Source organism: Mesoplodon mirus (assembly GCF_964341445.2).
Source record: "Mesoplodon mirus genome assembly, chromosome: 7".
NCBI lineage: Eukaryota > Metazoa > Chordata > Mammalia > Artiodactyla > Ziphiidae > Mesoplodon > Mesoplodon mirus.
Window position 1 is genome coordinate 11,849,749 of NC_138983.1, and position 72,089 is coordinate 11,921,837.

Here is a 72,089-nt window from a genome sequence, read left to right on the forward strand (position 1 = left end):
TAAAGGATCTGCCTTTCTATTCTGTGCCCAGCAGTACACTGTCCACTAGGGATGCAGTGATGTATACATAGAGCTAAACAGACATTAGATGATAATGATCCTCCCTGTGCCACTAGAACAGAGCTGGCATCATCTGTTTGTAACTTGAAGAGGAAAAAGGAATAAAGGAACGAGGTACAAGATGCTTTGCCACTCGAAGTGTCAGGGTGGACTTGGGTCCTAAGGAAGCTTAAGTGGTGAAAAAAAAAAATAGCAGTTTCTTCCACCAACACTCTGTGTTCAGGTAAAAAGTAGCTCAATCTAGAGATAAAAATAGACTATTCAAGAGCTTCCCTTTTTCCCAGAAACTTGTTTGGCAGAAAACTTTAATAGGTCATTTACTAGTTGAATTTAAACTTATAAATACATAGGAAAGTATTCTCCAGCAAGTCCCATTGAAAATAGCAGAAAGGCAGAACCAGCGTGCTGTCATGGAACCAGAATATTTTGAAGTTCTATCACAGTGAGGTCAAGTTCCAGCCAGTCATGTAAATTATCTGGACTTCAGCTGTTTCACCTCTAAGATGGACATGAATACTACCCAAGTCACAGGAATGCTGGGAGGACAAATGAGAAGACCTGTGTTCTCAACAAAGATTGGTTCTGTTGCATACAATGGAAGGTGTGAACTCCCCTCCCCCGAATTACAAATGACTTTCATGATCCCTCACTTTAAAACATTGTACTCCTATTATCCCATTTGACTCTCACATAACCCATTTTGAGGAGAGGGAAGTCGGGACTCAGAGAGGTCAACAGATGTGTCCAAAGGTCACATAGCTAGAAAGAAAAGCAGCCAGAACTGAGACCCAGAACCCTTTCCACCGCACCGCCCAATGCCTCAGCTTGGTGGTTATAGTGTTACAGATGCCCTGCCTGAAGATGGGAGGCGGAGGCGTGGGGAGATCTGAAAAGCTGAAATCTTGAGATCTTCCTCACTTTGTGATCCTACAATAAACTTCCAGAATGGCATATAAATTCTGTCTAAACACTGACCTCAAATCTCTTACACTTCTCCTTCACCAATGCCTGCTCACTGCCGCGTCTGCTCACTGGACAGAGTGTGCAGTAGAATCCTGCCACTTAAAGGTGTTTCTAAAGGTCATGGTTCTGCTCTTTTACCTTCAGGCAGATGAAATAAGGATGAGGAAAAGAGGCCCCAAGATGAGGAGGGTCTTGCCCAGAAGCAAACACCAATGCAAAATGTTGGGAGTCACAGATCTCCTGCAGTCTGACAAGACACTCTTTCTGCTGCTTAGGCTGCTTCACCTTTTCAGAGTCTTAGCACAGTTTTTCTGTTGCCCAGAAGTACTCAAGCCCTCTGCCTCTCAGAGAGTGGTGAGAACAGGTGAACTGCGCCCCCCGCCTTAAAGGGATTGGGAGGGGAGAGGAGTTCTGGTGATGGGGACACCTGGACAGAACCAGCCTTAAAAAGCGTGAGCAGCAGCATGAGGTCTCTTTAGCTCTGAATGGGGTTTTTACACCTCCTAACATCCTTAGAGCTCCTCCCAAAGTCAGTGCCCAGCTGACCAGTCCTAAAAGAAAGACCTCAGTTCTCTATGCTTTAGTGGGGCTTAGCGATCACTCATAGAAAGTAGCTTCATGATCTCTCAACTGCAGGAATCTGAGATTTACCTCCCACCCACAGCAGAAATACTGTCTAGGGCATCTCTGATGGCTGGCCTTTGAGCTAAGTATGACCTTTTCTGACCAATCTTTATGGAGCTGGAACAATTCCAATGATGGGGAAATTATTCTCCCACAAAGGAGCTCATTCTGTTTTAGAGCCTACCTGTAGTTTCCAGCTCCCTCTGTAATGTCAATACCATCACATTCCAAATACCTGCCAGAATTTTACAAATTTCTTAGCGATTTAACAAGAGTTGCTTCTTGCTCTTTCCCTTTTCTCAATGTAAGCCCTTACTTGAAATAGCCTCCATAGTCTTCCATAGAGTCTCACCTACCTTGTCTCTTCTGATTCTAAAAACAATCACCTGAAGCAGGTATGAGATGCATTATCAGTCCCATGGTATAAATGAGGAAACTGAGACCCAAAGATGCTAAGTGTCTTGCATCACTGCAAGAGGAAGCAAAACTAATAACTCCCAGTACATTGTGCTCCCTCACAAACCACACTAGCTTTGACCCTACTCTCTAAAGAAAAAAAGAAATAAACCCTTTTTAGATGAGAGGAAACCAACTTTCAGTTTGTCAAGTACTTTTCGAATCTGGACCGTGGTTCATTTTCTGTCTGATCTAACTTGGCCACACTTACCTTCAGCAGGGCCAAGACTTCCTTCCCTGGATGACTAGGCTGGATGGGAGTACATGTGGTGCCCAAATGGTGCTTTTGGGCATAAGAGGAATAAACATCTTCCGCACCTGCAGCTCATAAGCCCCAACATCCACAGAAGCACCCATTAATAGGTGCCTGGATCTCTGTCCTATTCTGGATGCTCTGTGAAGGCAATTAGAAACCCGGGGCAGGGGGATTAGCCACTGATTGGGGTGCTCTAATCAGGCCCTAAGCTTCTAATTAGTCTTCCCTGAGTCCCAGAGGAGAGAAACCTTCAGAAAAGGGCCCCTGCAAAGTTAGCTTTCTCAGTTTCTTCCCACTCAAACTTTGTCCTGTCTGGTAGCTCCAACCATAATTTAATCTCATTTGGGGGATAGGAGTAGGTATTTCTACGTTCTTCTCTCTGAAAAGTTGTCAACCACCCAAGGAGATCCTTTCTGAACAATCTCATTTATGGGGCACAAGTGAAATTAGTGATTATGTGACGTCTCAGCAGCCTGCTTACTCATTTACTCAACTAATATTAATAATCTGCATATAAAGTACTTAGGGAGTACCTAGCGTACCGTATTAGTTTTATCCAAGTTTTTTTCTTTTTTTTTTTGCGGTACGCGGGCCTCTCACTGTTGTGGCCTCTCCCGTTGTGGAGCACAGGCTCCGGACGCGCAGGCCCGGCGGCCATGGCTCATGGGCCCAGCCCCTCCGCGGCATGTGGGATCTTCCCGGACCGGGGCACGAACCCGTGTCCCCTGCATCGGCAGGCGGACTCTCAACCACTGCGCCACCAGGGAAGCCCCTGATGTCATTTTTAAACAATTTCTCCAGATTCTGTGAAGAATATGAATTATAAGGAGGCAAGAATATGCGATATGTATATAATGGAATATTATTCAGCCATGAGAAGGAAGGGAGAAAATCCTGCCATTTGCAACAACATGGATGGACCTTAAGGGCATTATGCTAAGTTAAATAAGTCAGAGAAAGACACATACTGTATGATATCACTTGTATGTGGGCTCTACAAAATCCTCATCCTCTATTCTCTTCCACGGGCCTATGTGACTATTTTTATGCCGGTACCATACTGTTTTGCTATGAGTGTCAGCTGCTAATGACCGATAGCTACTGCCTTCTCTGGGGTGTTGGCCTCAGCCAAGAGATCCACTTGTCCCAGAAATGCCTATGGGGTCCCATCCCCACCACTTGGGGGAAGCCCTCCGTCAGTAGATAATTGATATGGCCTGCAAAAGGCCAAATCCCTTGCCTAGAGGCAGAATTGAGCCCACAGTATAATTCATTCTCTAGAGGTCCCCTAAGGATCAGGCCAAAGCTACACTCCAACTGAAACTACATCTTTGCTCAGCTATTTTCTGCTTCCTTCACTCCCTTATACAGGTTTCTTCTATAATCACTCCCTCAGTGAAACACTGGCCCCAAAATCCTTGTCTCAGGTCTTTAAGGAACCCAACTTAAGACACATCCCTTCCCAAAATTCCAAACAAATGTTCTAGGCTTAATATTAATAACAACAACAATAATAATTGTGTAATACATCAAAGCTCTCCAGATCCTCCCAATATGTCACAAAGGGAAAAAAGTAATAGTTACTCTACAATCACTCATTTCACAAGTTCCCCAGGGGATGTTTAATGGAATATTATCATGACTGGCTTATTTCCCTCTTTTTTCTCTACTTTGTCCCAACTGTCACTCTACCCTCTATTCCACTCCAGAAAACATTCCCAGTACAGTGCACATACTCTTACCGCACAGTTATTTCAATAAGTATTTAATTACAGGAAAAGATCATAAATGTTATCTAAAGTGCACTGGAAAATAGAATTCCCTGTACTGCCAGAGGTCCTGATCTGTGACTGCTTTCCTTCTTTGTAATATTTTCTTGCATCATCTGGCATCTGCAATTGCAAAAGTCACCCTGGCTGGGCTGAATGCTTGCTAATTATCAAAGGATTTTATTCCAGCCATGTTACTTTGGAGTGATGGGACACATGGCTTCTCCAAAACTCTCCCGCTGGAAGAGCTCTGATCCTACATTAATGAGTGGATGAAAGCCTACAGGGCAGAGGAGTGATTCTACTGATGCAGAACACAAGTTATTAGAAAGAAGTAAGATGGGGTCTCCAGAAACCTGTCATCTAGCTGGAGAGATGAGACTAACCACCAAGGAACAGTCATAAACAATGTAAGACAAGCAGAATTAAGTGCCAAATTGTATGGGTCTAACAAAGGGCGTGTGGGTTTCAGAGACCAGGGGAGAGATGAGAGCTGGAATAGCCAGAGAAAGCTCCCCATAGAAACTCTGGAAATGGATCTTTAAGGAAAGTGGTAGACTCATGATAGAGATTCAACTGAAGCATGTTTAGACCACCCTAGCTTCATTCCCTCCTGAATCAGTAAACAACCCTCCTAATGAAATTCTGAGCAGACAATGCAGCTAGGTTTCAGCCCCTGAGCTGAGAGCTGACATCAGGTTTAAGGATGGACGCAGTGTAGAAAAGTTTGCCAGGAGTCCTCAGAGCTGAGTTCCAGTCCTGACACCACCCCTAACAGGGACAGCAGGACTTTGAGGGCCGGTGGCAAAGAGGAACCACATTCATTCCTTATACAAACTGCAAATGAGCTTTAGGGCTAACAAGACTCAAGAGTTGCCATGAAATCCCACAAGATTGTTTTTATCCTCTCTGATGCGTGGAGACAGATAATAAGCCCCTTCCGTCGCAGTCTGTTCTCGCTGACAAGGCTGCCTTTTCCAGGGAGCCCTGGGGGCTGTCCCAGGTTGCTGATTCATGATTCAGGGACAACCTTTGTGCTTACTGTGTCCCTCCCACAAAACCATCCCCAGAAGTATTTTTAAAACCCCACTGGTTCGCTTAACAAGAAGAAACCTAAAATCTGTCAGCTACATACATCTACTTGAGTAATCTGAGCTGCTTTCTACAAAATGCTTAAATGACCTTCAATTAGTTTGATTCCAAACCTAAGATGAACCCAATTAGATTATTCCACCAGGTAAGTAGGATGTAATTTTTACCTTGACAACATTGATAGGGTACCAGCTCTGAAGTAAGGTCCACACAAACTGGGGAAGATGAAACTGGGCAGAGATTCTGACCATTGTCATCAAAACTTCCCACCTACTGGGACCATGTCCAGTCTGAGATTTCAGCTCTTATGTGAAATACACAAGTAAGACTGGGTCTTTTTTTTTTTTTTTTTTTGGAAACCTACAGCTGTAGTCTTTTCAGGCTTATGTGTGTGTCACTAGGTAAATTTTAGAAAATATGAATAGTTTTATGAGGCAGGGGGGTGGGGTACTGTACTGCATAGCTTAGACCAGAGAATTCACTGTAAATTACTGTACTTCCTATAATTATGCTGTAGGTGGGATTAATCATACATACTGGAGCTTTGGCTTTGAGACCTCAGTTAGAATCTGGGCCTTTCATTGACTAGTCATGTGACCTTGAACAAGTTACTGAACTATTCAGAGTCTTAGTCCCTTCCAGGACAAAATAATACCTCTATCACAGGGTCATTGTGAGGATTATACGAGATAATGTGTGTAGGATGTTTAACATCCTGGCTGACACACAGTAGATGCTCAATGAATGGCTACCAGTATTAGGAAGGGCACACAGCACAGAGGTTCAGCACCCCAACACTGGGATCAGGGAGGCCAGGGTTAACATCTAAACATCTTTTCTTTCTAGCTCTGAAACCTCAAGCAAAATACTTAATATTTGGGCTTCCCTGGTGGCGCAGTGGTTGAGAGTCTGCCTGTGGATGCAGGGGACACAGGTTCGTGCCCCGGTCCGGGAGGATCCCACATGCCGTGGAGCGGCTGGGCCCGTGAGCCATGGCCGCTGAGCCTGCACGTCCGGAGCCTGTGCTCCGCAACAGGAGAGGCCACAACAGTGAGAAGCCCGCGTACTGCAAAAAAAAAAAAAAAAAAAAAAAAAAAAAAAAAAAAAAATTAATATTTCTAAGCCTCTGTTTCCTCAACCATAAAATAAAGAAAAATATTCCTCTCTCATAATGGTATTTTCAGCTTTAAATGAAAGAAAGCCTTTACAGCGCTTAGCACACTACCCGACTCAGGGCAAGAGCTCACTAAATGTTGACAATAATGTTTTGAGATACCCATTCCATAAGGTGAGGTGGGTTAACTTTGTTAATCTCCTTCATTGTCCCCAAGGGACTCAACCCTTGGAAGAAAGAGAAGGAAGAGTTTGGGAGAAGATTCCAAGTTAAAGTAAGTACATCTCTTCTGTGAAGTGTTGCTCCAGGGTAAGACTGTCTCTCTTTCCCTATCCCCTCCAGAGACTGCATATTCTTCTACATTACGTATTATAATCAAAACATATTACAAGTAATAAGGTCAACTCATAATTGTCCCTAAGACTTTTTAAAATGTCAACTGGCCACAAACCTTTGTTTTCCCACTTATGAGCTGTTGGGTTCAGGGAATCTATAGCCGTCCTCTACTCTGGACCCAATCTAAGCTGCTGGTACCCCCAAGCCCCTTCTTAAATAACATCTTCAAAACTGGGTGTCAACAGCCTGGTCTTGAAAAGTTTCTTTCTGGGAAATACTCTGGAAATTGCTTTTCTGGAAAATAAGCAAACTCTATCACATTAGGTAAAAACCCATTCTAAGTTTTCAAAAATTATTATTATGTTCCCTTTTTTTTTTTTTTTTTTGCGGTACACGGGCCTCTCACTGTTGTGGCCTCTCCCGTTGTGGAGCACAGGCTCCAGATGCGCAGGCCCAGCGGCCATGGCTCACGGGCTCAGCCGCTCCGCGCGGCATGTGGGATCTTCCCGGACCGGGGCTCGAACCCGCGTCCCCTGCATCAGCAGGAGGACTCTCAACCACTGCACCACCAGGGAAGCCCCAGTTATGTTCCCATTTTATTATTGAGAAAGTTGAGATTCTAATTGGGTAAGCAATTTTCCCAAGAACGTACCAAAGGAGGGATATGGCCCAACTAAGTCTGTCTTAACCCAAAAACAAGGAAAAAGAAGAAAAGATATGGACCACCAAGAAACTCCAAAGCCGAACTTAACCCTTTTCTCCCCTAGAAGTTGAGTATTTGCCTAATAGTCTTAGAGTGCTACCATTTAAAAGTTGAGACTTGGGTCTGAAGAAAAGGTAATTCTGCTCCCCTACGAAGAGAGCATAATGGGGCAGAAAGAGCACCAAATTTGGAGTTAGAATGTCCCAGATTGAAATGTTGATTTTCTTTCTTCCTAGGTGTGTGGCAAGTTGGGCAACCTCCTTAACATCTCTGAGCCTCCTTTTACTCTTCCATCAAATAGTCATGGCTATACCCAACTTAAAGGGCTGCTGGAAGGATTAGGGCTAAAGTATGAGTTGGGTATTGTCTGTGGTACAAACCCTGTGTGACTGCATTTGTACCCAGATGACCTGCCACCTAATCTCTGGTCATGTGCATCAAACAATCTTGTCCCTAAATCAGAGGGAACGCTGGGATCTCACCATGAGGTGGATAGAAAATGGACTATGACAATTTCAGAATTAGAGGTTGAGAAAGATAATGAAATTAACCAAGTTTACTCATGGCTTGAAAGTAGGAAGGATCTGATTATCTAAAGAACTGCAGGTAGATTTCTTTGATTCCATAAATCATAAATATGTAGTTAAATGTAGGAAGGCAGCAAAACAAATTCATAGCAAAAGAGCACAGAATTTGCCATCAAACCAACATTGTTCGGAACACACATCTTCCACTTATTAAACTGGGTGACCTTAGACAAATTAATCTCCCAGAAGTTCAAATTCCTCATTAGTGAAAAATAAGATAACAGCCCTTGAAGGACTATTTCCAGGATTAAACAAGATAATATATGCAAAGCTCCAAAGTTTTTAGTGGAAAGGGTAAGTAAGTGGGCTGTAAGCACACAAGAAAACCATAATAAAATCAGAAATAACAAACTAGATTTACCTACATAACATGGATAAATCACAAAGATACGCTATATGTGGGAAAAGACACAAAAAAGATCATGCATATAAAGTTTAAAACACACTAAAATCATTATTTTTTTTTTAAAGATACACATATTTCTGGGACTTCCCTGCTGGAGCAGTGGTTAAGACTCTGAGCTCCCAATGCAGGGGGCCCAGGTTCGATCCCTGGTCAGGGAACTAGATCTCACATGCATGCCACAACTAAAGAGTTCTCATGCCACAACTAAGGAGCCAGCGAACCGCACCTAAGGAACCCACCTGCCACAACTAAGACCTGGCACAACCAAATAAATAAATAAAATAAATATTAAAAAAATAAAAATACACATATTTCTAAATAAATATAAAAGGAATAAACATGGGATGATATATATTTCACATATACTAAAATAGATCCCTATGAAGGGTTGGGGAAGGATTGAGGATGGAGGGATAGGAGGGAAAATAATATGAAGAAGGACCTTGCCCTGTTCAATAATGATGGTTTATCAGGAACTGGGGAATGTGGTTAATAGTCCCCAGTTCCTGATTCAAGGAACTGGGGAATATTACTTCCCAAGGAAGTGGGAAATATTCAAGATTCACTTGAATCTTTGGATTCAAGATTCCATAATATGTTTAAGTATCTATCGATCACTTGAAATAGTGCCTGCATATTTAATATACTCAGTAATTAGTAGCTAGAGTATACACATTACATAGTACAGATGTTAGGAAAATTCTTTCAAGAGCCTCATTTAGCCCATACTCCTAGAGATACAAATCATGGATTGTGAGAGTAAAAGAACTTTAATGATCATATAAGCTAGCCCTACCATTTTTCAGGACAGAAAGTTAAGCCCAAGGAAGGAAAGTGAACTTCTGAAGGTTATTCAGCTAGTTAGTGTTTGTCCTAGAGATGGTAGCCATAGATCTTGACCATACCAAAAGGGCCTTCCAAAGAACATAACTCATCCCCAGGCCAGGCTGCCAGAGTGGGGTGGAGGGAACAGCTCAAGGAGTCTATGTCTTATATGATATGTCAGTGTCTCCCTCCCACTAGTGACCACTGATTAGAGCTAGAGGAAAGGTTAAAGTGGTAAAGATTAAAATGGAGAAAAAGACTTTCAGTTTTTTATTGATGCTGAGATATAATTGACATATAACAGTGTGTAAGTTTAAGTTGTACAATGTGTTGGTTTGATACACATATATTGCAATATGATTGCCACCATAGCATAAGTTAACACCTCTATCATGTCCCATAACTATCATGTCTTCTTCGTGGTGAGAACAATCAAGTCTCTTAGCAACTTTGAAGTTTACAACACAGTATTTCAACTATAATCACTATGCTGTGCCCTAGATCTCCAGAACTTATTTATCTACTAGTTTGTACCCTTAAACGTCTTTTAATACCAACTGACTAAGCAATTTTTGACCACACGCTGAATTAGATAAGAAAAATATATATCAATGGTTAATATGAGGGAATAGTTCACATAAAGAGCAGATTTGTCATCTTCCAACTTCTGAAACGCTTTCCTGAGAAAAAGGGATTAGAACTATTTTGTCTGGAAGAGGCGAAACTAAAGTCAATGCATAGAATATAAAGAGAAAGAATCCAGATACAAAAAGAGAATTAACAGGTAGAACTGTCCACAGATAGAAGCTCACAAGGCAACCGTACAAGCACGTGGAGGGTGTGCAGCAGAGGAGACTCCAAGATCCAATGGGGATTAGAGCAGATGCTGCCTAGATTATTTCCAAATCTCGGAGTCTATGTGTCTCTTATCTTCACAGGAATTTCCAAATATAAACCAGAGTTAATTTGAATTAGAAACACCAGCTCATGGCTCAGCTTCCAAAAATGCAGGATGCCAGAGAAGAATCAGCCAGGTATAAGATTTCTCAAAAACAATCTTTGTACATTTGCCCAGAAATATAAACCTAAATCCTACCAGAGAGAAAACATCAGTCTTTCAATTCTGGGATTTCTTTTTTCATTTCATTCTCAGCCTCAGATCAACAGCCTATGTTGAATCCATGGCCAAGAATAATTTCACCATAGTAACTGAGTTCATCCTTATGGGCTTTACTGGCTACCTTAACTTGGAGATTCCCCTCTTCCTGGTGTTTCTGAGTTTCTATCTAGTCACCCTTCTGGGGAATATAGGGATGATCATTCTGATCCAAGAGGATGTCCAACTCCATACCCAATGTACTTCCTTCTGAGTCACCTCTCCCTGCTAGACATCTGCTACACCAAGGCCATCACCTCTCAGATCCTGGCCACACTCGCCACAGGCAAGACAGTCATCTCCTATGGCCAATGTGCTTCCCAGTTCTTTTTCTTCACCATTTGTGTAGGCACAGAGTGTTTCCTGCTGGCTGTGATGGCCTATGATCACTATGTGGCTATTAGCAACCCACTGCTCTACACTGTGGTCATGCATCCCAGGATCTGCTGGAGTTTAGTGCTGGGAGCCTATGTTTATGGGTCAGCGAGGTCCATCCTGCGTACCATGTGTATTTTCACCCTCTCCTTCTGTGATAACAATCAGATCAACTTCTTCTGAAACTTGCCTGCAGTGACACAAAAAACACTGAGATTGTCATTGTCTTCTTTGGCAACTTTGTGATTTTGGCCAATGCCTTGGTCATCCTGATTTCCTACCCGCTTAGCATCAAGACCATTTTGAGGGTGAACTCTTCGGGTGGCAGGGTTAAGGCTTTCTCCACGTGCTCCTCCCACCTCACTGCTGTGGCCATTTTCTTTGGGACCCCCATCTTCATGTATCTGCGGAATGGTTCAGGCAAATCCCTTGAGAAAGATAAGGTGGTGTCTGTCTTCTACACTGTGGTCATCCCCATGCTGAGCCCTGTGATATACAGCCTGAGAAATAAGGATGTGAAAGCGGCCTTCAGAAAGGTCACTGGTAGATTCCAAGTGTCACAGAGTGTGTAGATCTGGGTGTAAGGACCTCTCATTTTGGTCCATTTTTTTCCCATATTAATAGATCCTAATAGGCACCAGCAGTATATGCAACCTGTACCCACAAACAAAAAGAAGGTAGAGAGGTACCACAGGCACACAAGAAAAACTGCAAATCTACAGCAACATGGTTGGAACTAGAGATTATCATACAAAGTGAGGTAAGTCAGAAAGAGAAAGACAAATACCATACGATATCACTTCTATGTGGAATGTAAAATATGACACACATGAACTTATCTACTAAACAGAAACAGACTCACAGACATAGAGAGCAGACTTGTGGTGGCCAAGGGTGAGGAAGGGTGGGGGAGGGATGGAGTGGGAGTTTGGGGTTGGTAGATGCAAACTATTATATATAGGATGGATAAACAACAAGGTCCTACTGTGTAGCACAGGGAACTATATTTAATATCCTGTGATAAACCATAATGGAAAAGAACATGAAAAAAGAATGTATATTGATATATAAGTGAATCACTTTGCTGTACAGCAGAAATTAACACTACTTTGTAAATCAACTATACTTCAATAAAAGATTTTTTTTTTAATTTTAGGGAGACGCAAGAGGGAAGATATATGGGAACGTATGTATATGTATAACTGATTCACTTTGTTATAAAGCAGAAACTAACACACCATTGTAAAGCAATTATACTCCAATAAAGATGTAAAAAAAAGATCACTAAAAAAAAAAAATTTTAACTGCAAATGTGATAACATTTATTTCCAGCAATTCAAATGTACTTTCTTCTCCCTCTCACGCCTCCAGTCCATTCCTAAGAACCCAGAAGTCTCATACTGCTCACTGACATCATAATTTACAGAATCTCAGAGTCCCCAGAGGTCTTCAGTTAATCTCAATCCAGCCCAATACTCTTTACATGCTTGAGTTTCCCATCCTTTCTCTCTCAGTTTTGTTCCCATCAATACTGCCTTTTTCTCTGGGACAAGGATTATATCAGGAGATCCCTGTGGATAAAACTAAATAGTCTTTTTTTTTTTTTTTAATGCGTGAGTGACTGATCACCTCAGTAAGGGAGGAGTGTTGTGTAAGACAAAACTGAGTCTCTAAATGGCCAAGGGAAGGGAGTGTTTAAGAAATGAGCCTTCATCTTCACCATTCTAGAGATTCCAGTCACCTGCTTGGAGAGCTCAAGCCAGAACAATGAAATTTGCAAATTCCAAATTTGCAAGTTGCCTTCCCACTTAATCAGGTTTTTTTATTCCTGCTTTGTTACTCTGATATCTTCAAGGTGAATTAAGCCTTTGGGGCTGTTTCCTCAAGGACTAATTCCTTAGTTTCTGAAGGATATGGTGCATTGCCTCTCCTCTCCACTCACATAGGTTGCCTCATGAACAATTTTCTCCTACCAAGCACCCTATTTCCAGGAATGGCAAAGTCAGAGAGCAAAGGTAGGTATAAGGCAGGTATAAGGAAAACGCTGAACCACATACTATCTTCTCTGGCAAAAGATGTGGTAAGAGGGGAAAGTAACTGAAACTCCCGCACAAGACTGCAAAACCCTTCAGGGCAGAGTCTGTTTTCTTCGTTGCTGAACTCGTCTCCAAGTCCAGAGTTCGGACCAGATGAGTTCTCAATAATTGTTTTTGAACACATTTTTATGGCACAGGCATGGTCTCATTTGAGCCTTATGGAAGCGGCAAATACCGAAGACATGGTTAGGTAGAAGATCCCACTTTGCAATTCAGAAAACACTTTCTCATAGTCCCTTTGGGCCTTTGCTCAGAGTCCCTTTGTTCAGAGTTTACAGCCCCATAGGCAAGGAATGTCTCTCAGAGTCAGGTTTGTATCTGAATCCCAATTCTACCACTAATTCACTGTGAAACCTAGGGTAAATGGTTTAATTTCTCAGATCCTAAATTTCCTCAAGTCTAAAACAAATGTAACGGACTTCCGGGTAAGATGGCGGAAGAGTAAGACGCAGAGATCACCTTCCTCCCCACGGATACACCAGAAATACAGCTACACGTGGAACAACTCCTACAGAACACCTACTGAACGCTGGCAGAAGACCCCAGACCTCCCAAAAGGCAAGAAACTCCCCACATACCTGGGTAGGGCAAAGCGGAGAGATTCCCGCACAGAGGATCGGTGCCGAGCGGCACTCACCAGCCCGAGAGGCTTGTCTGCTCGCCCGCCGGGGCAGGCGGCGCTGGAAGCTGAGGCTCGGGCTTCGGTCAGAGCGCAGGGAGAGGACTGGGGCTGGCGGCGAGAACTCAGCCTGAAGGGGGCTAATGTGCCACAGCTAGCCGGGAGGGAGTCCGGGAAAACTCTGGAGCTGCCGAAGAGGCAAGAGACTTTTTCTTCCCTCTTGGTTTCCTGGTGCGCGAGGAGAGGGGATTAAGAGCACTGCTTAAAGGGGCTCCACAGACGGGCGCGAGTCACGACTGAAAGCGCGGAGCCCAGTGACGGGCGTGGGACGCTGGGGCTGCTGCTGCCGCCGCCAAGAAGCCTGTGTGCGAGCGGAGGTCACTGTCCACACCGCCCTTCCGGGAGCCCGTGCAGCCCGCCACTGCCGGGGTCCCGGGATCCAGGGGCGGCTTCCCTGGGAGAACGCACGGCGCGCCTCGGGCTGGTGCAACGTCACGCCGACCTCTGCCGCTGCAGGCTCGCCCCGCACTCCGTGCCCCTCCCTCCCGCCCGGCCTGAGTGAGCCAGAGTCCCCGAAGAGGCTGCTCCTTTAACCCTGTCCTGCCTGAGCGAAGAACAGACGCCCTCCGGCGACCTACACGCAGAGGCGGGGCCAAATCCAAAGCTGAGACCCAGGAGCTGTGAGAACAAAGAAGAGAAAGGGAAACCTCTCCCAGCAGCCTCAGAAGCAGCGGATTAAAGCTCCACAATCAACTTGATGTACCCTGCATCTGTGGAATACATGAATAGACAACAAATCATCCCAAATTGAGGAGCCAGGAGTCAGTGCTGTGCCTCTGAGGTGGGAGAGCCAACTTCAGGACACTGGTCCACAAGAGACCTCCCAGCTCCACATAATATCAAACGGCGAAAATCTTCCAGAGATCTCCATCTCAACACCAGCACCCAGCTTCACTCAACGACCAGCAAGCTACAGTGCTGGACACCCTATGCCAAACAACTAGCAAGACAGGAACACAATGCCACCCATTAGCAGAGAGGTGGCCTAAAATCATAAAAAGTCTGCAGACACCCCAAAACACACCACCAGACGTGGACCTGCCCACCAGAAAGACAAGATCCAGCCTCATCCACCAGAACACAGGCACTAGTCCCCTCCACCAGGAAGCCTACACAACCCACTAAACCAACCTTAGCCACTGGGGACAGACACCAAAAACAACGGGAACTACGAACCTGCAGCCTGCAAAAAGGAGACCCCAAACACAGTAACATAAGCAAAATGAGAAGACAGAAAAACACACAGCAGGAGAAGGAGCAAGATAAAAACCCACCAGACCTAACAAATGAAGAGGTAATAGGCAGTCTACCTGAAAAAGAATTCAGAATAATGATGGTAAAGATGATCCAAGATTCTATTTCCCAGATCCAAAATCTTGGAAATAGAATAGACAAAATGCAAGAGACAGTTAACAAGGACCTAGAAGAACTAAAGATGAATCAAGCATCGATTAAAAACACAATAAATGAAATAAAAAATACTCCAGATGGGATCAATAGCAGAATAACTGAGGCAGAAGAACGGATAAGTGAGGTGGAAGATAAAATAGTGGAAATAACTGCTGCAGAGAAGAATAAAGAAAAAAGAATGAAAAGAACAGAGGACAGTCTCAGAGACCTCTGGGACAACATTAAACGCACCAACATTCGACTTATAGGGGTTCCAGAAGAAGAAGAGAAAAAGAAAGGGACTGAGAAAATATTTGAAGAGATTATAGTTGAAAACTTCCCTAATATGGGAAAGGAAATAGTTAATCAAGTCCAGGAGGCACAGAGAGTCCCATACAGAATAAATCCAAGGAGAAATATGCCAAGACACATATTAATCAAACTGTCAAAAATTAAACACAAAGAAATCATATTAAAAGCAGCAAGGCAAAAACAACAAATAACACACAAGGGAATCCCCATCAGGATAACAGCTGATCTCTCAGCAGAAACTCTACAAGCCAGAAGGGAGTAGCAGGACATAATTAAAGTGATGAAGGAGAAAAACCTGCAACCAAGATTACTCTACCCACCCAGCAAGGATCTCATTCAGATTTGATGGAGAAATTAAAACGTTTACAGACAAGCAAAAGCTGAGAGAGTTCAGCACCACCAAACCAGCTTTACAACAAATGCTAAAGGAACTTCTCTAGGCAAGAAACACAACAGAAGGAAAAGACCTACAATAACGAACCCAAAACAATTAAGAAAATGGGAATAGGAACATACATATCGATAATTACCTTAAATGTAAATGGACTAAATGCTGCCACCAAAAGACACAGATTGGCTGAATGGATACAAAAACAAGACCCATATATATGCTGTCTACAAGAGACCCACTTCAGACCTAGAGACACATACAGACTGAAAGTAAGGGGATGGAAAAAGATATTCCATGCAAATGGAAACCAGAAGAAAGCTGGGGTAGCAATTCTCATATCAGACAAAATAGACTTTAAAATAAAGACTACTAGAAGAGACAAAGAAGGACACTACATAATGATCGAGGGATCGATCCAAGAAGAAGATATAACAATTGTAAATATTTACGCACCAAACATAGGAGCACCTCAATACATAAGGCAAATACTAACAGCCATAAAAGGAGAAATCGACAGTAACACAATCATAGTAGGGGACTTTAACACCCCACTTTCACCAATGGACAGATCATCCAAAATGAAAATAAATAAGGAAACACAAGCTTTAAATGATACATTAAACAAGATGGACTTAATTGATATTTATAGGACATTCCATCCAAAAACAACAGAATACACATTTTTCTCAAGTGCTCATGGAACATTCTCCAGGATAGATCATATCTTGGGTCACAAATCAAGCCTTGGTAAATTTAAGAAAATTGAAATTGTATCAAGTATCTTTTCCGACCACAATGCTATGAGACTAGATATCAATTACAGGAAAAGAGCTGTAAAAAATACAAACACATGGAGGCTAAACAATACACTACTTAATAACAAAGTGATCACTGAAGAAATCAAAGAGGAAATTAAAAAATACCTAGAAACAAATGACAATGGAGACACGACGACCCAAAACCTATGGGATGCAGCAAAAGCAGTTCTAAGAGGGAAGTTTATAGCAATACAATCCCACCTTAAGAAACAGGAAACATCTCGAATAAACGACCTAACCTTGCACCTAAAGCAATTAGAGAAAGAAGAACAAAAACATCCCAAAGTTAGCAGAAGGAAAGAAATCATAAAAATCAGATCAGAAATAAATGAAAAAGAAATGAAGGAAACGATAGCAAAGATCAATAAAACTAAAAGCTGGTTCTTTGAGAAGATAAACAAAATTGATAAACCATTAGCCAGACTCATCAAGAAAAAAAGGGAGAAGACTCAAATCAATAGGATTAGAAATGAAAAAGGAGAAGTAACAACTGACACTGCAGAAATACAAAAGATCATGAGAGATTACTACAAGCAACTCTATGCCAATAAAATGGACAACCTGGAAGAAATGGACAAATTCTTAGAAATGGACAACCTGCCAAGACTGAATCAGGAAGAAATAGAAAATATGAACAGACCAATCACAAGCACTGAAATTGAGACTGTGATAAAAAATCTTCCAACAAACAAAAGCCCAGGACCAGATGGCTTCACAGGCGAATTCTATCAAGCATTTAGAGAAGAGCTAACACCTATCCTTCTCAAACTCTTCCAAAATATAGCAGAGGGAGGAACACTCCCAAACTCATTCTACGAGGCCACCATCACCTTGATACCAAAACCAGACAAGGATGTCACAAAGAAAGAAAACTACAGGCCAATATCACTGATGAACATAGATGCAAAAATCCTCAACAAAATACTAGCAAACAGAATCCAACAGCACATTAAAAGGATCATACACCATGATCAAGTGGGGTTTATTCCAGGAATGCAAGGATTCTTCAATATACGCAAATCAATCAACGTGATACACCATATTAACAAATTGAAGGAGAAAACCATATGATCATCTCAATAGATGCAGAGAAAGCTTTCGACAAAATTCAACACCCATTTATGATAAAAACCCTGCAGAAAGTAGGCATAGAGGGAACTTTCCTCAACATAATAAAGGCCATATATGACAAACCCACAGCCAGCATCGTCCTCAATGGTGAAAAACTGAAACCATTTCCACTAAGATCAGGAACAAGACAAGGCTGCCCACTCTCACCACTCTTATTCAACATAGTTTTGGAAGTTTTAGCCACAGCAATCAGAGAAGAAAAGGAAATAAAAGGAATCCAAATTGGAAAAGAAGAAGTAAAGCTGTCACTGTTTGCAGATGACATGATGCTATACATAGAGAATCCTAAAGATGCTACCAGAAAACTACTAGAGCTAATCAATGAATTTGGTCAAGTTGCAGGATACAAAATTAATGCACAGAAATCTCTGGCATTCCTATATACTAATGATGAAAAATCTGAAAGTGAAATCAAGGAAACACTCCCATTTACCATTGCAACAAAAAGAATAAAATATCTAGGAATAAACCTACCTAAGGAGACAAAAGACCTGTATGCAGAAAATTATAAGACACTGATGAAAGAAATTAAAGAGGATACAAATAGATGGAGAGATGTACCATGTTCTTGGATTGGAAGAATCAACATTGTGAAAATGACTCTACTACCCAAAGCAATCTACAGATTCAATGCAATCCCTATCAAACTACCACTGGCATTTTTCACAGAACTAGAACAAAAAATTTCACAATTTGTATGGAAACACAAAAGACCCCGAATAGCCAAAGCAATCTTGAGAACGAAAAATGGAGCTGGAGGAATCAGGCTCCCTGACTTCGGACTATACTGCAAAGCTACAGTAATCAAGACAGTATGGTACTGGCACAAAAACAGAAAGATAGATCAATGGAACAGGATAGAAAGCCCAGAGATAAACCCACGGACATATGGTCACCTTATCTTTGATAAAGGAGGCAGGAATGTACAGTGGAGAAAGGACAGTCTCTTCAATAAGTGGTGCTGGGAAAACTGGATAGGGACATGTAAAAGTATGAGATTAGATCACTCCCTAACACCATACACAAAAATAAGCTCAAAATGGATTAAAGACCTAAATGTAAGGGCAGACACTATCAAACTCTTAGAGGAAAACATAGGCAGAACACTCTATGACATAAATCACAGCAAGATCCTTTTTGACCCACCTCCTAGAGAAATGGAAATAAAGACAAAAATAAACAAATGGGACCTAATGAAACTTAAAAGCTTTTGCACAGCAAAGGAAACCATAAACAAGACCAAAAGACAACCCTCAGAATGGGAGAAAATATTTGCAAATGAAGCAACTGACAAAGGATTAATCTCCAACATTTATAAGCAGCTCATGCAGCTCAATAACAAAAAAACAAACAACCCAATCCAAAAATGGGCAGAAGACCTAAATAGACATTTCTCCACAGAAGATATACAGACTGCCAACAAACACATGAAAGGATGCTCAACATCTTTACTCATTAGAGAAATGCAAATCAAAACTACAATGAGATATCATCTCACACCAGTCAGAATGGCCATCATCAAAAAATCTAGAAACAATAAATGCTGGCGAGGGTGTGGAAAAAAGGGAACACTCTTGCACTGCTGGTGGGAATGTGAATTGGTACAGCCACTATGGAGAACGGTATGGAGGTTCCTTAAAAAACTACAAATAGAACTACCATATGACCCAGCAATCCCACTACTGGGCATATACCCTGAGAAAACCATAATTCAAAAAGAGACATGTACCAAAATGTTCATAGCAGCCCTATTTACAATAGCCCGGAGATGGAAACAACCTAAGTGTCCATCATCGGATGAATGGGTAAAGAAGATGTGGCACATATATACAATGGAATATTACTCAGCCATAAAAAGAAATGAAATTGAGCTATTTGTAATGAGGTGGATGGAACTAGAGTCTGTCATACAGAGTGAAGTAAGTCAGAAAGAGAAAGACAAATTCTGTATGCTGACACATATATATGGAATTTAAGGGAAAAAAATGTCATGAAGAACCTAGGGGTAAGACAGGAATAAAGACACAGACCTACTAGAGAATGGACTTGAGGATATGGGGAGGGGGAAGGGTAAGCTGTGACAAAGTGAAAGAGCGGCATGGACATATATACACTACCAAACGTAAGGTAGATAGCTAGTGGGAAGCAGCCGCATAGCACAGGGAGATCAGCTCGGTGCCTTGTGACCGCCTGGAGGGGTGGGATAAGGAGGGTGGGAGGGAGACGCAAAAGGGAGGGGATATGGGAACATATGTATATGTATAACTGATTAAATTTGTTATAAAGCAAAAAATAAAAAAATAAAAATAAAAATAAAACAAATGTAACAACTCCTAATTTAAGAGTGTATGGTAAAAATTAAATAAGGTGATGACTAAGAAATCTAGCACCAATTAATTGCTCAATATATATTTTTCTCTTCCCTTCGCTTTCCCTCATTTTCCGATATCAACCCTGGGCCTTGCCACAATTCCATGGCCGTGAACAAATAGTAAAGAGATCATGAACAAATGATAGGGCAAGAGAATGAATTCAGTAAGGTGAATATAAATCCTTTTCACCCAAGAAATAAAATCAATATGGGTGTTTAACTTGGGGGATGGAAGGGGAGAGTGCATTTGTTTACCTCCCACATAGTCAGGGGTAGCCAAAGGATGTCTTTTTCACTGAATGTATTGTTGTGTGCCCAACCCCTCTAACCAATCTTGAATTTATGAGAAGTTGATCCTCCGTGCCCTTCTATATGGGAACAACCATTTTATTAAGATGGCCCTTCACCCTACCTACAGCTGAGTTGTTCAGAAGTGAGCACCTGACCCACGTTAGGTTTAATAAAAATTTTTCCATGGGCATTATGAAGTTCAACATGTAAAAGAGATTTAGCATAGGAGACCCGATTGTCCAAAGTAGAGAAGTCAAGAGAGAGGCAAAAATGAAGTAGTTATTCAAAGAGACTCTGCAACAAAAAAGACTAAGAGTTCTGACAGTTTCTATTTCCTACTTCCCATTGTACTAAGAAGCAGCCACAGTAATTTTCTTGCTTCCTTAAGACACATTGGAATCCTACAATAAATTCCCCTTTGGGGACTAGTTCAAGCTTGGTCAACAGGGCCAAAGGATTCTATACTTACAGAACTCTAATGGAAAGGAGTTCTCCAGTATGTTACAGCAGATCTGCTCTCATTGACACTGATTATATCTACACTCTTTGAATAAAGAAAGGACTGGGTCTCATTATGAGACTCAGTAAATAAAGTAAATGAAGAGTGTGTCTATACTTCTATCGTTCTCTCATTGCAGGAGAAACTTCCCCACTCATAGCTTAGGTAACCACTGTTCTAGCACTTGATCTTCCCCTTCAAGTGATCAGACTAGTATAAGCCCCTGACCCAGGTTTCATCAATGCATGAACAGAGTAGAGAGCCATGATATGCTCTAGAGTCGTACAATGATTACTAAGCAGGAGCAGCCCCAAAATAATTAATTAATTATTGTTTTTTTAAAAAGTATCTCCCCCCTGAGGATTTAAACAGAAAAATATGGGAAAAGACTAAGTTAGCTGAGAAATGAGACTCACAAGTGATGATAAGCTATGGAGAGAATGGCTGAGTCATGTTTATGGACAGACCAGAGAGGAAATGAGCAAATGTCAGATGCTGAGGAGACAGCCATATAAACCAGTCCCTAGTGCTACATTAGATCTTTCCAAATCTTGAATTATGTTCCAGACTGAGTTCTAGCACTCCCAATAGGTCCCCCCAAGAAATCTCTGTCTCCTTTTTGGAGCATAAAAGTCTTAACCATAGACCCATATTCTACTAGATAATCTGAATGGTGTCTTTTATAACCTAAAGAACCTAATAACTCATTGTCCTAGCTCCTAATAAAATATTATTATTATTAATACAACTAAGAGTTACAGAGCACCTATTATATGTCAGACACTATTCTAAAAACGTTTAGATGTATTTAACAACTCTATGATGCCTTAGCAACCCTATGGTGTAGGTGCAATTATTATCCCCACATAGGGATGGGGAAAATAAGACATAGAGAAGTTAAGTTGTCCAGGGTCACAGAAGCAAGCCTCTTGATTTGAGCTCAGGGACTCAGGTTCCAGAAACTCTAGTCTTATCTACTCTCTTCTAACACCTTTGAACACCATTTTATAAACAATTGTCCCTTCTCTGGTACAGAATGACTTAAGGCAAAATGGCCCCTGAATCATTTTGCAGTACACCTGAAACTAAAACAACATTGTGAATCAACTATACTCCAATATAAAATAAAAATTAAATTATAAATAAATAAATAAATTTCTCCCAACAACACCAAAAAAATAGTCTTATTCATTAGGCTCTTTCTCCAGGAATCATAAAAGATGGTTTTCCTGCTTAGGAACTTGGGAGTCATGTGAAGGGACATTCAAAGGTCATAGGTAAGAGAAGACAAAATAAATAAAATAAAAGACCTATTTAACAAAGAGAGAACTTTACTCAGCCTAAATCGCTATACACTTGCCAGTTCTTGGTTAAGCAGCTGGATGGATAGAAGCTGGAAGAGACTGCATGTAATAGTTATTCAGCAAAAATTTGTTCAGAACCTACATGAACCCTATTCTCTGTGATGGCTAAGATAGGACCTGGGCAGTTAAGTCAGCATCAGCCATGGGGCTTGTCCCAGATAAGACAGCTCTATTGATGTCTGGGAGACTGAGAGCAACAATGATTCTCAGATCCACAATCCACCAAGTGGTGTCCAAGTTCCCTACATTCAATCCCTCTGAAATAAAAGGAATGAGAGATCCATGCCTGCTTCCCAGCATCCTCTGCAGACCTACAAAGGAGAAACTATCTACACAAGCATTCTCCTCCCCCCCACCCACCCACTATCAACCTACAAGACCCATTCATTTACTTTATCCAGGTCTCTGCAGAAATGTTGCCTCATTTGGGAGAAACCTTTCTTGACCACCATATCTAGAACAACAGCTCCCCTACTGCATGTCACTGTCTATCCCCCTACCCTGCTATTTTATTCTTCAAGATACAACAGTGCCTGATATCTAACTGCATGTTTGTTTTTTATCCCCACCCCCAGTAAAATGTAAGTTCCATGGAGGCAAGAACTGCTATTTTTAGTGCACATCCTGAATCACAGTAGGTGCTCAAGAAAGATCTATTGAAAAGCAGAAAGATTTAAATGAATAGGACTTCTATTTCTGGCAATATGGTGGACTAGGATTTTCTGACCAAGCTGGCTCCTTAAAAACATGTAAAAAGATAAAATAAAAAGGTGAAAATATACTAAGAAATCAAAGGCTAAACATCCAAGGGGAAAAAAAAAAACCAAGAAGTAAGCAGAGTATTGAAGCTCTGTTTGCCTTCTATAGCATCTCCCCATGAGGCTAGAGAACAACAGTTCCCCTACTGCGTGTCACTGTCTATTGTTGTCTATTGTTGTCAACTTTGCAGCTTAAGGCAGCAAACATTTCCTATTGCAGTTTTTGTAGGGTCAGGAATCCAGGCACGGTTTAGTTGGATGTCTTTGGCTCAGGGTCTCTCACAAAGCTGTAATTAACATGTTGGCAAGGGCTGAAAGTTAAGGTATGGATTTGGGAAGACTTGGATCCTTCCCCACTAGTAGTCAAATATGTCAGTTCCTTGCTACATGGACCTCCCCATGAGGCAGCTCACAACATGACAGATGACTTTCCTCAGAACTAATTGCCCACCACAGTCTTTTTGAAACTTAATCTCAAAAGTAACATCCCACCACATTTTATTTACTAAAGGTGAGTCACTAAATCCAGGCCATTCCCAAGAGAGAGAAATTACTCAAAGACGTGAATACCAGAGGGCAGGAATCATCAGGGGCCATCTAAGGGGCTGCCTACCACAATTTGCTCTCTGACCCCACATGATTCATGTTATTCAGCTAGGACTGGTTAAAAAACTAGACTTATAACTAGCCTCCTTTGCAGCTAAGTATAGACATGTAGCTGAGAGTTTAGCCAATAGAATGTTTGAATAAATGGTGTAGACCATTTCCAACAAGCCATGCTCCTTCCCATTCTGCTGGCTTGAGGCAATTGAACACGGGGATGTTGGAAGTCACTGGCTGAAGGTCAAAAAGCCACAATATGAATGACTACTTGTAAGACTGGTAATGGTTTCCCTCTGTTACTAGCTGTGAGGTACCACATCATCCCATCTTGGTTTTCTTAAATCTTGTCCACACCTTTTCTAAATAGTGACTTTACTAGACATTACCCAAGTTGAATGTGCCATCTGTTACTTATAAGTACTCTAACTGATACAGACCTCTACCTCTCACCACACACAAAAATGAATTCATAGTAGACTAAAGAACTAAATATGAAAGGGAAGTTAATAAAAGTTTTATAAAATAATAGAGGAGAATGTTCTCATAACCTCATTATGTGGAAGAATTTCATATATGTAAAAAAAGGCATTAATCATAAATTTATCCCTAAATGTGTCAGTATTCATTAAAGAGGTTCTGTTCATTAAAACACATGATTAAGAAGATGAAAGGTCAAAACACAGAATGGGAAAAAATCTTCTTAAGACACACAATCAACAAGGACTATTATATTGTGTGTGTGTGTGTGTGCATGCGCACATGCCCATGCGTGTACTTAGAAATCACTAAGAAAAGATGGCACAAAGGCTCAAACAGGTAATTCACAAAAGAGACTATCCAAACAGCCAATAAACCTATGAAGAGATACTTATTCTCGTCAGTAATCAGAAAAATGTCAATTGAAACCACAGTATGCTCGTTAGATTAGCAAAAATTAAAGAGTATGACATCACTATATTGACAAGGATATGGAAAATGGGTAGTATAAATTAGTCTGACAATTTTGTTAAACAGTTTGGCATTATCCTTTAAAAATCAAAGGTACACATAACCAGTGATTCAGCTATTTCAGTGACCTAAGTATGCACAATGGTGAAACTCTTGTCCATGCCTACCAGGGTGCAGGTGCAAGAATGTTCATAAAGCATTGTTATAATAGCACAAAACTCAAAACACTTGCCTCTAGGTTTTTATTCTTCTGATCTGGAGTGTGGATGTGATGGCTGGGGCCTTGGCTGCCATTCAGCTACCAAGGTGACCTTGAAGCTACAAGCCACGCATAGAAAACAGCAGAGCAGGAAGAGCCTAAGCCCCTGATGACATTTTTAATCCACCATACCAGCCATGGGATGCCTATCTCTAGGCTTCTTTGATGTGGAAAAAGAATTAATGTTTATCTTATTCAAGAAAACAACCAACTAGAAACAACTAGAAAACAAATATATATACAAAGAGAGAGAGATCAAAAATAAGCCAAATGAAAACATATGATTTAGTGATACATAGACAGATGATGTGCCTCCCCACTTTCCTTGGCAACAACAAAATGGGAATCAAGGGGCCCTAGGAGGTCCCTTCTCAGTTATGACTTTTCCCAGCTCTGTTGTTGTTACTGATTTAACACCATTAAAGTGATCTTCCTTTATTTCAAAATTAAATAGGCTGATAAAAAGGAATGACATAATGCCATTTGCAGCAACATGGATGGATCTAGAGATCATCATACTAAGTGAAGGAAGTCAGACAGAGAAAGACAAATACCATATGATATCACTTATATCCGGAATCTTAAAAAATGGTAAAAATGAACTTATTTACAAAACAGAAAGAGACTCACAGACATAGAAAACAAACTTATGGTTAGCACAGGGGAAAGGTGGGGGGATGGATAAATTAGGAGTTTGGGATTAACATATACACACTACTATATATAAAATAAATAATTAATAAGGACCTACTGTATAGCACATGGAACTCTACTTAATATTCTGTAATAACCTATATGGGAAAATAATCTGAAAAAGAGTGGATATATGTATAACTGAATCACTTTGCTGTACACCTGAAACTAACACAACACTGTAAATTAACTATACTTCAGTATAAAATAAAAATTTTTTTTTAAATAAATAGGCTGGGGCTTCCCTGGTGGCGCAGTGGTTGAGAGTCCGCCTGCCAATGCAGGAGACACGGGTTCGTGCCGCGGTCCGGGAAGATCCCACATGCCATGGAGAGGCTGGGCTTGTGAGCCATGGCTGCTGAGCCATGGCCGCTGAGCCTGCGTGTCCAGAGCCTGTGCTCCGCAGCGGGAGAGGCCACAACAGTGAGAGGCCCGTGTACCGCCAAAAAATAAATAAATAAATAAATAAATAGGATAAAGGACTGAACCCTTTTCCCACAGAATATTTTGTGAGGCAGATGTTTAAACTAAAGAAGACCTGATGCTCAAGACTCTGCCACAATATAGAATGGAAAGCAAATCCAGGTACAGTTCACTGAGGGCTGGGAACATCTATATTGGGTTTAGTCAGCTTTCCCAGAAGTGGTAAGACTTGAACTGGGTCTGGAAGGAAGCAGAATCCTTGAGCAGACCAGACTAATGGGTGAGACTGTGGTTTCATGGTCCTAGTCTCCTCGCCCTGACCATAGCCATCCTCCACCATCATTTCTGATCAGCCCTCCAGCTGGCAGCTGAGAAGCTACGTGACCTCGGATAAGACGTGCACCCCCCCCCCAGGTCTGTACCTTCATCTGTAACATATCAAAGTAGGTCTGGATTGTCTCTCTGTTTCTTTCCAGCCCTGGAGGAAGTGGCATGGAAGTGACAATGTTCAGTCCCTGAAGAGCACAGAGAGGAACATGGGAAATTAGGTCATTTAGGATCTACCACTTACCCTCCTGAGCTTTTAAATCCCCAGACCCATTGTTTTCTTACCTACTGAGAGCCTTGAGTCAGCTCTAATTGAAGGCAGATGACTTCTCCCAGAAACATAAAGCCCTGTCCCACTCATTTTGTGATTTGCAGGCAAGTCTGGACTCACGTAACCCCCACTGCAGGCAGGTAAATTATCACAGTGAATCATAGAGAAAAAAGAGTCCCTCTTCCATTTAGCATTACCACCTTCATACCAGAAGCATCATCTTAGGTGACACCTGTAAGATGTTAAAAACACGAAAGGATTCAATTGGATCAGAAAACTCAACGATTCAGAAACAAGGCAATCTGAATTGGGCAAGAAGGCGAAACATTAGACACCTGGAGAACCTGGAGGTTGCAAGCTTTGAATGTTGCCCAGGAACTCTGGATAAAACTGGGTGCACAGCCTGGTCTTGCTACCTGCTGCGAGTTTATTCAAAAGTGGGTTTCAGCATATCCATAAAATCAGCCCAAGGAAGATTAGGTAATTGCATTTACTATGGCTTTCAGATCGCCACAGCAGCAATCTCCTTGGATCTGCTCAGAAAACAAAAATATCAGCAGTGCCTTATAGAAGTCCCTCGCAGGAACAAAAGGACCAGTTCTTTCCCTATGAGGTCATGTAAATCTTGTAACTATGTTGGGAGATCATATATTTTCCAGAGACTATTAAGTGTGCTTTCCAAAAGTTTGAAAAACTTTACATTTTATCTGTGTGACCTTTTGCACAGGTTATTTTCCCAAGGCTTTAATTCTGTCTTCTGTGAAACAAGCATAGACCTACGTACTTACTGAGGGTTGCAGCAGTTAGTAACAAATATGTCAAGTGCAGGGAACAGTAATTGGCATCAAGATATTATTACTCCCCTGTCACCCACATGGTTGAATAACTAGGTATTCAGAGCATGTACCAAGGATGAGTCCCATCCCTCTGAGGAGGTTGTCTCAGCTGGTGAGGTCAGAGAGAAAGACCCTTGAAAGCAGCTTTTGAAAAGATAATGTAGCAATGGATGTTACAGGAGAGGATGTGCAGTGAGGGAGGTGACGAGATGGAAACCTCGGTGACCTGGCCTCTGAGTGTCCTGACTATGTCGTAGCAATCCTCCCATCCCTGTGGCTCCATCCTGGACTGCTTTGTTCTTTCACAACCCCATGGCCTCTCCTGAGGCACCAAATAAGATGCTCGTATTGAGGCCCCATCAAGATAAATTTGGGAGGGAATGTTTTCTGACACATCAGGTAAAAGTTCTTCTTCTCCGAGGTTCAATATTCTCTTCTGCTAAATGAAAAGAACACATTGGACCAGATGTGAATCTTTTTTTAACACTGGAATGCCCTTTTCAAACAAAATGAAATGAAGCACCTGTTTGTTTACCAGCGTTAAAAGAAACTCTGCTTTGTTTGAAGCTGTGGCTGAGTTGGCAGCTCCCCACCTGGTCAGCCTCCCGTTTACTTCCCACTGCTGTGTCCCTTGAGGCATCTCCACAAAGGCTGAGGCCTCTGACGAGCAGAGCCGGAAAATCACAGAACTGCCTCACAGGGTCCTTTCCGACTCCAGGGTTCTGTGTGTGGGTCATAGATATTTCCAACAAGTGTGGAGAAGAGCATATGAGCCCATCCTGAGGGTCATGTGCACAGTGACCCCCAATCCTGGAGAGAAAGAGAAACCAGTCACCCAGATGCTCTCCTAACAGAATGTCAGACATTGGACAGACATGGACACAGAAACTACCAGACAACAGCTAATAACTCACAGTTTCAAGGAATGTTCTCATTGTGAGGTTTTCCCATTGAGACAATGTTTTGAATAGGTACAAGTTTTAGCTACCACCATCCAGAAGAAAGCTGCCAGGTGAATATTTCTTTTTAGGTCAACGAGGGCATGATGGTATCTATTCTCAGGCCGTGTAAACTAAGTTATGCAAATGTTGTGGAACATGTCCAAGGGCTGGACTGAAAGGTTATGACAGTTCTGAAAAAAGATGGTGGGATTGGCCAATCCAAATCCTACTAAGCAGTGGGATATTGCTATAAGTCTCTAAAGCATATGATTGTTTAGCAATCTGAATTTGCTGGCTATTTAGTCCAAATATTGAAATATTCAGAGTAATCTTTTAAAAGCTTCAAAGAAACTTATATTTATAATCTTGAGCTTCAGATATAAGCATAGCAAAAAATTTCTTGGAGGATATCTAGTTAAGTGTGTCCTAAAGCATGCGTTCCATGTCTCTAAATTTCCATCTCTGTGGGAAGAAGGAAAAGAAGATTCTGTGGCTAAATAAGGATAAAGAATTCTGCTTTGAAAGAAGGATGTATTAAGCCATGGAACAGAATAATAGATGTGAGTGCAAATTCAGGATGCCTATACTAGTAAGTTCCAAACTGAGTTTTCAAGACTCGGGTCTCAAAGAGATGTCACAATGCCGGTGCTTTCCACAACCCACCTGAAGGCTTGAAACTATGTTTTGTATCACATAACTGACCCTTTGGACACAGCAGACAGTTAATATGTAGGCTGGCTATATAATTTCAACTTTTTAACTTTTGGACTGGCTCTCACAAAGGCAGCTGGATAAATCAAATTCCCTTTTTAAAGTATTTGAACTAAAAAAAAACTGAAATAATTTTTCAGTTTTTCAATAGAGCTAAAGATGATGAACTTCCATGGGGTGAATAGCCACAACTATGTATAACTCAAAGTTATGAGGAAGCAGAGAAGAGAAAAATGATGGGAAACATTTAACAGAGGGACAGAAAGAAGCAGGTGGTTGGAGCACAGAAATATCACAGTAACATCAGTGTTCTGGAAGAAAGATGTTTAAGATCAAAGAAGATGGGAGCAATGGAATAAACCAGGGTGGTCCATAATCAAGCTACCGCTAATCAGTACATTTGATAGACATCCGTTTCCATACCTTACTTTGATAAGTTAATTATTAGAAACTTGGTGGACCTGGTATTCTGTGTCTGAAACACCAGGACTTTGATTTTGCCTTATGAGCCATGGAATTCTCAGGATCAAAACTGAAATGTTCTGTGGAAGTTCTACGGCTAGTGAGAACCCCATAGTTCACAAACAAGTCTTTAACCCTGACTCCAACCAGCCTCTCCATGAGTCTCAGAATCCCTGATGGAGCAGCCTCCACCCTCAACCCCAAGAGACATTGTCCTGGAGAACAGAGCCCAGAGCAATCAATAGCTAACAAAAGAACTCATTTCACCACCAGAAAGTGAAGAATCAACCTGATTTCTACAGGAAACTGGTTCTACCAAATTCTATAAACCCCCTCTCGGTGAGCTACTTCTAGACTACAAAGGCTAAAAATTAATGAAACAAGCAGTGCCCTAGGGATGTGACACCATAGCTTAAATCCTGGCTTCTGCACTTGCAATTTATTCTTTGACAAGCCACTTTAACTTCCTGACCCTCAGCTTACACATTTCAAGCGTGAAATTCATAACGGCTATTTCAGGATTATTGAGAGAAATCAGCCAATTAATGCAGAAATGTCCAACACAGAATAAGGACTCCATAAATCTAATGGTTTTCACAGAATCACTTTCTTTCAAGGACCCTCAAGAAAGAGATCCAAGACAGGTGATAACCTTCTTCACAGGAGAGCAAAAATGGATTAGGAAAGGACTCACGAGGAGTTGCTGAAATGACTGGAAATGTTTGACTTGGAGAATAGGAGACTAGATAAGAGTAGGTATAATAACTGTCTTGGGAGAGAGGGGTTTTACTCAACGTGCAGAATCGAGCATAATACTAATGTGTAGAAGATACAGAAAGAGCACTGTGGCTTTCCCAACAGGGAGAATGTTCCAAAGGCAGAGTGCCCAGAAAGTCCCCATCACGTAACACAGGATTCTGCATCTGACCACTCTGGAGGCATCATTCACATCACAGTCTATACACATGGCCCTACCAGGAGTTATCAGGGCACAGCCTTAGAATCCATATGTGTCAGCCCTGGTGTATACCTGGGCTACATGACAATTTGTTGGGAATATTCTAGAAGAGACAGACTCCAGATTGGTCCCTTCCAGTCTTGATAGTCTAAAGTTCTCTGTTCTGAAAGAAAGTCACAGACAATAAGCAAGTGAACCTGAAGAAATACCTACCCAAGGTCCATTTTCAGGAGGGATGCAGAGATAGGTAAACACGCTCCATAGTCACTGCCAGTTGTAGATTCTTAAAATGATAACATTCTCTTCTCTCTCTGAGCAGAAAAATATCTGAGGTTTTCACCTAACGTCTGACACTGAAGAAGACAAAGGCCTTCAGCTCTGGAATCTCTACTTCCATTCTCCTCAGGCCATCCAGCCATGTGGAGCCTATGGCCAAAAGAAATCTCACCACTGTGACAGAGTTCATTCTTGTGGGTTTCACATATCACCCTGAACCAGCCATTTCACTCTTCCTGATGTTTCTTGTCTTCTATCTAGTCACCCATCTGGGAAATGTGGGAATGTTTATTCTAATCCAAATGGACACTCAACTCCACACCCCAGTGTACTTCTTCCTGAGCCACCTTGCCCTGCCAGATGCCTGCTATACCTCGGTCATCATCCTTCAGGTCCCAACCACACTGACCACAAGCAAAACGGTCATCTCCTGTGGCTGATGTGCAGCCCAGTTCTTTTTCTTCACCATCTGTGCAGGCACAGAGTGTTACCTGCTGGCAGTAATGGCCTATGACCGCTTTGTTGCCATTAGCAACCCATTGCTCTATAACGTAGCAATTACTTGGGGCATCTGTAGGGGCTTTTTGGCCGGGCCTATGTCTGTGGGGTATCGGGGGCCATCCTGCATACCATATGCATCTTTACCCTCTCCTCCTGTGATGACAATCAGATCAACTTCTTCTTCTGCAATCTCCCACCACTGCTGACTCTTGCCTGCAGCAGCATGACACAAAGTGAGGCTGTCACCCTCTTTTTTGCCAAACTCATGTTCCTGGTCAATGTCATGATCATTCTGGTCTCCTACATGCTCATCAGCAGAACAATCCTGAGAGTGAAGTCTGCTGGTGGGAGAGCCAAGACCTTCTCCACCTGCACCTCTGTTGTTCTCTTCTTTGGGACACTGGCCTTCATGTACCAGAGAAGTAACTCAGACAAATCCCCAGAGAAGGACAAGACTGTGTCTGTCTTTTACACTGTGGTCATCCCCATGCTGAACCCTTTGATCTACAGTTTGAGGAACAAAGGCGTAAAAGTTGCAATCAGAAAAGTCATTTGTAAAATCCAGTTCCTGAGGGATGTAGCTTAGATGAGGGTCCTTCATCCTGACCCATATTCTCCCCAGATCTTCAGGCTCTGATAAGCATCAATACCATATGGTGCTTGCCCTCAGGAATGAACGGTAGGTGCCTTTCACTGGCACCTGAGAAGTGAGCAAGAACTACCAGCTCTGCAAGGAAAACTGTAAGTTTGGTGAAATTTTTTGGATGGCTCCCTCTGCCTCTCTTTTCTTCCCCTCTTCCTCTTTAGTCCATCCGCCAAATTCTCAGGGCCATAGTGCTACTCTCTGATATCACAGAGCTAAAAGATAGCATAGTCATAGTAAACTGGTCACCATATCCAACCTCCCATTCCCCAACTCAACCATGCTTGAGTTTTCCAGTTTCCCCTTTTTTATCCTTTTTGTCTCTGTGTTCATTAATATTGACTTTTACTCTTTATGGAAGATTATACCTGGGAATCATACTAATGAAAGAATAAGGGGTTTTCTTATGGTATGGATAACCTGCCAACTCATTATGAGGAAGGTAATGAAAAGAACTGTGAACCCAGTGGAATTTCCAATTGGTACAGGTTAGAGTTGTAGAGGGAGAGGTGCTTCCTTTTAGCTACTCTTCCACTTACATCTTCCCAAGTGGTTCCTAATATCTCCGGGATGCTAATATCTACATTTCAAGTGGCAATTCTCTACATTCTGGATCTCCAATTCCTTGGTTTCTCCTCCTAAAATCAGTGGCTGACTCATGACAATTACTGCTCTCAATAAGCTCATTCCTGGGGTCTGCAAAGTCAGCAATGAGAGATCTATAGCAAACATTCATAAATGGTATTACCTTCTAAGGTAAAACCTTATCCTCTTAGAATATCAGTTTCCTCAAAAAAATTTGTTTTCTATTTCCTATTTGAAAGAATTGTTGTAAGGATTAAAGAAGATGATGAAAATCAATTTGGTGGTTTGGATTATAGTCAGAATAGGCTGGGTTTGCTGTGGTAACCATCAGCTCCAATGCAAAGGTTTTATTCTAGGTAACAATTCTTTTCTTGTGCAAATTGGCAGGGGGCTCTGCTCCATGTAGTCATTCAGAGACCCAGGCTTAAAATGGCTCCACCATTTTGTAGTTGCACCATCTAGAACATGAAAACTCCTAGTCACAAGAGCAGGGGATAAAAGACTACAGAATTATACATGGACATTATGCTTCAGCCCACTGGTTAGAACTAGTCACACAGTCCTGCCTCACTAGATGGGGACCATTAAAGGTAAAAGAGCAAATGGAATATTTGCTAAGCAATATTGACTCTGCAACAGGGATTATCTGTGGTTGTGATCTCGGATGGCCTTGGCCCGCAGCGGCTTTAAACAGGGTTCCGGTTCCCAGCCAGTGATTGAGGTCAGGTCACGTCAGTAAGGGCACCAAATCCTAGCCACTAGACCAGTGGTCAGTGACAAGGCCCTGGCCCTACAGCTTTGCAGAAAAAGAATTCCCACTAAGACGGAAAGTAGTGAAACAAGTAAAGTATTTAAATATAGTACGTGTGGATTGATAACACAGGCAGGCTCAGAAATAGAGTCGCACCTCATGGGCAGTTTGAGTTATTTTTATGGGGCATTACTTCCCTGTTTCCTTTGACCAATCATTTTGATTTGCCTGGTTCAGAGTCCATATTTGGTGTATCTCAGGATTTTCCCATGTGGGCACATGCATCTCTTAGCCAAGATGGATTCTACCAAAGAGGCCTATGGGTAGTTGGCATCACTCCCCTTTTCACCTCCAAGGAACCTTTCTGCGCTTGTGTAGTCAGGAAGGTCCCCTGACTTCGAGAATAAGGAATATGTGGTCTCTTATCTTCTATCTGGGCGGGGACAAGCCTCCTCTCTCAATTGTCCTGTTATTCCTGTCTCGGAGTATCGGTCCACAGGGAATGAACTCAAAATGTTTGCCCTGAAGGCCCATCTATCTCCTGCCTCCGTTGCAACTATCAGCATCCTACAAAATCCTGAATAATTAGATTACTTTTTCATTGTTCAGATTATTTTCTACAAATCACCCCTCTCATACTTGGAAAAATGTTCCCCTCTTTCATATGGTTACTTCAAGAGTAGTTGTTTTGTACAAAATAGCACATTCTACCTGGTCCAATTTCGTTGGAATGCACATGGGCTTCTCAACAAAACTCAATTAATCAGAGTCCTCTGGGAACTATACTCATAAAATGAGAAGTACCCTAAAATACTCTAACTGAAGCCAAAAATATTTTGTAGGAAGCCATGACTCCAGCCATATTAACTGGAGGAGTAGGAGAGAGAGAAGAAAGAAGCCCACGTGTAAAGAGGAGGAAGGATGGGAGAGGAAGAGAAAGGCCTAATCCCAGTTGGCTAATAGATTTTTCAAGCATATCATACCCAAAAGAGGAGCCTTGATTCCCCACCCCTAAGATTGTTGCAGGCAATAAACTATCAGAGAAATTGAAGAAATCAAGGTATATTAGATATAGATATATTAAATATAGATATTGTATGTATATATAAATATATATATAGAGAGAGACAGACAGAGACAGAGAGAAAGAGATTTATTATAAAAAATTGGCTCATATAATTATGGGGGCTGAGAAGTCTCATGATCTGCAGTCAGCAAGCTGCAGACCCAGAGAGCCAATGGTGTACATTCCAGTTTGAATCCAAATCTGAAGACAGGAGAAAACCTTGAAAACAGTCAGGCAGAGAAAGCAAATTCTCCCTCACTGAGACTTTTGTTTTATTTAGGCCTTCAACAGATTGGATGAGGCCCACCCACACTGAGGAGGGCAATCTGTTTCACTCATCTACCAATTCAAATGTTATCTTATCCAGAAACACTCTCACCCAGACACACCCAGAATAATATTTAACAAGTATCTGAATACCCCATGGCTCAGTCAAATTGAGAAATAAAATTAGTCATCACAGGATTGGCTATCTTGCCTGAATGAGACTGAAACAGTGAGAATATATCTAGTATTATGAAATAGGATACAGACTGGTACTCTTGCATCCCATAGCTCACAATAGTGAAACAATCAATAAAGTATGAACAGTGATCCCCTGAAATGTGATCTCTGGCAAAGGCAAAGCTTTGGGAACTATAATCTCTCTGAGTAATTCAAGACTGTGTTGTGTGTGGTTGCTTCTACAGCCACTGGATAGTTTAAAGAAATTGAGTGGCATGAGATTTCCTAAAGTATTGGTCAAAACACAGAATAAAAGCCAGGGACTAGGGTTTCCCTGGTGGTGCAGTGGTTGAGAGTCTGCCTGCCAATGCAGGGGACACAGGTTTGTGCCCTGGTCTGGGAAGATCCCACATCCCGCGGAGTAGCTGGACCCGTGAGCCATGGCCACTGAGCCTGCACATCTGGAGCCTGTGCTCCGCAACAGGAGAGGCCACAACAGTGAGAGGCCTGCATACCGCAAAACAAACAAACAAACAAACAAAAAAACAAAACAGGGACTATAAATTATTATGCTTTAAAAAATATCTTTTGACACATACACACTACTATATATAAAATAGATAACTAATAAGAACCTACTGTGCTCAGGGAACTCTACTCAATACTCTGTAATGGCCTATATGGGAAAGACTCTAAAAAAGAGTGGATTCATGTATATGTATAACTGATTCACTTTGCTGTACACCTGAAACTAATAAAAAATTGTAAATCAACTATATCCCAATAAAAATTTAAAAATATACAAAATAAAAATAAATAAAAATGTCTTCACTTTTTCATAATTAGTGCTGAGATAATGAAAAAAAGAAGTCCAACTTTTGAACTGTGGTATGCCAACTTATAACGCCAGTTGAATTACTGCCCCTTGCCCAGAACTGAGAAGAGTTTTTTTTCTTTTTCTTTTCTTAAACATTTTATTCATGTTATAGAGGGATTTCTTTTTTGTTTGCTTTTTTTCAATCACTAGGAGAGTGGTTGAGGAGCACTGAATCCATCACCACTCTGATGACACAGTTAAGCTTCCAGATTCACATTTTCAGGTACCAAGAGTTCCCTCTAAATACCACAAACAAGTCAGCTTTCATATACATTTCTTTCTACTGAACACAGCAATGCCCATTGGTATCTTTGAAGTGTAATTGCACCTTAGGTCGGTATTTCTCCAGGTAAAGCAGCTTTTTGGAATTGAATGTTCCCCTTCTTTTTTGTCTTATAAACTGAACTGCATCTTTGTACTTCATTCCACATTCAATCAAAGCAAGTGCAACCAGCACAGATGCCTTCCCCAATCCTGCAACACAATGCACTGCAATACAGTGTAGAGAAATACCAGAAAAAGCCTAGCAGCCCACTGGCATCACAACCACACCTGATATGACTCAAAAATTAGTATAAGTAAATAAATGCATGTTGTTTTAAGCCACTAAGTGTTGAGGTAGTTGATTACTCACCAAAATGATGCTTATTGTAAATTTAGGGCAACTGCTTTAAAAAATTATACCAACAGGTATGGCAAAAGCCAAAAAAAGAAATAAAATAGAATACTAAAAAAAAATTAGTGTAAAATAAATCAGTAAAAGAAAAACAGGAAACAAAAAGCAGATGTGAGAAATAGAAATATTATAAAATAAAAAACTTAAATGAAAACATATCAGTGATTGTCTTAGATGTAAATGGGCAAAGCACTCTAATCAAAAGACAGAGATTGCCACACTATTAAAATTCAAATAATAATAAAATACACCCATATGCCATTTACAGAGGACACTCTTTAAAGATAAGGGCATAGATAGATTGAAAGTAAAAGAATGAAAAATGATATGCCATGGAAACACTAAGCATAAAAAAGCTAGGATGTCTATGTTATTATTGAACAAGAGACTTCAAGACAAGGAATACAACCAGAGATAAAGAAAAACATGAACTTATCAGGAGGACATAGCAATCTTACATCACTATGCAGCCAATAACATAGCTTCAAAATACATGAAGAAAATACATAGTTGGATATGTTAACACTTCTCTTCAGTAATATGAAGAAAAAGTAGGTAAAAATATCAGTAAGAATAGATATTTGAATGCCACTAACCAACTTGATCTAATTGATATATGTGGAATGCTATACACCCAAAGCCTGCAGAATCCAAATTCCATTCAAGTTTATGTGGAACATTCACCAAAATGGATCTTACGTTAGTCAGGTCTCAATAAATCACAAAGGTTTGAAATGAAGCCAAACAAGTTCTCTTACCGCAATGGATTTAAACTAGTAATACCAGTGATTAATAACTAAAAGAAATTAAAGAATACACTCTTAAGTAACATGTGCAGGAAAAATAAATTAAAATGGGGATAAGAAAATATCTTCAACTGAACACTAATGAAATAAACATGTAAAAACTTGGGGATGATGTTAAAGCAGTGCATAGAGTTCTAAATGACAATACTAGGGGGAAAAGGTCTAGAATCAATGACCTAAGCTTCCACCTCAAGAACCTAGAAAAAGAAGATTGAATTAAACACACACCCCCAAAAAAATAGAACAAAAGAAGTAGTAAAGATGAGGAAAAAAATCAATAAAATAGAAATAGATGAATGTCAATTATACCTCAAGAAAGCTGTTAATAAATAGATTTTTAAAAATTCAACAAAGTCAAATTTTGCTTCCTAGAAAAGATTAACAGAAGTCATAAGTACCAATAAAATAAATTAAAAAGAGCATTACTACAGATTCTATGGATATCATAAAATAGAATAAGGAGATATTATAACCAGCATTATGCTGATAAATGTTATAACTTAGAGAAAATAGACAAATTCCTTAATAAACATAAGCTTCACAAACTAAAATAATAATAAATAAAATTTGAATCATCCTATATTTGTTGGAGGATTGAACGTGTAATTAAGAACCATCCTCCCCCCCACAAAAGGGAAAAATTAAAAACAACCTCCAGATGTTAATGATTTCTCTCAAACATTTAAGGAAAAAATGCCACTTCTACACATACTTCTCCAGGAAATGTAAGAGAAATGAACAATGTCCAACTTTTTAAAGTTAGCTTTATTGAGGTTTAAGTGATGTAAAATAAACTGTACATATTTAGTGTGTACAATGTGATGAGTTTTGCCATATGTATAAACTATTACCACAATCAATACAAAGAACATATCCATTACCACAAAAAGTTTCTTCGTGCATATTTGTAATTCATGCCTCCAAACCTCCATTCCCACACAAACATTTAGTTGCTTTGTGTTATTATAGATTAGCTTGCATTTGCTAGAACTTTACATAAATTGGATCAAAAGCATGTATTCTTTTTTGTCTGGCTTTATTCACCATAATTATTTTGAGATTCATCCATGTTGTTGCATTTACTATTAGTTCCTTTTTATTGCTGAGCAGCATTCTATTAAATGGATACACCAGAATTTTGTATCCATTCACCTGTTGATAAACATTAACCTGTTTCCAGTTTTGCCTGATACAAAGAAAGCTGCTATGAACATTTGTGCACAAGTCTTTGTGTGAACATATTCATTTCATTTCTCTTGAGCACATATCTGGGAGTAGAATGGCTGGGGTTTATGGTAGGTATATGTTTAAAGTTTTAAACAACTGCCAAGACATTTCCACCTGCAATGTATGAGAACTCCAGTTTCTCCATATGCTTTCTGACACTTGGCATGGTCAGTATAAAATTACATGACTTTGGAAAATCATTTTCCAGTTTCTTATAAAGTTAAAGGTACACCTACCCTATGTCCCAGTAATAGCTTCTCCTTAGTAGGTACTCATGAGAATGAATGTCTGTGTTCACCCAAAACAACTTTTACAACAATGTCCACTGCAGCTTGATTCACAGCAACTCAACACTGAAAACAACCCAAAATGTGTAAAGACAGAAGAATGGATAAATAAATTGTAGTATATCATACTCAGCAGTTTTTTAAAGAAATGAACTACATACAACAGCGTGGACAAATCTCAAAAAAAAAAAAAAAAGATTATGATGCATGAAAGAAGCCAGACAGAATGATTTCATTTCTATGAAGTTCAAATAGACAAACTAGATAGTGGTTGCTTCTGAAGGATGGGGAAAAAGGATGGTCTGGAAAGGGACAGGAAGGATTTTCTGGGGTTCGGAAATCTTCTATACCTTGATCTGTGTAATGGTTATATGTGTACTTGTATATTGTTAAAATTCATTAATCTGCACATGTAAGTTGCAAAGATTAGTGTATTTTACTGTATTTAAATTATACTTCAATAAAGTGCTGCTAGCATAAAACCAAAAACCTATATTTAATAATCAGTTATCTTAAAGGAAAGAAAGGCTTTAATGCTTCAAAAAGAAAAAGAGAAAGAAACTTCCTGTCTTATCCACACCTGAGTGCCTGTCTCTGCAGCTGAGTCATCTATGCCAGTGCACAAGTCTGCCTGTTTACATGTCACATCCATTCTGCCCGCTGTCTGCCTGAGTTTGGGGACCCAATGCTGTGTATGTGCCTATATTGCTGTCAGCCTCTCTGCATGCCTCAAAGTCTCTGTGTGTGTGTCTGTCACTTTGTGTGTCCCTTTATCAAGCTCTGGGAAGCTGCCAGCCTTTCTCCATGACTGTCCACTTGTGGATGTCTGTATTCCCTAAACTCCCCAATCACCCTGAGGCTTCTTTCTTTCAGTAAACATACATCTAAGTTCAATCCCACATCTCTTCCTTCCCTCGTTTCTCCCAAGGAGAGACTCTGGGCTATTTTGTGTGGCTCTCTAGAATGCTATTGACCTATCCTAACACCTGTCTTTCACCCTCTCTAAGATTCAAAGTCCGTTTTTTCCTGAGTCTTCTGGGCCATCTCTTTGTTGTGTCTGAAGCAAATGAGAACCCAGCCTTCCTGCCCAATGTCACCGTGGGACTGCAGACCATGATTCCTGCATCTCAGGAGTCCAGGCCCTGGGGAGCACCCTGGCCCTGCTGTCCAACCAGCCCCGGCCCACACTCCACTTCAGCTGTGGCCCCAGCAACTGCTCCTGGGGGTGGTCAGAGGGATGACCTCCCCGGAGTCCAAGCCCATGGCCGAGCTGCTGTCCATGTACAGAACCCGTCAGGTGAGAGACGCGCCTAGAGAGAGGAAAGCCTGTGAATACTCTGACTGGGTGCACAGTGAAAAGGTGCTAGAGGAGAGAGTTGCAACTGGGTCACAGGTTATAACCTTGAAAGTTCACTTTCCTTACCTGGGCCTGGGATCCCCCTTCTGCAAAAGGGGGGAGCGGGTATTGGACCAGATTAGTGGTTCCCTAATGCTGGCCCACAAACTAGTGCTGATCTAATAATGATGCTTTCTCTTGTTTGCAACAGAATGACAGAGAAATGACATGGTATAGACATGTCAGTGTGAGGTCACCAGCCCTTCTTAAATAGTGATATTATTCTTTTTTTCTTTCTTTTCTAGTTTTATTGAGATGTAATTGACATACATCCCTGCATAATGGTTTGACTCACGTATATTGTGAAATGATTACCAGAATAAGTTTAGTTAGCATCAGTCATCTCATTTAGATACAAGCAAAAGAGAAAGCAAGAAAAGAAGAAAAAATGTTTTCCTTGTGATGAGAACTCAGGATTTATGCTGAGTCATACAGCAATGTTAACTACACTCATCATGCTGTACATTACATCCCTAGTACTTATTTATCTTACAACTGGAAGTTTGACCACTTTCCTCCAGTTCCTCCTCCCCGCACTCCCTGCCTCTGGTAACCCCAAATTTGATCTCCTTTTCTATTTGGTTGCTTTTTGTTTTTTGGTTTGTTGGGGTTTTTTGAGATTCCACAGTTAAGTGATATACAGTATTTGTCTTTCTCTCTCTGGCTTATTTCACTTAGCATAATGCCCTCAAGTCTACCCATGTTGTCATAAACGGCAGGATTTCCTCATTTTATGACTGAATAATATTCCATTGTGTATATATATGCCACAACTTCTTTATCTATTCATCCATCAAAGGACACTTAAGTTGTTTCCTTTTCTTGGTTATTGTATTTTTTAATTTTCCAACAAACTTTTGTGGCAAAATTAAAATGTGGCAGCCTTAGGCCAAACTCCCATAATTTTTTTGTTGATTGGTTAAACAGACTGGGACACATGTTCCCTAACAGCCCCTGATGTGAGGGCTGATGATAGAATCCAAGATTTATAATCCAGGCCAGGAGCATCTCATTCCTCTTCTCCACCTTTCTCAGAAAGTTGGGAAGTTGAACAAGTGGCAGAACTTTCTGCTGGATCTCGTGACGTTTCTGTGAAACTCTTGCCTGGACTTGAGTTCTGTTTGATCTTCAACATACATCAAATCCGTTAGGTAGGAAAGCAATGTTTATCAAATCATTTTCCAGGTGGAGAATCAACTTCACCCCCATACGCCTGGAAGTAAGGTCCATGGCTTCTTACTTGAAGCTTTAAAAGACACCCCAAGAAATATTAAATACATTCCCTTCTAGATTCCACTGAGGCCACAAATGCTACAATTAAAAAATTATCCAGGGGCTTCCCTGGTGGTGCAGTGGTTGAGAGTCCGCCTGCCGGTGCAGGGGATGCGGGTTCGTGCCCCGGTCCGGGAAGATCCCACATGCTGCGGAGCGGCTGGGCCCGTGAGCCATGGCCGCTGAGCCTGCGCGTCCGGAGCCTGTGCTCCGCAACGGGAGAGGCCACAACAGTGAGAGGCCCGCGTACCACAAAAAAAAAAAAAAAAAAAGTATCCAATTAGTTGCAAATATTTAATTCTCAATAGTTATTCTTGAGTAACGTACAGCTATTGTCAGTCATTCACATCCCAATATAAGTTCACATCCTATCTTATCATATGCTTTCTTCTACAATATTGGCTGAGAGTGACTTAATAATGACTATATCTATCATTTATTGGATAATAACCATTAGTGCGAACTGCTTTTTAGATACTTTGCATGCATCAAAATTCTTTTGAAGATTAAATGAGTTAATACATGTAAAACACTTAGAAAAATGACTGAGTTACGGTGTTATGTCTGTATTTCCTATTATTATAATATTCATTTTATTATCTCATTTAATTCTCACAACAACTCATGAGCTAGATATTATTATTTTTCCCATTTTACAGAGGATGAAATTGAGGCTCAACGAGGAAATGTCACTTGCCCAAAATCACACAGCTAGTAAGTAGTAATTTGGGATTCAAAATCAGGCAATTCAACTCCAGGGTAGAAGAAGCAAGGAGGAGGGAACCTCAGCTAAATAAAAATTCTGCCTATTGTGGAGCTGGTTATTCTTTCCAAATTTTTATTGTACACACTACTCAGGGTGTAGAGCATTGTGTTATAACCACATGTACTGTGAGGCACATATGAGGCCATGGCCTTATCCTCAGAAACACTCACCCTCTGGGCAAGAAGGCAAGCATGAACCCAGACAGCCATAACGCCATGGCACCCACATGGCTTTCGAAGGGTCAACCATGGGAGAACTCAAGGCAGAACAACCCAACCTCAAGGTTCCAAGCTGGAATGTTGGGTTAGAGTGACCTTAGCTTCTGAGTCAGACATCAGGACACTTGGCTGACAGAGACTTGCTTTTCCTAGTTTTTTATTTATGAGAAAAGTCTTTAAAAGTAGTTTAAAAATTACTTTACTAGGCCTTCATTGCTTTAATTGAAAAAAGTTAAAGTGCATGATATCAGTCCAGTCATCACGGTTACAGGCTGCTTTCAGTTCCCACTCCAGCACAGTGGGTGACATTAGGCCCATCCTCCCCACAGTGCCACCCCCCTCCCCACCTGGGCCTCTAACTCCAGCCCCATGGTCCTCACGAGATGAGATAGCAACCCTCACTCTTGGGTCAGGTGTCCCAGTGACAGGGGAAAAAAAAGCCTCCCAATACAGTCAGCATTGAGGTGCTGATGACTACATTCTCAGCTTTGTAGCTCTAAAAATAGCACGGTTCACACCCCTTCAATAGATGTTTTCTGAACAACAGCTACAGGCCAGATCATAATCCCCCAAGATACTAATATGAGTAAGCTCCAGCTGCCAACCTCAAAGAGCTCATAGTTGAGTGGGGCCCAGACAATGGGATGATATCATAGTTCCAGGAAAGAAGTACTCACCCAGAAATGCCTGGTATTGGTGGGGCTGGCTCAAGCTGCCCAAAACCATTGTCAAGGTCAGACACCACTTATTAACTTAGAATGAGACATGTGATTTTAAACACCAACAGCCTCGAATTGTCTGCTCAGCATATTCTCTCCCTGCAGAAAAGCCTCTATCTGAAGCCAAATTCTTCTCGGAAGGATAATCCATGAGCCTAGAAATGCAGCATAAGGAATAAACTAGACTATTGTCTCTGTGAAATCAGACCTGCCCAGGCAACCAGAATGTTCAGCTCAGCTGAGACATCCTCTTCCTGTGTTTCACTCGGGCAGGTTGAGTCTTTCTTCAGTTGATTGTATTGTCACCTGTCTGGTTAGTTACATTCCAACCCTGAGGATACACGTGGCCCACCGCCTAGGTCTCCCCAGCATCACAGCCCCATGGGTCACTTGTGATGAGATTAACCTCTGTCAATTTAAGTTAGTTTTCATCAGGATCGGCCTTGGAGGCCACACACTCCCAGGTCCACTGAACTCAGGGTGTCTGCATAGCCTCTCTAACACTAGGAACCCCACTCCTGTTGGGTGGTATCTTTATTTTGCTAAAATTCAAGGAGCTCCAGATTGACCACATCTTCCTTGCTTGTGCCGACTCTGGTTTTGCAAAACCCCATAGTTCATAAAATCAAAGGACCCAGTAGAAACTCTCTTTGTTTCACATAAATCCCAGAATGCACAATCAGCAGAGGGAACCGGACAGAGATGCGCTGGGAAGCAGAAGCATTAGAAATGGTGAAGGACACCAGCTGGAAAGTGAGTAAACCTGGATTCGAACCTTAACGACACTTCTTATTAATTACGTGATCCTGACAAATTAAGGCATCCCTTTCGAGCTTCACATTCCTCATCTACAAAATGAAGGTAGCAAAGATGAACGGTGATGCATCTACTTCTTAGAGCCGTTGTGGGTGTTATCAATGGAATAACCAGTGCCTGGTATATAACAAAGGCTCATAACTGTTCATTGTTATTGCTATTGACAATAATGATAACAATGTAAACCTGGAAGGAGCAGTTATCTTTTGAGAAAAAGATACCCAAGTCCTCAGTATCATTTTGCCCAGTCTAGGATGAGAGAGTCACCAAGGACTTTGAAGCAAAGGAACTTGTCTGCATATACCTGGTGGGACAGCTTCCCTAACAGGCTGGAGAAAGTCTGGGACAGCAAACCCCTGCACTGAGTAACTTGGGGAACCTGCAGGAGGAGGGGAGAGGGAGGAAGATGAGAAGGAAGAGAGAGAAGAGCATGCATTCATTCATGCACTCAACAGCTAAGACCGATTAAATGCTGAAAATCTAACTGGAGGGGGAAAGACATGAGCTCAAACAATCTACAGTAGAAAGAGCTCAGTGATGATGTGATGATGGGGAGGGTCCTAGGACTGGCAGGGACAGAGAAGCAAGAACTGGAGCCCAGCCTTAGGAGCAGGAATCAGGGAAGGCTTTATAGGGTGGAACTCAATAGACAAGTCATATTTTGTTTAGTCTTTATGGTTCTCTATGAAAAAAAGAAAGTCTTTTAATTCTATGACCATGTCTTAGCTTTAATATTCACTTAACCAGAGCACTATCCTGTCATCGTCCTGAGAAGCCTTTTGCTAATCATTGGGTTGAAGAAAGCTTAGCAGGACTTCTGGGCACTCACATGGTCTGTCTGCCCACCAGAAATCACACTCTGCGCTGACTTAACCCCTCACCCCTTTGTTCCAAAAGCCTCTCATTCTTCCCTAGGTCCCGAGGACTGGAGAGCCTCCAGGGCAAGTGGACTCATTTAAGGCTTAATGTTACCCATTCCTATTATTGCTTTAGATGCATCTCTTCTAAATAGCAAATAGATGACTTCGGCTTTTCATGCAATTTGGAAGTGTCTATAATAGTCAAAGTCTTTACTCCAGCTACCTGTGTCAGAACTGCTCAATCCTCCGCGCTTTGACCTTGGAAAGGCAAAACACAGATGGCACACTCCCATGGGAATGTGATGAAGGAGTTCTTTTCAAAGGAGTAGGCAGGGTTAAAGGTGAAACATCCAGGGGACAGCCACAGTAAGAAGCCCCTCCTCCCCATGCACGGAGGGGAGGAAGTAGTAGGAGAAGTCCTCCTCACTAGAGCCGTGGTCTTTCTCAGATGAAGGCAGCCACTGACAACCCACGGTTGAGCAGAGAGGCATCTGGGGGCATGAATACTCGAATCTCACTCTCCTCCCACCCCCAGTCTCACGTCAAGCCTCCGACCAGAAGAGAGAGGGCAGGGCAACCCTTAGACAAGGTCCATAGACATCAGAATACTGGCACCCAAAGGATATAGATGGCTGGAGAGTTCATCTGGACAGGAAGTAGCGGACCCAGCACACTCTCCTTTTTTTTTCTTTTAATTTTTATTGGAGTATAGTTGATTTACAATGTTGTGTTAGTTTCAGGTATACAGCAAAGTGAATCAGTTATACATATACATATATCCACTCTGTTTTAGATTTTTTTTCCATTACAGAGTGTTGAGTAGAGTTGCCTGTGCTATACAGTAGGTCCTTATTAGTTATCTATCCTATATATAGTAGTGTGACACAGCACTCTTCTTAACTAGAGTAATTTAACCTTTCACATTTACTCTGATTCACATTTACTCTTACTAGTTATCTATTTTATATATAGTACTGTGACACAGCACTCTTAACTAGAGTAATTTAACCTTTCGCATTTACTCTAGCGTGTTTGATGTTATTCCACCGTCTTATAAAATTTTCCCTTTCATATGCTTCGTCATAACTTTTTATTAATAACTAATAAACCATAATGATAGAAATAATAAGTAGAAGGCACTTTCATTTGTTTTTTAGTTAGAAGGGATGTCTATGCTTTCATTTACGATTGCTATTATTATAGTTTTCTATTTATTATACTTTTTTCTTGTTTTCTCCTTTATTGACAAATACAGACAAATACTGTATGATTTCACTTATATGTGGAATCTAAAAAACAAAACCAATGAACAAACATAACAAAACAGAAACAGAGCCATAGATACAGAGAACAAACAGGTAGTTTCTAGAAGAAAGAGGGGTGGAAGGAGGAGAGAAATAGATGAGGGAGATTAAGAGGTACAAACTTTCAGGTATAATATAAATGAGTCACATGTACGAAATGTATAGTGTGGGGAATATAGTCAATAAGTATGTAATGTCTTTGTATGGTGAAAGATGGTAACTAGACTTGTCATGGTGATAATTTTAAAATGAATAGAAATATCGAATCATTATAATGTGTACCAGGAACCAACATAGTGTTGCAGGTCAATTATACTTCAAAGGCAAACAAATGAACAAACTCATAGAAGAGGAGATCATATTTGTGGTTACCAGAGGCAAGGGGGAGGGGGAGGGGGAATTTGATGAAGTCAGTCAAAAGGTAAAAACTTGCAGTCATAAGATAAATAAGTGCTAAGGATATAAAGTACAATATAATAAATATAATTAACACTGCTGTATGTTATATATGAAAGCTGTTAAGAGAGTAAACCCTAAGAGTTCTCATCACAAGGAAAAAAATGTTTTTCTATTTCTTTAATTTTGTATCTGTATGAGATGATGGGCATTCACTAAATTTATTGTGATAAGCCTTTCATGATGTATATAAGTCAATTTTGTGCAGTACACCTTAAATTTATACAGTGCTAGATTTAAATTATATCTCAATAAAGCTAGAAGAAGACAAAAAAGAAGTAAATAACCTGAACCTGCTCTGGTTAGCTGCTTGTCTTTGGGTAAATGAGGACAGGTGACTGTCACCCATACGCTAGAGCAAGGTCTACTCTAAATGAAGCCCCTCCACTTCCATGAGAGTGTGGGGATAATGATTAATCCCACAATAACTGAGCATATATTAATTAAATGATAGTGCTCCGGGACTGCCCCCTGGGAGGGATGTTGCTGAATGGTGTCACACACAATGTCTCAAGGTATAAAGGAATCCATTTTTCTGAGCAATGAGATTCATCTTAAGTTCCTGCCAAAAGGGGTTTAAAATGCTCCTATCTTGCCACGGCCTGCTGAGAATTTTATTTCGACCAATGCAAATGAAGCCACAAAGGAAACAAGGATAAAGCTAAAGAAGACTCAAATTAGAGAGAGAGAGCTGTATCATAGCACAGTCAAAACCAGCATTTTGACAAATGTGCCCTAGACATCAGCTGCTAAGGGCTTGGAATGTGAAAAGTGAAAAACAAGAGACTAACCAAAGACTAAGAACCCTGAAAAAAAGAAGTGCGAATCCCAGCACAAGTGCAAGGGATAAAAAAAAATATGGAAGGAGATCCAGATGGGTCTTAGTGAAGTAGACACATATCAAAGCCTTTGCTGGTGTTACATAACAGTACGCAGAAAACTGTAGAGTTCTGATTTCAGAGTGTAGGTTTGGTCATTCTCGCTATGTCCCAAGTCAAAGGACTTTCTCCAAGATAGTTACCAGGTAGTCCCCAGCTAACAATTAAGCCGAGATTCTCATACCCAGAGTGGGCAAAACAAGATTAAACAGCACCTATTACAGAATTTATCTTAATAAATCTTGTTTCTCTCTGGAATTACTCCCTGTGACTTTCTCTGGGTATCAATGAAGTAGTGTCTATGTTAAGCTAGCACTTCACATAACTCTATTTTACACTATGAATAAATATACCCCCAGAAAAGGAATTATATTCTCAGAAATCCCATATTTACAAAAATATGCATTTTCCCTGACATGATTTCATAATTTATCTTCATTGCAGATTGATCTATCATTAGCAGTGTCTTTTTTTTAGCAGTGTCTTTTAAAACTTTAATTGTCAATACTTAACACATATCATACACCTCGCCAGCAATCCAGATTCTGGAAGGTAGGTCTGGGCTTTTGGGGGTTTTTTTGCTTTTGGCCACACCATGCAGAATACAGGATCTTAGTTCCCCAACAGGGATGGAGCTGGCGCCCTCTGCATTGGAGCATGGAGTTTTAACCACTGGACCACTGGAAAAGTCCCTGTAGGTCTGTTTTTTAAGGGAGTGAATGTTTTATAATGTACATAATAAATAATAAAAAAATAATAAAAATAATCACACTCACAAAGGCCTTTTTTTCAGTTTACTTTCTTACATCAGATTTTATTAAAGCAAGATTCACTTTTACATGTAAAGGAACCTTTCTAAGAGTATGCCTCAGAGTTTTTACCATTTTATGTAACTTACCTCAAAATACAGATTTCTTCTTCAAGAAGCTTAAAATCATAAGCTTTGCTGATGTTTCCCACAGAGTTATTCTTAGAATAGTTCTCAAAATCCAGAAAATATTCCCTGCGTTTGAATTTGAATTCTTTCTGCTACCATAAATGAGAACTACGTAACCCAGCGTGATGGTTAATTTTATGTGTCAGTTGGCTGGGATAAGGAATGCCCAGACAGCTGGCAAACATTAATTCTAGGTGTGCCTGTGAGGATGTTTCTGAAAGAATACATTTGAATAAATATACTGAGTAAAAAAGATGGCCCTCACCAACACAGGTGGGCATTACCCAATCCACTGAGGGCCTGAATTGAACAGCAAGGCAAAATAAGGTCAAATCTTCTCTTTGCTTGAGCTGGGACATTCATCTCCTCTTGCCCTTGGACATTAGCACTCCTGGTTCTCAGACCTTCAGGCTCATACTGAATTATACCACAAGTTTTCTCGGTTCTCCAGCTTGCAGTTGCCAAATCATGGGACTTCTTGGCCCCCATAATCAATCACATCAATCAATTCCTATAAATCTCTTCAATATAGATATATATATATAGCTATAGATATCCTATTGGTTTTGTTTCTCTGGAAGACTCTAATATACCCAGTATATTTTGCTTTTTTCCCATCATCCAGAAACCTAAAAGTCAAATTCATTTTGTGTCAAATCTACTCCGGTCAGGTGCCTGAAAGTAACTACTGCTTCTGTCTTATTCAGATGAATTCTTATATTTGATCCTGAAAGATTATCATCTTTACACTGTTTTTGCATCTTGCCCTCATCCAAAAGAATATAAAGCACATCACTGATATAATATTCAATAAATGTAATGGGGCTTCCCTGGTGGCGCAGTGGTTAAGAATCCGCCTGCCAATGCAGGGGACACGGGTTCGAGCCCTGGTCCGGGAAGATCCCACATGCCGCGGAGCAACTAAGCCCGTGCTCCACAACTACTCAGCCTGCACTCTAGAGCCCGAGAGCCACAACTGCTGAAGCCCGCGCGCCTAGAGCCCATGCTCCGCAACAAGAGAAGCCACCGCAGTGAGACGCCTGCGCACCGCAATGAAGAGCAGCCCCCGCTCAACGCAACTAGAGAAAGCCCGCAGGTAGCAACCAAGACCCAACACAGCCAAAAATAAATTTAAAAAAAAAAAAAAGAAAGAAATGGTTTCCAAAACATGTAATTTGTGCTCTCTCTGTTAACTATTAAAACTGCAACAGCGGCAGGCACGTGACCCAGGCTGCACCAATCAGACGTGCTCCTGTGAGACAGCGGAAGGGAGTCGAGTGAAGTCTCGAGCCTGCAGGAGCCGCCCGAAAACATCCGTTTCAGAACCAGCAGGACCCAAGAGGGAGATGGGAAACTGCAAAGCCCGCTTCCACTGTCTGGCCAAGCAAGTTTCACCACCTGTACCAGGAGAAGCTGGAAATTCTCCATGCAGTGGTGTAGGGGGCTGCTGGCTGGACAGTTCCCCAAGACAGCCTGGCACTGCTGGGAACCTGACTGCGGACTCCATCTCCTCGGAAGGTGGGAGAAGATGGAGTTGCCTGGGCACTTTATTTAAAAAAAAAAAAAAAAAAAAAAAAATGCAACAGTGAATATACTGGGTTGGGGCGGGGGAAGGTAGAGACTGGTCCTGTGGGCACCATTATGCAAGCTGCTCATTACTGGCCACTTAAGAAACACCATTACAGAAATTCTGTCCTTCCTCTACCTTATCCCAAGCTCAGCATTTTCCTCTTCCACATATTGTAGTTTCTAAAATCCACATTCGAAGGATGATCATTAATGTCTTTAGGAATGCAACTATCTACATACAGGGAACTGTTTGAATTATAACTGTCTTTTTAAGCCTTACTTCAAGTGAGCCCACGTTGCCATGAGATCTTCCTAAATCAATTTTCAAAGCACCATTTGGTATAGCAGGAAGCTTGGTCGATATTTCAAATAAAAGAATGTCGATACAAAGAAGATAAGTACATGGGTCACAGAAAAATCAACTGTGATTCTAGGGACTTTGTGGTGGAAACTGCCGGTTGTCTACCAAAATGTGTTCTCCCCCTTTTCCATAATAATCAAATTTTGGCAGGTATTTGTCTGCCTAGCTATGGACTCTTGTTGGGAGGCAGAGATATGGAATAATAACCTCCGAACTGAGAAGGAACTTTGAGACCAAAAAATGAAGCAGGCAACTCCATAAAGTGCAATTATAAAATTTATTGTTGGTAACTTACATACAGTCAGGATCGGGTGGATGATGACCCAGAGGCATTCGAAGCTACAGCGCACATCATCAAAAGGGGTACAGGGGAATTTAAAGCAGCCAAAGCTAAAAATAGAATCCAACTACTAGGGAGAAGCACGTCTGCACCACTAGGAACAGGAGTTTCCCCTACATTTCCATGGCCATTAACCATCTGCATCAGCAAAAGGCATTCTTTTAGTTTTCATACCAGATGAAGGCAAGGGTAAATGTTAATAGGGAACTTACCTGGCTTGGGTGCATTCCCTGTGAGTGGGCTAAAGCTCAGTCACACAGAAATGGGGGCGGGGTAGGACTGCAGGCCCAAGGTGGAACTGACAAATTGGAGTCAGTATGGTTCGCACAATTCTTTTTACCCTCCTTGCAATTAGATGTGACCTGTGGCTAACTTCTCACCAGTAAAGGTGAGTAGAAATGATGATGGCTATATCTAGTGAAGAAACTTTAAAGTACAGGCTGTGTTGTCTCCATGCTCTATGCTCACTCTTCTTGTCCACTGGGACCCTATGTTTATGATGGAAGTAATAAGAAGGCTCCAGATTGGGGGTTGGCAAATGGTCTCTGTCATAATGACTCATGTCTGTCACTGCAACACAAAAGCCGCCATAGACGATATGTATGGTGTGACAGTGTTCTAGTAAAACTTGATTTACAGACACTGAAATTTTTAATTTTATAAAATGTTTCTGTGCCATGAAATATTATTCTACTTTTGATTTGTTTTCAACTATTTAAAATTTAAAGACTATTCTTAGCTCACAGGTTGTTATAAATAAGTGCTGAGCTGGATTTGGCCCAGAGGCCTTAGTTTGCCAAAATCCAAGTGGATGTTGACCCTAAAGATGCAAGGAAACAGAAATTGAGTTTACAGTTACAGAAACTGTAAACTGTTAGAGTTACAGTTTAGAAAATAAACTTAGGGTTACCAGGGGTAAGGGGGGAGGGATAAATTGGAAGATTGGGGTTGACATATACACACTACTGTATATAAAAATAGATAACAAATAGGACCTACTGTATAGCACAGGGAACTCTACTCAGTACTCTGTAATGGCCTATATGGGAAAAGAATCTAAAAAAGAGTGGAGGACTTCCCTGGTGGCACAGTGATAAAGAATGTGCCTGCCACTGCAGGTGACATGGGTTGAGCCCTGGTCCAGGAAGATCCTACATGCTGTGGAGCAACTAATTCCATGTGCCACAACTACAGAAGCCTGTGCCTAGAGCCTGTGCTCTGCAACAAGAGAAGCTACCGCAATGAGAAGTTTGCACAACACAACAAAGAGTAGCCCCCGCTCACCACAACTAGAGAAAGCCCACACACGGCAAAAAAGACCCAAAGCAGCCAAAAATAAATAAAAAAATAAAATTTTAAAATAAAAAATAAAAAATAGTGGATATATGTATATGTATAACAGATTCACTTTGATGTACACCTGAAAGTAACACAGCTTTGTAAGTCAACTATACCCCAATAAAAAAATTTTTTAATAAAAATGAAAATAATTCGATAGCTAAAAAAGAAAGAAAGAAAGCGGAGAAGTGATGGCAAAGAGGAAGAGAAGCATGTGGTGGTAACTGGAGATAGGGAGCTTCCAGAAAAAAAAAAAGATGCAAGGAACTTGGATCCTTGAATGCCTGTTGAGCACATCCACCAACCTGGATCACTCACCTTGGACTCTTCAGGAAAGAGAAAGTATCCTTCATTCTTTAAGTTACATTATAGTTACGGCTCTCTTGCTATAGCAGACTAGCGTTTTACTTGAACTAATATATAGTCCATAACTCCTGACTCCTAGGCCTCTGTTCCATTCCAGAGTCCTCACTACCCTCCTTCTAAAAAGCCAAGGCAAGGACACTGGATCCCCACCTGCCTCCTCACTGACCTTTCCAAGACCTGAAGGAAAAGGCTCTGCCCAGAGCTCCCTTCACCTCTTTGTTTCGAAGACTGTAGATGAGAGGCTTGAGCATTGGAGTGATGATGGAGTAGAAGACAGAAACCACCTTGTTGAAGTTGATGGAAGGGGCCACTTTGGTCCAGACATACATAAAGAAAAGAGTGCCATAGAAGAGGCTCACCACGGTCAGGTGGGCTGCACAGGTGGAGAAGGCCTTCCGGCGCTTGGCAGCCAAGCGGATATGCAGCAGTGTCCAGACAATGTTGCCATAGGACACAGCAATGACTGTGGAGGAGGTCAGGAGCACAGCCAGAGACACCAGGAAGTCTGTGGTCTCCTTCAGGGTGACACCCGAGCAGGACAAGGCTAGCAGAGGTGAAGCATCACAGAAGAAGTGATCAATGACATTGGGGCCACAAAATGTCAGCCGGGACATGAGGTAGATGGGCAAAATGGGGGTGAGGAAGCCAACAAGCAGCTGACAGACGGATGCAGCTGCCCCAGGACACCAAGGCCCCATATCGGAGAGGCATACAAATGGCCACGTAGCGGTCATAGGCCATGGCAGCCAGTAGGAAACACTTCGTTGCCCCAAGGAAGGTAAAGATGAAGAGCTGGGACAGACATCCAGCATAGGAGATATTCTTGCCCCCGTCTCCCCCAATAAAACCAGCCAGCATCTTGGGCACTGTGACTGAAGTGTACCAGATTTCAAGGTAGGACAAGTGTGTCAGGAAGACATACATCGGTCTACATAGCTGGTGGTCCAAACCCACAACCAGGATGATGGCCAAATTCTCCACCAAGGTGAACAGGTACATAGTGAGGAAGAGAGTAAAGAAGAGGAGGCGCATTTCACGCACCTCGGCAAAGCCCACCATAACAAACTCTGTTATGTGGGTCCAGTTTGGGTCACATGGCTGCATAAATGAGTAGTCTGAGCCTCATAGATAATGACAACTCAAGGAGAACCTATGAGATGCTGGACTGAAGTATCTTTCACTTCAGAAGAGGAAAATAAAGTCAAGACGCTCTCCTTAACTCTCAAAAAAATGTATAGTCCACGAGAGGCACAAGGAAACAGACAATTTCAGTCCAAAATGAAAAGTGCTAGATAGAAATAAGACAGGATATTAATGGGAGGCAGTAGAGGGGAAGCTCAACCAGTCTTGAGGAATCAGGGAAATCTTCCTGGAGGAAGAGCTGTCTAAATTGGAGCCTGAAAAATAAGTATAAGTTAGTGACATAAAAGATAGAGAAATAGAGAGTACATAACAAGTATAAAATCTCAGACATCAGAGAGAACATCATGCATTTTAGAAAGCTCAAGTATCATGAAGGTTAAGAGCTTCACTTCCTGATCAAGCATTCCTGGCTCCAAATACAAAAGAACCTAACATAGTTGTTGTGAAAATTTAAATTAGATAATCCCTCTAAAGTATTTATCATGATTGGGTTAATAAATACTAGTGAATAATACCCTCCAAGTCCATTCATGTTGTGGCAAATGGCAAATTTTCATTCTTTTTTATGGCTGAGGAGTATTCTGTTGTGTGTGTGTGTGTGTGTGTTTGTACATCTTCCTTATCATTCACCTGTTGATGGACACTTAGGGTATTATGCTTAGTGAAATAAGTCAGACAGAGAAAGACAAAGGCTGTATGATATCACTTATATGTGGAATCTAAAAATAAAACAAATGAATGAAAATAACAAAACAGAAACAGACTCGCTGATATAGAGATCAAACTAGTGGTTACCAATGGGGAGAGAGAAGTAGGGAGGGGCACGTTAGGGGTAGGGGATTAAGAGGTATAAACTACTACGTATAAAATAAATAAGCTACAAGGATTTATTGTACAGCATGGGGAATATGGCCAAGATTTTATAATAACTATAAATGGAGTATAACCTTTGTGAATCACTATGCTGTCCACTCAAAACTTATATAATACTGTACATCAACTGCACCTCAATAAAAATACATGCATGCATACACACATACATACATACTAGAGGACATTTTTAGATGTTGACTTCTCCTGGAATAGATCATAGAGGGGAAGTGACTTTCGTTGAGCTTGTGGAACAGTCTAAGCCCACATCATGAAGAGCTAGTAACCAAGTTAATGAAGGTCAAAGCTGAGTGTCAGCCTGAGGGCAACAGAGAGCCTTGAAGAGTGCTCAGCAGGGGAGCAATGCTGAGAAGGGACAAGTACACTGTGCTGAAGCAGGTCTGGAGAGGAGGAGACGAGAGGCAGGAAGGCCAGGGTGGGAGTACAGCATGAGGCATCGATGGCTGTGGTCATGAGGCCTGGAGAGTGATAAAGAGAGCTGTCAAGAGGACTTCCCTGGTGGCGCAGTGGATAAGATTCTGTGCTCCCAGTGCAGGGGGCCCGGCTTCGATCTCTGGTCAGGGAACTAGATCCCACATGCATGCTGCAACTAAGAGTTCGCATGCCACAACTAAGGAGCACACTTGCCACAACTAAGACCCAGTGCAAACAAATAAGTAAATATTTTTAAAAAAAGAGAGAGAGATAGCTGTCAAGAGATAAATTCCACAGGACCGAGTTCAAATCCAAAAGCCAATATCAACTTGAAATATGTGACCATGGGCGAAACACTAAATAATTCCATCTTGTAAAACAGATAATAACAACGGGGTCCAAAAAGATGAACTCTTATCTAATTTTAAGAGTAAGTGAGGGGCTTCCCTGGTGGCGCAGTGGTTGAGAGTCTGCCTGCCGATGCAGGGGACACGGGTTTGTGCCCGGTCTGGGAAGATCCCACATGCCGCGGAGTGGCTGGGCCTGTGAGCCATGGCTGCTGAGCCTGCGCGTCCGGAGCCTGTGCTCTGCAACGGGAGAGGCCACAACAGCGAGGCCCGCGTACTGCAAAAAAAAAAAAAAAAAAAAAGTGGGACCAATGGCCACTCCCCTTGAATCTGAGTTTTGTGGCTGCTTGACGACATAAGAAGACAGAAGTGGTGCTGTGCCAGTTTCCAGGCCTTAAGAAACTGATTCCTCTCCCTGATTCTTGGAATCCAGCCACCATGGTGTGAGGAAGCCCAAGCAGCCTGCAGAAAGGCCCAGGTGGAGAGGAATTAAGGTCCCTGGTCCTCAGCCCTGGCTGATCTCCCACTGACAGCCAGCACCAACATGCCAGCCAGGTGAATGAGTCATCTGAGGAACTGACCCTCCAGCCCTGGTCAAGCTGACCCCGATGACACCAGTCTTCCCTGCTGGGCCCTCCCCAAATTGCAGATTTGTGAACTAAATAACTGATTGTCATTTCTGTAAGCCACTAAGCTTTGGAGTGGTTTGTTAAACAGCAGTAGATAACTGAAAGCATTACATACTTGTTCTGTAACCTTGGACAAATTATTGAATGTCTCTGACCTTTGGAGGAAAACAAATCGTGTTTTGCCTATGGTCATAAATGCCTGAACTGGAATTTGATTCCAGGTTTGCCAAGGTCTAAAACCCTTGCTCTTCCCCTAAAAATAATTAAACAGGTTCCCTCGGGTGTCAACATTTCATGATTTGCTGGCAGTGAAAGCATGTAGAGATACAAAATCAGAAATAAACAAGGTCAGAGTCTTCAGATTCCTGCATGTATCTTCACCACACCTAAATCCAGGCTCCAACATCCCCATAGTGGGGGTCTATAAACACTGGTTTCCTGAACAAATAATTGCACTGCAGACCCAGATGCTTCATGCTTCTGTTGGCTCCAGGAAATTTCAGAGCACAGTTCCTGCACATTTCTCCCCTTTGCAATTTGGCTTATCATGTAGCATCCTAGGAACACTGCTCACCCTTTCCAGACACCCTTCCTCACTGCACACAGATGCTGTAGAAGCCTGCCTTACAGGTTTCATGGTAAAGTTTTCTGAAATATTAATTCTTTTTCATAGTCATTAAAAGCACAAGATTTAGAGTCAAACAGATCTGAAATCAAGCCCTGGCCCTGCAATTCACTAGCTTGGTTGCCTCATCCGTGAATTGTTGTATTATTGCTAAATCTTACCTGGCCTTCCAGCTGTGACTCAAGTTTGATAGTCCCATCTTCAGTAGGAAGACTTTTCCTTCCCTCATTCCTCCAAACTTGTATGCAGGTCAGACCAAAATATGCACAGGGCACCTGCTCTGTGCCAGGCGCCATAGCAGATGTACCAGAGGGGCAACCTGGTAGAGAGCAGGTGCCCCCAGCATCCATCACAGAACCTGGCACAGAGCAGGTGCACCCAGCATCTACCACAGGGCCTGGGACAGGTGTTACCTTATGATAGTTTCAGTTCTCTGATCCATAACTTAGAGATAGGATGCCAGAACCTGAGGGGGTTTGTATCAAATCCAGATGTTACCTTGAAAGAACGGCTTTTATTACTCAACTGCTGGACGACGGGTAAAGAAGTAGGATATTTTGAACACACACACACCGCAAAGACCCACACCCCCCGTCAGTGTGGAGCGCTGTTACTAGGCAGCCGGGCCAGGGGCTCGTTCCCAGCCTCTTGCCTCCAGCCTGGGATGCATCTCACTTGTGGGCTGGGATTTTTAAGAAGCAGGTGAGCTTTCCCACTATCTTCAGGCTCTCTCCCTCTCTAGTCACAGACTAAATTCAGAATATTTGGAGACTTCAGTGGACGGCAGAACCACACCATCAAAAGAGCCTAGATCCCTAAGGAAAACCAGTCATGCCTCCAAGATCAGGAGCCATCAAACCTCTTCTGTAAACAGCCAGATAGTAAATGGGAGAGATGGGATTCAAACCCCAGCGCATCTGACCTAGATGTCTGTGCTTCCCCCACACACACACTGTGCCACCTCCCTCTGTTATTTCATGTCACCAAATGGCAAACCTGCAACCCTGGCTGCCAGCCCTGCCTGTGAGGTTCATTTCTCTGCAGCTCGGGACCCCGCTGGACTGGAGAAGTCCCCTGGAGGGCTCTGGCAACCTGCAGGGGCACAGCGACACTCCCAGGCCTGTTAACCACATTGGCTTCCTCTCCGAGATTAAGAGAACATTATCAACCAAGTGTCAAGTAGGAAACAAACGGCCACGGTGGGGTTGTGGGGAGAGGAGAGGGTCATATGGGACAATCACTGAATGAGGAGGGGAAGCCACCCAGGAACCTGGCCTAGTTTAGGGTCCTCAAAGGATGGTGCTCCCTTGGCTAAGATTTTCCCTAATAAATGTGGAAAACAGTTTGAGGCCCATGCAGGGCAATTAAAATTGGGTTCCTGCAGCTATTTGCTGGTGCAACTATGTGATAAGCCTGGTGGGAGAGGCTAGATTTCTCCCTGTTTCAGTTCTCTCTACCCAGCCTCTGGGAGGCTTGTCCCCAAAGGTGAAAGGCATTGGAAAATGAACATACTAAGACCCAGACAGTGATTTCAGAACCCAACCACCAAACCAAGGTGAGCAGACAATGGTGGCGGGGTACCACAAGGCAGGCAGAAGGGGCTACCGGAGGCGTAGGAGCTGAAGCCCAGGGTCCTGCTCTCTGTCTCCTCTCTGCTCTTGCTCCCTGCATCGTGACAGCAATAGTTACCCCACTTTCAGGCACACAGACAACCGCCCGAGCTCACAGCACCATCTCTAAAATCAGAGGAGCTGAGCTCCATCAGGTACCCGCTGTATTTTAGGAAAGGTTCTTAATCTTGCTGAGCCTCATTTTTTTTCATCTTCAAATGGAGGACATAATATGTACATTTGCAGGGCTGGTCTAAAAATGGAAGGACAAAGCATTAAGTGAAAATTCAGGGCCTTTCTCTTATTGTTCCCTCTGCCTTTCTGGGTGACTTCCTCCTGTACTTCCTTCAATTCTCCTTCACTTAGAGACCCTTTCTGACCATCTCTCTGAAAATACAGCTCCCGTCTCTCTCTGACCTCCTTCTTGCCTTGATTTTTTGGTGACAGCTTCATTGTCATCTGTTAGACATTTATTTGTTTGTCCATAATATCATACACACACACACACACACACACACACACACACACACGTAAGCTCCTTGAAGATAGTGCCTTTGTCTGTTCATCACTGTGTTGCCAGTGCCAAAAAGAGTCACTGGATGAAGTCTGCATGCAATGAATATGTTGATATAATAAAAATAGTGGGACATATGCTCTGAGCATTATGCTGACCCAGAATGCTATTTCCTTTCCACATCCAGTTATCTGTTTGAAGGAAACGGGAAGGAAAGGAAGGCCACCAATACTTACAGAAGAGCCGTCCAATTTGGATGTTGAAGTCCAAGCAACCCTCCTGCCAATCAGCTCCAAGACCGAAGGTGCCCGCAAGAATGATGCCTGTGTGCCTGGAGCAGCCCACGCTCACTGGCCTTGGGTGAGAAACAAGTTGAATTGATTTTTGCATATAATGCTTTTTCTTAGTGACTGGATTTAATTTTAAATTTCCTGAAAAACTGTATTATATCAGCTCTTCTCAAACTCTGCTCCACCAAGCCCTAAGTTTCCCCAGTTGCCAGGTAGCTGCAGAGGAAGAGAGAGGCACCTAGCATGTGGGGCTCCCACAAACCCTGCTTCAACCACTAGGAAGTGGCGGAGTCCAGATGAGAATACAGCCCAGTCTGACCCCAGCGCCCACCATCTTTCCACCGTACCACATCCCTGGGGGTTGGCTTTCCTAAAACTAAACCTGATCAATTAACTGAGAGCTTCTCTCACTATTCCAGCAGCTTCAATACTCAGTACCATGACCTGTTCCTCAAAGCCACTCACGGACGGTCTCTTCATGAATGGAAAAAATGGTAAGTGGAGGTATAGAAAAGAAATGGGAAGGGTCTCCAGTCATATGTGCAGCAGAGACCCCAGTCCCAAGGCAAGCCAGAGAGAGCCCACTATAGCAGAAAAGATCCGAGGTGGGTCAAACTATCTATCTGAGCTCCTAATCTCTAAATAGGAATAATGCCTGCTCTTCCTGTCTCCCGGATATTATGTGAATCAGTGAATAGTAGATAGGCAGGCTCTGAAAACTTTAAAGGTACACTCCAGGAAGACCTCCTTATTATCTTGCTTCCGTTACTGATGGTCTAGCGATTACTGCAGAATTTCAATAAAGGGAAAGCCTAGGGGATGGCAATCTCAAGGGGGCCCTGGGGATGGCCTTGAAGTTGCACTTGAATAACAAGAAAATTGATTTTGTTTATATTATAGGTTTATTTTAAGTGTCTTGAGGGGGAAGACAGAGATGAAGGGGAACTAAAACCCCAAACGTCCCTTGACAGCCCTGCTCTATGTGAGCTTAAGCAAATCTGTTGAATTCTGTGTGCCTCAGTTTCCTCACTTGAGAAATGGATTGATATTTAAAACCACAATGACTTGGTAAGAGAGTTTCTGAAAGAAAAAAACATGAGATAACGAATTGGGAAAACTGAAGAAAGGATTGGGTTATACTGAAGTCAGGGCTCCTGACTCTAGATTTTGTATCTCTTTGGTTGATGATGCTTTTTCCATTCACCACCTTCTGCATGCTCTTAGGATATGTGCTTGTTAGTTTCCAGAGTTGGTATAAACCAGAAGCTAAATAACCCATAATCAGGTGCTCAGAAATCTCCAGAAGAGCCACTCACCTGTCCCTGCTACTTCTCTGCTTTTTCTCTGGATAGAACACAAAGGTCCCAAGTGCTCAGAACCTTGGGACTGGTGGCAAATGCAGGCTATTGGATCTCATTGTGTAACAGGGACCCCAAATTCAAGGATCACAGCTTCTCTGAACAAAAGGCAGAGGGCAGAGATCCACCATCAGCTGAACTGGAAAGGAAAGAAACAGGGGTTGTCACTGGCCATAAAATGACTCATATCCCACGTAGGTACCTCTAACACCCTAGGGGTGACCCATGGGATCAGGTCTCCATGGAGGGTTGATGCACTCAGTCAACAAAGGAAAGAAGATAATAAATCATGGAAAACTCTGCCCCACAGGGTGTGCAAAAGCTACATGGGAATCCCAATTTGTAGACTAGCTGGACAAACACTGATGGAGGATGAGGGGCCAGCCAAGGAAGGTTCCATACCAGCTAGATTCTTTGTCAAAGTTTCTGGCTCTAACTACTCTGGAATAGGGTGAAATGAAAACTCAAGGGTTCCAGATTTACCAGGGCTGCAATGAGGTCTTCCTCTACTAGGGTGGGTCAGATATCCCCCACCCACCTACCTGCCCTTTATCCCCAGGTGGGGAAAAGCTACAATGAAAACAATGGATATAACTGAGTAGCCCGTTTGGTTCAGGCTATGTGCGATTCAGATGTGAAATACCCAACCTCAGTCCACAAAGAGTGAGACTTCCCTGGTGGTCCAGTGGTTAAGACTCTGTGCTCCCATCGCAGGCCTGGGTTCGATCCCTGGTCAGGGAACTAGATCCTGCATGCCGCAGCTGAGACCCGGCACAGCCAAATAAATAAATAAATATATTTTTTAAAAAAATCTGTAAGGAGTTCAGAGTCTCATAGAGGCTGTGACTAAGGGTCACTTTTATCCTGAATGTAACTATGCTCATTTGCCTTCCTTCCAAAGAACTTCCTCCAAAAACAAAAAGAACTTCCTCCGGAGGATTTGATGATTATCTATGGCTGAGAAATCTTTTTCTGCATAAAGGAAATATGGCATCATTTCACTATAAAGCAAAAGGAACATCAGGGGTGGTGAGTATCCACTCTGTTGGATCATAGGAGACAGCTGAACCAAAGTTAACAGGGCACCTGAGATGACTATTTCTTTAACATACACGTGGGATCATTCCCCTTTATTTCACATGACTTGGGTCCAGCCTTAATGTTTCAGGTGCCAACTAAACAGTAAAGCTATCTTCCCAACTAATCAATAAAACTCCTTGATAACAGGGCCAAGTCCTATATTTTTACTGGATCTCACAAACCTAGCACAATGTAGCTCAGTGTAAAACATCATAGACTTGGATTTGAATCCCACATAAGCCTCTAAATGGATGTGCTACATTGGGGAAGTCAATCTCTCTGAGCCAGTTTCCTCATCTCTAAAGTTAGGAAAATAATGCTACCTGACAGGGATGTGGTTAGAGATGAATGAGGCAATAAAGTAAAAGGGTCCACTTATCTAACAGTGGACATGAGACGGTTACACATAAAACTTTGGGCTGCCAAAGGGAGGATGTTTAACAGTATCATACCTGTATCTCTGCTCAATGGAAAAACCCCTTTTCAGCTCTGACCCAAGTTGACCCAATCTGACAGAGACTCCAAGAGTACAAAGCAAAACATCCTCTTCTGCACTGACATACAAGGCTGATCAAAAGAAGTTAGGAAGACCACCATGCCAGCAGGCCAAGGGCATTCAGGAGGAAACAGCCTAGAGAACCAAGGAAACAGGCAAATGTCAAATTCTGCTCTCAAACCCAGGCCCCACCAGTTCCTGTCATTCTCCTCCTCTCCTCTCACCTTTCAGAACACTTTATTTCACTTATGCCGGTAATACTCTGCCCTGACAGTGTAAACCAACCCAGCCGTGCTGGTTTTCTTAAGTTCTATCACTCTATCTGTTGTCCCAGTTTTATACCACAAAAGTCCAAACTTGAGCAATTAAAGGCAGCATTCTCCTCAGTGAGGGTAATAAAAGAGGCTTTGAATGATCATATTCCTTTTATTCTCCTCTTGCCTAAAGAATCAAATATCCCAGCTCAAAAACCAGGACACATAGAGGAGGATCAGCAGAACCAACTCTCTGACAAACCAAGAGGAACCCAGTCTAGAGTGAAAAGCTGAGGGCCTTCGCCATTCCTCTAAGAAGAAATTTGAAATCACTACTTGTAGTCGTAATTTTTGTATATCATTATGATGAAGTATGTGACATTGTATATAGTTCTTATTTCACAATAGAGACTCAGTCTTCTCAAAATCATGTTTTTCGTCTTTAACAACATCCAGAAGCAAAGTCTGGCCTGGTGTTTTTCCAGGTATTCTTTTTTTTTTTTTTTTTTTTTTTTGCGGTACGCAGGCCTCTCACTGTTGTGGCCTCTCCCGTTGCAGAGCACAGGCTCCGGACACGCAGGCCCAGCGGCCATGGCTCATGGGCCCAGCTGCTCCGCGGCATGTGGGATCCTCCCAGACCGGGGCACGAACCCGTGTCCCCTGCATTGTCAGGCGCACTCTCAACCACTGCACCACCAGGGAAGCCCCAGGTATTCTTTTTAATGCATTTTTATCATGAAATAATTCAAATGTGTTCAAAGGTACACTCAAGAAGGAACATAATACAATGATGACTTTATACCCACTCCCCAGATTTATCAAATATTAACCTTTGGCAGTTGTTACAGACTGAATGCTTGTGTCTCTCCAAAATTCATGTTAAATCCTAATGCCCAGTGTGATGGTACTAGAAGGTGGGACCTTTGGGAGGTGATTTGGTCAGGAGGATGGAGCCCTAATGAATGAGATTAGTGCCCTTATAAAAGGGGCTCCAGAGAGCTCTCTTGCCCTCTTTCTGCCATTTGAGGATACAACAAAAATTTGGCAGTCTGCAGCCTATAAGATGTTCTTTACCAGAACCCAACTATGCTGTCTCCCTGATCTCAGACTTCCAGCCTCCAGAACTGTGAGAAATAAATTTCTGTTGTTTGTATGTCACCTAGTCAATAGTATTCTGTTATAGCAGCCTAAACTAAGACAGCAATATTAAATTAAGATCTTTTTTTTTGTAAAAATACAATTGATAGATGATAGATAGATAGATAGATAGATACATAGATTTAAAAAGCAGATACAGGGACTCCCCTGGTGGTCCAGTGGTTAAGAATCCACCTGCTAATGCAGGGGACATGTGTTCGAGCCCTGGTCAGGGAAGATCCCACATGCTGTGGAGTAGCTAAGCCCATGCGCCACAACTACTGAGCCTGTGCTCTAGAGCCCATGAGCCACAACTAGTGAGCCCATGTGCTACAACTACTGAAGCCCGCGTACCTAGAGCCCATACTCCGCAACAAGAGAAGCCACTGCAATGAGAAGTCTGCGCACCACAACAAAGAGTAGCCCCCACTCACTGCAACTACAGAAAGCCCACGCTCAGCAACAAAGACCCACTGCAACCAAAATCAATCAATCAATCAATAAGAATCCACCTTCGAATGCAGGGGATACGAGTTCGAACCCTGGTCGGGGAACTAATATCCCACATGCAGCAGGGCAACTAAGCCCACACACCACAACTACTGAGCCCTCACGCCTCAACTAGAGAGCCTGTGTGCCACAACTACAGAGCCCACACACTCTGGACCCCGTGGGCCACAACTAGAGAGAAGCCTGTGTACCACAACGAAGAGCCTGCATGCCACAACTAAGACCTGATGCAGCCAAAAAATAAAATAAATAAATAAATAAATAAAATGCAGATACGGTTGAGGCCCTCTGTTTATCAATTTTCAATCCCATCACTCTCACTCCCTCTTTAGAATTAACCAATATCATAAATTCAGCATTATCCTGCTCATGCATAATTTATACCATTTGTTATCCATAAACATTATATTATTTTGTTTTGCATTTCTTTAAAATGTATATAGATGGTATCAAACTCCATAGATCACTTTGTAATTTGCTTTTTTCATAGAATGCGTTTTTTCATTTTTTATGTTATATTTACAGCTCTAGTTTCATTCAACTTAATTTCTATATTTATTCTGTTTTACTAAAAAAGCATAATTTACTCTTCATTCTCTTGCTGGTGGGCATTTGTTTCTGATTTTTTTGCTCTTCCTAACGATAAACATTCTTGTGCACATCTTGTCGTGCACAGCTTCAAAAGGCTGTCTGAGGGCTTCCCTGGTGGTGCAGTGGTTGAGAGTCCGCCTGCCGATGCAGGGGACACAGGTTCGTGCCCCGGTCTGGGAAGATCCCACGTGCCGCGGAGCAGCTGGGCCCGTGAGCCATGGCCGCTGAGCCTGCGTGTCCAGAGCCTGTGCTCCGCCACGGGAGAGGCCACAACAGTGAGAGGCCCGCGTACTGCAAAAAAAAAAAAAAAAAAAAGGCTGTCTGAGGGAGTGGTTCTCAAAGTGTGGTCCCACCAGCAGCAGCAGCACCTGAGAACATGTTAGGTGCAAATCCTCAGTCTCTTCCCCAGACACACTGCATTAGAAACTCTGGAAGTGGGGCCCAGTGATGGATGCTTTCACAAGCCCACCAGGTGATTCTGAGACAAGCTGAAGTTTGAGAAGTGCTGCTCTAGAGTGTATACCTAAATGAGCACCTCCCACTTCACTGAATAATGCCAAATTGCTCTCTAAAGGGATTGCCCCAGCTCTATTCCCACCAGCAGTGTTTGAGACTTACTTAACAATATTTCTAATACAAAGCCAACACTGGGTGATACAGCCTCTTACAGTTTTGACCAACAGAGGGTTAGACATCACATCAAATGCTTATTGACAGCATGGATTTCCTCTCCTGTGCATTGCATTCCTTCCTTTTTCTGTTGAGTAGTTTAATAATTTGTAGAAATTCTGTGTATTTTCTAAACATCCATACTTTGTTATACAGTCAGTATTTTCCCAGTGTTTTAACTTTGTGTAGCATCTTTAAGTTTTATGTAGTAAAATATACTTATCTTTCCCTGTACAGTTTGTGCTATTGTACCTTGACTAAAATGTATTCTAAAAATGTCTAGGTTTTGCTTTCTACACTGAGGTCTTTAACACAACTGGATTTAATCTTTGTCATGCTGCAAAGCAGAGGTCTAATTTTTTTCTCATGTTGATAAGACCCTTTCTCGTTAATTGATAATATCACTTCTGTCATATATTCAGAGGGATATTCAAAATATTTAACAATCTCGTGGGTGACAACCAAGCTTTTTTTCTTAATATTACTTATTTATATATCTTCCCTTTTTTTTTTGATGAGTCTTGCTAGTGATTTACCTATTACATTATATTCCTTCTTTCTTTTTTCAAAGAACAAACTTTTGGTTTTGTGTCCTCTCTAATTTTCTATTTCATTAATTTCTTCTCTTGTATTTATTTCCCTTCTTCTACCTTCATAAGTTACTTCATTGATCTTTATTTTTTGGTTAAATACAACATATTTATTTTCATTTTTATCATTTATAATAAATGCAATTAAGCTACATATTTCCCTCTAGACACCACTTTAGCTACATCAAACAATTTTTTTATGTTAGTAACTTATTATTGCTCAGCTATAAATATTTTTTATTATGGCATTTATTTCATCTTTACTCAGAGTTATTCAGAGTTGCATTCTTAAGTTTCCCAATAAGTGGAAAACAAGAAAGTAAGGGTGTGTTAAACTACTTTTTATCATTCAAATTATTTCTAATTTAGTTATGTGTTAAGATATTATGGTCATTATGATATCAATTATTTAAAAGTTATTGAACTTCCGGGTAAGATGGCGGAAGAGTACGACGCGGAGATCACCTTCCTCCCCACGGATACACCAGAAATACAGCTACACGTGGAACAACTCCTACAGAACACCTACTGAACGCTGGCAGAAGACCCCAGAACTCCCAAAAGGCAAGAAACCCCCCACATACCTGGGTAGGGCAAAGCAGAGAGATCCCCACACAGAGGATCAGTGCCGAGCGGCACTCACCAGCCCGAGAGGCTTGTCTGCTCGCCCGCTGGGGCGCGCAGCGCTGGAAGCTGAGGCTCGGGCTTCGGTCAGAGCGCAGGGAGAGGACTGGGGCTGGCGACGAGAACTCAGCCTGAAGGGGGCTAATGTGCCACAGCTAGCCGGGAGGGAGTCCGGGAAAACTCTGGAGCTGCCGAAGAGGCAAGAGACTTTTTCTTCCCTCTTGGTTTCCTGGTGCGCGAGGAGAGGGGATTAAGAGCGCTGCTTAAAGGGGCTCCACAGACGGGCGCGAGTCACGACTGAAAGCGCGGAGCCCAGAGACGGGCGTGGGACGCTGGGGCTGCTGCTGCCGCCGCCAAGAAGCCTGTGTGCGAGCGCAGGTCACTGCCCACACCGCCCTTCCGGGAGCCTGTGCAGCCCGCCACTGCCGGGGTCCCGGGATCCAGGGGCGGCTTCCCTGGGAGAACGCACGGCGCGCCTCGGGCTGGTGCAACGTCACGCCGACCTTTGCCGCTGCAGGCTCGCCCCGCACTCCGTGCCCCTCCCTCCCGCCCGGCCTGAGTGAGCCAGAGTCCCCGAAGAGGCTGCTCCTTTAACCCTGTCCTGCCTGAGCGAAGAACAGACGCCCTCCGGCGACCTACACGCAGAGGCGGGGCCAAATCCAAAGCTGAGACCCAGGAGCTGTGAGAACAAAGAAGAGAAAGGGAAACCTCTCCCAGCAGCCTCAGAAGCAGCGGATTAAAGCTCCACAATCAACTTGATGTACCCTGCATCTGTGGAATACATGAATAGACAACACATCATCCCAAATTGAGGAGCCCGGAGTCAGTGCTGTGCCTCTGAGGTGGGAGAGCCAACTTCAGGACACTGGTCCACAAGAGACCTCCCAGCTCCACATAATATCAAACGGCGAAAATCTTCCAGAGATCTCCATCTCAACACCAGCACCCAGCTTCACTCAACGACCAGCAAGCTACAGTGCTGGACACCCTATGCCAAACAACTAGCAAGACAGGAACACAACGCCACCCATTAGCAGAGAGGTGGCCTAAAATCATAAAAAGTCTGCAGACACCCCAAAACACACCACCAGACGTGGACCTGCCCACCAGAAAGACAAGATCCAGCCTCATCCACCAGAACACAGGCACTAGTCCCCTCCACCAGGAAGCCTACACAACCCACTAAACCAACCTTAGCCACTGGGGACAGACACCAAAAACAACGGGAACTACGAACCTGCAGCCTGCAAAAAGGAGACCCCAAACACAGTAACATAAGCAAAATGAGAAGACAGAAAAACACACAGCAGGAGAAGGAGCAAGATAAAAACCCACCAGATCTAACAAATGAAGAGGTAATAGGCAGTCTACCTGAAAAAGAATTCAGAATAATGATGGTAAAGATGATCCAAGATTCTATTTCCCAGATACAAAATCTTGGAAATAGAATAGACAAAATGCAAGAAACAGTTAACAAGGACCTAGAAGAACTAAAGATGAATCAAGCATCGATTAAAAACACAATACATGAAATAAAAAATACTCTAGATGGGATCAATAGCAGAATAACTGAGGCAGAAGAACGGATAAGTGAGGTGGAAGATAAAATAGTGGAAATAACTGCTGCAGAGCAAAATAAAGAAAAAAGAATGAAAAGAACAGAGGACAGTCTCAGAGACCTCTGGGACAACATTAAACGCACCAACATTCGAATTATAGGGGTTCCAGAAGAAGAAGAGAAAAAGAAAGGGACTGAGAAAATATTTGAAGAGATTATAGTTGAAAACTTCCCTAATATGGGAAAGGAAATAGTTAATCAAGTCCAGGAGGCACAGAGAGTCCCATACAGAATAAATCCAAGGAGAAATACACCAAGACACATATTAATCAAACTGTCAAAAATTAAACACAAAGAAATCATATTAAAAGCAGCAAGGCAAAAACAACAAATAACACACAAGGGAATCCCCATCAGGATAACAGCTGATCTCTCAGCAGAAACTCTACAAGCCAGAAGGGAGTAGCAGGACATAATTAAAGTGATGAAGGAGAAAAACCTGCAACCAAGATTACTCTACCCAGCAAGGATCTCATTCAGATTTGATGGAGAAATTAAAACGTTTACAGACAAGCAAAAGCTGAGAGAGTTCAGCACCACCAAACCAGCTTTACAACAAATGCTAAAGGAACTTCTCTAGGCAAGAAACACAACAGAAGTAAAAGACCTACAATAATGAACCCAAAACAATTAAGAAAATGGGAACAGGAACATACATATCAATAATTACCTTAAATGTAAATGGACTAAATGCTCCCACCAAAAGACACAGATTGGCTGAATGGATACAAAAACAAGACCCATATATATGCTGTCTACAAGAGACCCACTTCAGACCTAGAGACACATACAGACTGAAAGTGTGGGGATGGAAAAAGATATTCCATGCAAATGGAAACCAAAAGAAAGCTGGAGTAGCAATTCTCATATCAGACAAAATAGACTTTAAAGTAAAGACTACTAGAAGAGACAAAGAAGGACACTACATAATGATTAAGGGATCGATCCAAGAAGAAGATATAACAATTGTAAATATTTATGCACCAAACATAGGAGCACCTCAATACATAAGGCAAATACTAACAGCCATAAAAGGAGAAATCGACAGTAACACACTCATAGTAGGGGACTTTAACACCCCACTTTCACCAATGGACAGATCATCCAAAATGAAAATAAATAAGGAAACACAAGCTTTAAATGATACATTAAACAAGATGGACTTAATTGATATTTATAGGACATTCCATCCAAAAACAACAGAATACACATTTTTCTCAAGTGCTCATGGAACATTCTCCAGGATAGATCATATCTTGGGTCACAAATCAAGCCTTGGTAAATTTAAGAAAATTGAAATTGTATCAAGTATCTTTTCCGACCACAATGCTATGAGACTAGATATCAATTACAGGAAAAGATCTGTAGAAAATACAAACACATGGAGGCTAAACAATACACTACTTAATAACGAAGTGATCACTGAAGAAATCAAAGAGGAAATTAAAAAATACCTAGAAACAAATGACAATGGAGACACAACGACCCAAAACCTATGGGATGCAGCAAAAGCAGTTCTAACAGGGAAGTTTATAGCAATACAATCCCACCTTAAGAAACAGGAAACATCTCGAATAAACAACCTAACCTTGCACCTAAAGCAATTAGAGAAAGAAGAACAAAAACATCCCAAAGTTAGCAGAAGGAAAGAAATCATAAAAATCAGATCAGAAATAAATGAAAAAGAAATGAAGGAAACGATAGCAAAGATCAATAAAACTAAAAGCTGGTTCTTTGAGAAGATAAACAAAATTGATAAACCATTAGCCAGACTCATCAAGAAAAAAAGGGAGAAGACTCAAATCAATAGGATTAGAAATGAAAAAGGAGAAGTAACAACTGACACTGCAGAAATACAAAAGATCATGAGAGATTACTATAAGCAACTCTATGCCAATAAAATGGACAACCTGGAAGAAATGGACAAATTCTTAGAAATGCACAACCTGCCAAGACTGAATCAGGAAGAAATAGAAAATATGAACAGACCAATCACAAGCACTGAAATTGAGACTGTGATAAAAAATCTTCCAACAAACAAAAGCCCAGGACCAGATGGCTTCACAGGCGAATTCTATCAAGCATTTAGAGAAGAGCTAACACCTATCCTTCTCAAACTCTTCCAAAATATAGCAGAGGGAGGAACACTCCCAAACTCATTCTACGAGGCCACCATCACCTTGATACCAAAACCAGACAAGGATGTCACAAAGAAAGAAAACTACAGGCCAATATCACTGATGAACATAGATGCAAAAATCCTCAACAAAATACTAGCAAACAGAATCCAACAGCACATTAAAAGGATCATACACCATGATCAAGTGGGGTTTATTCCAGGAATGCAAGGATTCTTCAATATACGCAAATCAATCAACGTGATACACCATATTAACAAATTGAAGGAGAAAACCATATGATCATCTCAATAGATGCAGAGAAAGCTTTCGACAAAATTCAACACCCATTTATGATAAAAACCCTGCAGAAAGTAGGCATAGAGGGAACTTTCCTCAACATAATAAAGGCCATATATGACAAACCCACAGCCAGCATCGTCCTCAATGGTGAAAAACTGAAACCATTTCCACTAAGATCAGGAACAAGACAAGGCTGCCCACTCTCACCACTCTTATTCAACCTAGTTTTGGAAGTTTTAGCCACAGCAATCAGAGAAGAAAAGGAAATAAAAGGAATCCAAATCGGAAAAGAAGAAGTAAAGCTGTCACTGTTTGCAGATGACATGATACTATACATAGAGAATCCTAAAGATGCTACCAGAAAACTACTAGAGTTAATCAATGAATTTGGTCAAGTTGCAGGATACAAAATTAATGCACAGAAATCTCTGGCATTCCTATATACTAATGATGAAAAATCTGAAAGTGAAATCAAGGAAACACTCCCATTTACCATTGCAACAAAAAGAATAAAATATCTAGGAATAAACCTACCTAAGGAGACAAAAGACCTGTATGCAGAAAATTATAAGACACTGATGAAAGAAATTAAAGAGGATACAAATAGATGGAGAGATGTACCATGTTCTTGGATTGGAAGAATCAACATTGTGAAAATGACTGTACTACCCAAAGCAATCTACAGATTCAATGCAATCCCTATCAAACTACCACTGGCATTTTTCACAGAACTAGAACAAAAAATTTCACAATTTGTATGGAAACACAAAAGACCCCGAATAGCCAAAGCAATCTTGAGAACGAAAAATGGAGCTGGAGGAATCAGGCTCCCTGACTTCAGACTATACTACAAAGCTACAGTAATCAAGACAGTGTGGTACTGGCACAAAAACAGAAAGATAGATCAATGGAACAGGATAGAAAGCCCAGAGTTAAATCCACGGACATATGGTCACCTTATCTTTGATAAAGGAGGCAGGAATGTACAGTGGAGAAAGGACAGTCTCTTCAATAAGTGGTGCTGGGAAAACTGGATAGGGACATGTAAAAGTATGAGATTAGATCACTCCCTAACACCATACACAAAAATAAGCTCAAAATGGATTAAAGACCTAAATGTAAGGCCAGACACTATCAAACTCTTAGAGGAACACATAGGCAGAACACTCTATGACATAAATCACAGCAAGATCCTTTTTGACCCACCTCCTAGAGAAATGGAAATAAAAAGAAAAATAAACAAATGGGACCTAATGAAACTTAAAAGCTTTTGCACAGCAAAGGAAACCATAAACAAGACCAAAAGACAACCCTCAGAATGGGAGAAAATATTTGCAAATGAAGCAACTGACAAAGGATTAATCTCCAAAATTTATAGGCAGCTCATGCAGCTCAATAACAAAAAAACAAACAACCCAATCCAAAAATGGGCAGAAGACCTAAATAGACATTTCTCCACAGAAGATATACAGACTGCCAACAAACACATGAAAGGATGCTCAACATCTTTACTCATTAGAGAAATGCAAATCAAAACTACAATGAGATATCATCTCACACCAGTCAGAATGGCCATCATCAAAAAATCTACAAACAATAAATGCTGGAGAGGGTGTGGAAAAAAGGGAACACTCTTGCACTGCTGGTGGGAATGTGAATTGGTACAGCCGCTATGGAGAACGGTATGGAGGTTCCTTAAAAAACTACAAATAGACCTACCATATGACCCAGCAATCCCACTACTGGGCATATACCCTGAGAAAACCATAATTCAAAAAGAGACATGTACCAAAATGTTCATAGCAGCCCTATTTACAATAGCCCGGAGATGGAAACAACCTAAGTGTCCATCATCGGATGAATGGATAAAGAAGATGTGGCACATATATACAATGGAATATTACTCAGCCATAAAAAGAAATGAAATTGAGCTATTTGTAATGAGGTGGATAGACCTAGAGTCTGTCATACAGAGTGAAGTAAGTCAGAAAGAGAAAGACAAATACTGTATGCTAACACATATATATGGAATTTAAGAAAAAAAAATGTCATGAAGAACATAGGGGTAAGACAGGAATAAAGACACAGACCTACTAGAGAATGGACTTGAGGATATGGGGAGGGGGAAGGGTAAGCTGTGACAAAGTGAAAGAGCGGCATGGACATATATACACTACCAAACGTGAGGTAGATAGCTAGTGGGAAGCAGCCGCATAGCACAGGGAGATCAGCTCGGTACTTTGTGACCGCCTGGAGGGGTGGGATAGGGAGGGTGGGAGGGAGACGCAAAA

The 72,089-nt window shown here is 41.8% G+C and overlaps 2 protein-coding genes and 1 pseudogene across 3 annotated transcripts; 2 read left to right on the plus strand and 1 right to left on the minus strand.

Annotated features, from left to right (window-relative positions):
• Window positions 1-10,369: 10,369 nt before the first annotated feature.
• LOC309807749 (olfactory receptor 9I1-like) lies at window positions 10,370-11,294 on the plus strand (the record flags this gene model as incomplete). The annotated part of the gene is given in 3 exon segments (XM_082627629.1): window positions 10,370-10,538; window positions 10,541-10,900; window positions 10,903-11,294. Coding segments are annotated over 3 exon segments (918 nt in total). The 5' UTR covers window positions 10,370-10,372.
• Window positions 11,295-26,584: 15,290 nt separating this feature from the next.
• Window positions 26,585-31,616, plus strand: LOC309808745 (olfactory receptor 9I1-like; annotated as a pseudogene). The gene is made up of 2 exons: window positions 26,585-26,825; window positions 31,007-31,616. The product of its transcript is annotated as an olfactory receptor 9I1-like (transcript).
• A 20,530-nt stretch (window positions 31,617-52,146) lies between these two features.
• Window positions 52,147-53,092, minus strand: OR6Q1 (olfactory receptor family 6 subfamily Q member 1; the record flags this gene model as incomplete). The annotated part of the gene is given in 2 exon segments (XM_082627617.1): window positions 52,147-52,633; window positions 52,635-53,092. Coding segments are annotated over 2 exon segments (945 nt in total).
• Between the last annotated feature and the right edge of the window lie 18,997 nt (window positions 53,093-72,089).